This window comes from Mauremys reevesii, unplaced genomic scaffold (assembly GCF_016161935.1).
Source record: "Mauremys reevesii isolate NIE-2019 unplaced genomic scaffold, ASM1616193v1 Contig82, whole genome shotgun sequence".
Classification (NCBI taxonomy): domain Eukaryota; kingdom Metazoa; phylum Chordata; order Testudines; family Geoemydidae; genus Mauremys; species Mauremys reevesii.
Genome location: NW_024100898.1, coordinates 128,420 through 193,681, shown reverse-complemented (window position 1 = coordinate 193,681; position 65,262 = coordinate 128,420). Strand labels below are relative to the sequence as shown.

Below are 65,262 nucleotides of genomic sequence, written 5' to 3'. Positions count from 1 at the left end.
GGCAGAGCCGGGGGGCCATACGGGGTAACGGGGGGTCAGCAGGTGGAGGAGGTCGCCTGCGAGAGAGAGAGAGCAAGAGAGAGATGGAGGATCTCGCACAGAACAGCTCCCCAGTGCCCCTGCAGCCCCCCACTACCTCGGCCCACAGCTACCCTCGGGCAGGCAGCGCAGTGGATGGGGGGATGGGGGGGGCAAGCAGAGGAAGAGGAGACAGGAGCCGTGGGGGCGTGGAGGAAGGGGGCAGGGCCTCGGGGGGTCATGGCGGGGGAGGGGCGAGGAGAGGAAGGGGGGCAGGAGCCGGGGGGACGCAGAGGCGGAGGCGGGAGGAAGGGGGGCAGGAGCTGGGGCGGGTACGTGGCAGGGGAGGGGGCGAGAGGGGGGCCCGGGGAGCCGCACTCACCTCCCGGCTCCGCTCCGAGTCGCGTCACTCTTCTCCCTCGCCCCGCCCCGTCAGTGTCAGCCGGTGCCCCCGCCCCCCGGTGGTAGCTCGTGAGCGGTGTGCACGGATCTGTGCAAGGACCGTGCGTGTGCACAGTGAATCCCGCACCTGCCGTGGGCAGACCCAGCTCCCCTGTCACGCGAGCTGCCCTGCCTCGCTGAGCGGATTTCACCAGGGGAGTGGCACCCAGGAAAATACAAACCCTTGGGGCGTGGGGGAGGGGGGGTTAATGGTGTCTGCTTGGCTACACTTACAAATTTGCAGCGTTGCAGCAGGGTGTGAAAACACACCTCAGCGCTGCAAAGCACCAGTGTGATCCCAGCGCTGTCCGTTATTCCCCACAGGGAGGTGGAGTACGGACAGCACTGGGAGAGCTCTCTCCCAGCCAGGGCCGGCTCTACATAGTCGGCCACCCCAAGCAGTCATGCGCGGGAGACGCCCCGGAGCAGCGGACCTCCCATTGGCTTGACTGGTGAGGGTCCGCTAGTCGCGCGGCTCGGCTGGACCTCCCGCAGCTGCGGGCGATTCGCTGGTCCGGCGGCTCCGGACGGTTGGCTGGTCCGGCGGCTCCGGCTGAGCTGCCGCAGTCATGCCTGCGGGAGGTCCAGCCGAGCCGCGCGACCAGCGAACCGTCCGCAGTCATGCCTGCGGCAGGGCCGGTCGTCCCGGGGCTCCGGTGGACCTCCCCCAGGCATGACTGCGGCAGGTCCGCCGGCCCAATCTGCCGCCCCTGACGACAACTGCCGCCCCACGCGCGTGCTTGTCGCGCTGGGGTCTAGAGCCAGACCTGCTCCCAGCGCTGGCGCTTTGACTACACTTAGCGCTGCCGCGGCAGCGCTTTGAAGTGCTAAGTGTAGCCACAGTGCACAGACCACCCCCCCCCAGTCACCCTCAACCCTCCTCTTCTCCCCAGCTCTGCCCTCCAGCCCGCCAGGGTGTAGGGGTGGGGACCCTGGGGGTTCCCGAAGCCAGCCCCCCCCCCAGCAAACCTGGGGCTGCTAGAGCTGGGGTCAGCCCCGGCAGGAGGGGGGATGCCTGGGACGGGGCATCGGGCTGCACAGCACCCGGCAGGACCGGCTCACCAGCCAGGGCCCCCAGGAACACGCCCCACTTGGGGGGTCCATCGCCCCCACAGGAACTGCTGGCACCTGTAGGCTGAGAGCCAGGGCTGCTGGGAAGAGGGGCCGGTGGGAAAGGGATACCAATCGGCCGCTGGGATCCGTAGCAATGGGGGACAAAGCGCTCCCCACCAATGGGGTGCCATTAGCCCCCACCTGGAATGGGACCATGGGCCTGCAGCGCTCCCCACAGCACTGCCTCTTCCCCCTCCATACCCCATGAACTGAGCCCCCCCACCACCACATGGCCTGGGAGCTCTCAGGGACAGGGTAATCCCTCCTGCTCGGTGAGAATCCCCCCACCCCAAGCCAGGGAACCGCACGGTGTATGGTGCTATGGGGCGACTCCAGTACACCACCCTCACCCCTCAGGCTATGCTCACCCCCAGCCATCCCAACAGCCGGTCCCCGAGCTGGGCTGAGCGTCGCTGAGAGGGGCTGGATAGGCAGGGCCAGGGCACGGGTGTCTCATTGCATTGTGCTGCCCCACCACTGTGCTGAGAGATGGCATGTTGCTAGCTGCACTGCCCACGGGATTAGCCTGACATGGGGCAGGCCCAGGCGGAGTAGGCGACGGTGCTCAGAGATGGGGCATTCAAACCAGCCATGGCCCCGGCCCCTGCCCCCTTGCCTGTGGAGGTACCAGAGGCACTGCCAGCAGGACAGAGCCATCTCTGCCCCATCCCTGCACTCAGCATGGAGCTCTGGGGCTGGGGTGGATGGGAAGGACAGAACCCAGGAGTCCTGGCTCCCAGCCCCCCCTCTACTCTAACCACCAGCCCCCACTCCCCTCCCAGAGCCGGGGAGAGAACCCAGGAGTCCTGGCTCCCAGCCCCCCACCCCGCAGCAGTCACAGTCGGACAAGAACCCCCCCACCCCGGGCTCCCAGCCAGGGAGGGGGCTGTGAGGCGCAGATACCTGCCCGAAGCCCAGAAAGGAGCTAGCGGCTCCTGTTCCATCTACCCAGCTCCTGTCCAGGCCTGGGGGCCCCTGAGCTGCTGCCATATTGAGGCCACTCCATAGCCTGTGGGGATTCTCCCCATGGCATGTAGGGATTCCCTCCAGGGGGACGTGGGCGCTGGAGGCTGGGATAGCCCCCCACCCCCAAGGCCAGAGAAGAAGGGAGCCTCTCTCCCCCTCCCGCTCCCTTCCTTCCGGGGCAGCTCCAAGGGGGCTGGGGGCTGTTCCCCCCCACCCTGGATCCCCTTAGGGGCAGGCAGCCCCTGTGACACTGAACATCTCTCCGTCCCACGTTGGCCATGAACATACCTGGCCCCCCCACCCCCACCCCCACCCCACTGACAGACCCTCTGCCCAAACCAGAGCCAGGCACACTGGGCCCAGACGCCCCAGGTGTAGATAGATCGCTGCAATAAGCAGCTTCGCATAACTGTGTATCATTTTCAGATGACTTTGTATTGTGCCGCTTCATATACCCTTGTGTTCACTAGTTCCATATATAACCTCTACGTTCATACAACTTTGTATCGAGTCCTTAGATAGAAACTTTGTACTGAGCCTGGTATAATGGTATCGCCCCTCAGGATAGTTAAAGTCGAAGAAAAATGTCTCTTTGCTCAGAATAGAAGCCAGACCCAAGGACGATAAAACGTGTCACGAAGGCTCACTGACGGCCTCGGGGGTTAGAAGCGAGCACCTTCCCTCGGAAACACCCCCTGTGCAGCACTGGGACAACACCCAGAAGGAGGCGCCACAGATGACCAAGGGACACAGACAGATTCTGAATCTGGTACAGATTTGCATGAGAGGGAAGCTGCTATAAATGTGAGGTGTCTTGCAGAGGACCCCAGCTCCACCCCTCCCCCATCTAACTCACCTGGCCAGTGCAGGTAAGGAGAGCAGCTAGTTGGTAACAACAAGCCGGAGTGTGCTTGTGAGTGTGATATAGATCATATGCAGATGATACAGTGTTGATTGATACATGTATTACCAAGAAATGTGGCACTTTGCCTTATCCCCCCTGAAAAGATCCTGTGCAGCACTTTAAGTACAACACATGTCCCATCCTCCCCCCGCCCCCCCCAGTTACAGCAGGAGAGCTGCACCCCCTGAACAAAGACACCCCCCTGGTTCTATGCAGGCAGCACCTGCCTCCCAAGGGCCCTGGGCCTCGTTTGGCCACCAGACCCGCAGGGCAGCAGCAGAGCGAGATTTGCTTCCCCCCACCCCCGGGAGAGTCAGGGAGGGGAAAGAGTCCCCCAGGGAGCCCCCCAGCCCTGGGGAGCCCCACCCCCAGGAATGTGTAAGAGGCAGGACGATGGCTGTCTAGGGTGCCTGCCCCCTGGATGGAGGGTGAAACTTGGGGTCCCCAAAGCAGCTGCTCCCCAGCATATCCCAACACATCCAGCACCGCCCCTGCGCCCAGGACATGGCCAGGTGACCCTCACCATGAGAGCAGTGACCCCTGGGGTGGGGCAGCCCAGGGGGTCAGGACTGGCACCATCCCTGCTGGATGTGTGCGAGGAAGGAGAAAACTCCCAAGGGCCCTCCCCCCCCCCACCCACCAGTGGGAGCACCCCTGGCACCGAGGGATCCCACACTTCTAGAGGCCACTGCTGAGGGGATGGGGCAGAGAGGGGTGCAGTGAGGGAGGTGTGGGGGGCAATGAGGGGGCATGGGAGGGGGTACCTGCAACCTCTCACTCAAGTGTCGCTCCTGTCGGTGGCCTGTCACTCAGCACCTCCTTGTGGGCCTCTCCCGCTCCCCAGGGTCGGGAGCCAGGGCCTGGCCTGTCACCCCTCTGAGGCCCCGGGCAGGGCTTGGCGGCTGCGCTCACCTGGCGGGCTGGGGCGGGCAGGATCCAGCAGCTGCAAGGGAGGGACCAGTCGGGGTGCAGAGCCGGCACTTTCTGAGCTGCACCTGCTGGTCCCCTAGAAAATGCCCAAACATGGCCTGTGATTTGAACCATCCCCCCAGCGGTGCTGGACAGACCAAACAAGAGCTCACATCTGGGACCCCCAAGGGCTGTGCTTGCTGAGGTCTGGAGACAGGACTCAGGGACCCCCCAGAATCAGGGTAGTGGGGAAGCATTTAACCCCCAGCTGCTCTTCCAGGTGGTTAGGTCCTGGACAGCGCTGGCGGTGTCAGGCCGGGGGGGGGGGGGTCCCAGGCCAGCTCACAGTTCCTGCCCCTGCAGCTCACCCAGCCCCACATAGTAGGGCGGATGTCGGCAGACCCAGGGCTGCCCCAGCCCGGGGCAGGGGGATGCCGCTCGGTGTCATCTGGCACCCCTTTGAGCTGAGCACGGGATATAATTACGATGAATGACCTGGCATTAGGTTGTCTCTAATACAAGAATGACCAAATTAGGACAGGTTTGAATAGTATTCACGTATACAGCATTGCATAGGATACCATATAATGACCACATAACGACGTGCTAGCAGGAGGGCTAGGACGTAGCTGGGATAATATTAATTAGCCTCATGGTACTGCACAAGATATGACATCACAAACGCTGTGTCCGGGATGACCTATGATGCTGGGTATGATGTCATTAATGCCATGTCAGCAACGTGCTGTGACGTTATTGTGTTTTGTCAACGTGCTGTGACGCTGGGTGTGATGTCATTAATGCCCTCTTGGCGATGCGCTATGATGCTGGGTATGATGTCATTAATTGTGTGTCAGCAACGGCTGTAACTCTGGATGTGATGTCATTGTGTGTTGGCCACGTGGTGTGATGCTGGGTATGATGTCATTAATGCCATGTCAGCGATGCGCTGCGTTACGGGATGTGATGTCATTAATTGTGTGTCAGCAACGTGCTGTAACTCTGGATGTGATGTCATTGTGTGTTGGCCACGTGCTAGGTATGATGTCATTAATGCCGTGTCAGCGATGCGCTGCGTTACGGGATGTGATGTCATTAATTGTGTGTCAGCAACGTGCTGTAACTCTGGATGTGATGTCATTGTGTGTTGGCCACGTGCTGGGTATGATGTCATTAATGCCGTGTCAGCGATGCGCTGCGTTACGGGATGTGATGTCATTAACGCTGTGTCAGCAATGCGCTGTGATACTGGGTATGATGTCATTAACACTGTTTGGGTAACATATGAATCTCATGGCTGCCATGCTCCTGCTGTGGGCCTGGGGAGGGAGGAGGGGGGCTCTGGGATTTAATTACATGCGCCCAGGCAGGTAACTAACTTCCCTCCATGACCCAGGCTCCGCCATCTTTGAACGGAGCGGAAGTAGCTTCCTTCCCATTTCAAGTATCAGAGGGGGAGCCGTGTTAGTCTGGTTCTGTAGAAGCAGCAAAGAGTCCTGTGGCACCTTATAGACTAACAGACGTTTTGCAGCATGAGCTTTCGTGGGTGAATACCCACTTCTTCAGATGCAAGCATCTGAAGCCTCTTGCATCCGACGAAGTGGGTATTCACCCACGAAAGCTCATGCTGCAAAACGTCTGTTAGTCTATAAGGTGCCACAGGACTCTTTGCTGCTTCCCATTTCAGGCACGAGTGGCCACCATATTGGAACAGGGCGGAAGTAGGCGCATTCCCCCTTCCCCGGCTAGCGATGCTGCCATATTGGAAAAAGGCGGAAGTGTCTTAATCTGCTTCTCGCATGAGTCTGCGGCCATCTTGGAAAGAGGCGGAAGTGAGCTGCCCTTCAGGTACCCCATCCGGCGGCCATATTGGAAGCGGGCGGAAGAGAAAGGCTATTTGTCGCCTTCCCTTTCCACCAACCCAGGAGGCGCAATTGGCCTTGATCCCACAGGGGGAGGAAGGGGACGGGCTCAGAGGCAGGACTACAAATCCCATGGTGCACCGCGGCGCGCGGCGGAAGTGGACTATACCGGAAGCCGGGTGGCGAGGTCGCATGCACGGAGCGGGGCGGGGCTCGGCGCCGGAGCCGCGGGGAGCGGTAGGTGCCGGTGCGGGGGGGGGGCGCCCGGGAGGGGGGAAGGGACCATGTGCCCCCCCCGCTCTAACCCCCCTCCCCCCGCAGGCGGACCGGACCGGACCGGACCCTCATGGCGGACCTGATCCAGAAGAAGCTGCAGGGCGAGCTGGAGAAATACCAGCAGCTGCAGAAAGGTACCGCCCCCCCCCCCGCCGCCCCATAACCGGCCTCGGCCCCCGCCGCCCCGCCTCGGCCCCTTCCTCCCCATCATGTCCCTGCCCCGCCATTCCCCGGGCCTCCTGCCCGCCCCATAACCTCCGCCGCCCCATAACTGGTCTCGGCCCCTTCCTCCCCATCATGTCCCTGCCCCGCCATTCCCGGGCCTCCCCGCCCGCCCCATAACCCCTCCTGCCGCCCCATAACCGGCCTCGGCCCCTCCGCTGCCCCATCATCTCCCTGCCCCGCCATTCCCCAGGCCTCCCCGCCCGCCCCATAACCTCCGCCGCCCCATAACTGGTCTCGGCCCCCTTCCTCCCCATCATCTCCCTGCCCCGCCATTCCCAGGCCTCCCCTCACGCCCTATAACCCCCGCCCCATAACCGGCCTCGGCCCCCTTCCTCCCCATCATCTCCCTGCCCCGCCATTCCCAGGCCTCCCCGCCCGCCCCATAACCCCTGCCCCATAACCGGCCTCGGCCCCTTCCTCCCCATCATCTCCCTGCCCCCGCCATTCCCGGGCCTCCCCGCCCGCCCCATTCCCGGCCCCGCCTCGGCCTCCCGCCCTATAACCCCTGGACCACCATAACTCCCTCCCGCCGCCGCCCCATAACCGGCCTCGGCCCCTTCCTCCCCATCATCTCCCTGCCCCGCCATTCCTCCGGGCCTCCCTCCCGCCCCATAACCGGCCTCGGCCCCTTCCTCCCCACATCATCTCCCTGCCCCGCCATTCCCGGGCCTCCCGCCCACCCCATAATCCCCTCCTGCCGCCCCATAACTGGCCTCGGCCCCCTTCCTCCCCATCATCTCCCTGCCCCGCCATTCCCCGGGCCTCCTCCCGCCCCATAACCCCTGGACCACCATAACCCCCTCCTGCCGCCCCATTCCCCTCCGGCCCATAACCCGCCTCAGCCCCCTTCCTCTCCCCATCACCCCCTCCTGCCCCTTCACCCCGGGCCCTGCCCCTTCCTCTCCCCATCATGCCCGGCCCGCCCCTCCCCACCTGCCTGTCACCATCTCCCCCTCCGCTGCCCCATAACCCCTGCCCATTACCTGCTCCCCATCCCCTTTGGCCCATAACCTGCCTCAACCCCTTCCTCTCCCCATCACCTCCTTGCCCCTGCCAACCCCTGGGCCCCATTCCTCCATCAGCCCCCTCCCTGCATTACCTCATAACCTGTCTCTCATCCCTTCCCCACTACACGGCTCTGCCCTATCATCTCCCTCCCTCCCCCCTTCATTGCCCCATAAGCCCCAGGCTTCCCCTCCCCCCATAACCCTAAGCATCCATGCCATAATCCTGGGCCTCCCCTTTCCCCATCACCTTCCACCTCCCCACTAATTCCTGCCCTTAACCCACTGCCACCTTGGGCCCTGCCTCCGAGGACCCTGCACTTTGTCCCAGCCCCAATAACTTGTGTCCTATAGCCTACTGTGCCCTATAATCCATCCCTGCACCTCCTCCCCATAACTCTCTCTGCCCCTTTCCACCCTCTGGGGTCCCTGCAGCCCATTGACCTCCCAGGGTCCCTGCTGCAAACTGCCCCCAGTTCCTCAGATTTCCTCCCCACCTTCATTGCACCCTCCACGTTCCCTCCCCCTACATCCCTGAACCCCACTTCTGCCCTCTTCCCCCAGTTACTCCTAATGTGAATACACAGGCTGGGGAAGGGGCTGGCTTGGCAGGCTGAGGTCTCTGATCCTAGTGGGGAGAGCATCCCTGCCCTGGGGTTTCCCTGCCGCCTGAGTACTGCGGGCAGAGTGAAGTTGGGTCTCCATGTCCTGCCCCCCCCCCCCCAATCTCCTCCTGCAGACCCAGGGGTTATTCACCTGTGCTGCACTATAAGAAACGACAGGTTGATTTCTGGGCGGGGGTCCCAGCTGTTCCCTATGGGACTGCAGCCCTGCAGCTCATGGGGGCCCTCCGTGTGTGCCCCTCAGATCTCAGCAAGTCCATGGCAGCGCGGCAGAAACTGGAGGCACAGTTGACTGAGAACAACATTGTCAAGGAGGTGAGTTCCCCACTCCTCAATTCTGTACTCCCCCACCCCCCTCAGCTGCCCCTCACCTCCCCTTGTTCTGCTCCCCTACAGGAGCTGGGGCTGCTGGATGCGACCAACACCATCTACAAGCTGATTGGCCCGGTGCTGGTGAAACAGGACATGGACGAGGCGAAAGCCACTGTCAGCAAGCGGCTGGACTATATTGCTGGGGAGATGTACGTGGGGGGGAGGGGGGTTTCCTGGGTGGAGGGCTGGCTCCCTGCTCCTCCAGCCCCCAGGCAGGGGCACTGGCTGGCTCACAGGATGGGCCCTGGTTATGATCAGGGCTGGCTCCCTGCCCCTCCAGCCCCCAGGCAGGGGCACTGGCTGGCTCACAGGATGGGCCCTTCCCCTCTAGGGGGCCCTGGTTATGATCAGGGCTGGCTCCCTGCCCCTCCAGCCTCCCGGCAGGGGCACTGGCTGGCTCACAGGATGGGCCCTTGTTATGATCCACTCCCAGGCAGGAGCCCTGGCTCGCTCATGGGGGAGGGGGGGGAAAATGGGCCTTTCCCCAATCCAGCCCCTTGGTGGGGAGGGGCCTGAGCTCTGGAGCCTCTTGGTTTTGGTCTGGAGGGAGGGTTCTAGGCCCAGCTCACTCTCCCTTTTCCCCCCACAGCAAGCGCTACGAGCTGCAGATGCAGGAGTCTGAGAAGAAGGCAGAACAGCAGCGGGAGGTGCTGGCCCGGCTGCAGCAGGAGTATCAGCGAGCCCAGGGCAAGGGGGCAGCCAAGGCATGAGACGGTGCTGGGGGGGCAGGGGCTGTATTTAAGTTTTTCACTGTTTGAAATAAAGAGGTGATGCGCAAACTGATGGCACCAGGCCCTCTGTGCTTCCTCCCACCCCTTGGTACCCACTCACTGGCCCTGGGCCCCTGCTGTTCACCAGCTCTGCCTGCCAGCTGGGCTCGTCTCTGTGTCCCTGGCTGCCTGCTCGCAGGGCAGGGCAGAGCACGCTGAGCTTTGGCCCCTCTGCTTTCTCTGGCTGTGCCTTGCACGGCTCACTCTCCCCCCCCAAGGCACAGCTCTCTGCCAGCTGCTTCTAGTGTCTTTATTGAGTTAGTGTTACAGCAAAGAGGGCTGGGGCCACAAGCCCCCTGTACAGTGATTGTGTGGGGGGGGAAATCAGCTGCCCCTGCAGGGCTTGGATCACACAGTCCTTCCCCCCCACCTCCAGTTGGGACAAGTCCCTGAGAAGCTGCCATCTCGGCACCTGTGTCTAGCAGGACATTACCACGCTGGCCTCCCCACAGAGTCCTGGCAGGATGCGACCATGCTGTGGGGGGTCACTGTCCCTGCCCCCCATGGGGGCAGCCCACCCCCAGCTGTGCCTCCTGGGTGGACAGGAAGTAGGTCCTGGCCTCTGGGGGGAGGGGCTGTCAGGACATCACCCATTTCAAGGCACTTGGGTCATGGCCCTGAGGCTGCTGGGCAGGCCTGGGGCAGACCAGCCCCTGATGCCGGGAGAGATGAGGACAGCCCCAGGCAGCTCTAATTCCCTTCCTCACAGCCCGGGAGGGTGCAGGTCACTTCCTTTCCTCCAGGCCCAGGAAGCCCCAGGGCGGTTTTGGGGTTCGCCGTCAGAAGAGGGCCCTGGCGAGCTTGCGGCCGGTGGCCTTGATCTTGGGGAAGGTGGCGCTGAGCTCAGCCCTGCGGGGGGTGGTGCTGGGGGGCAGGGCAGGCTCCCCGGCGCTCTTGGGGCGCAGCACAAAGTCCAAGCTGGAGCCATTCATGGCATAGAAGACGTTGGCTGTAGGCGGGAAGGTCAGCTCTGCAGGGGAAGCGAGAGGGTGAGAGGGGGGTTAGGGAATAGGGTCCCCCCACCCACTCATGGGACCCCAGCTCCCTAGGGAGACCCCATTGCTGTGGGTGCTCCCTGCTCCCCCAATCCCTACCCCCCTCACCTTTCCCCTCAGGCAGCAGCTGGACCAGCTGGAATTGGGGGGCAGCCGCCCGCTCCTGGCCGTGCTTCTCCAGCACCTTGGCGATGACCGACGGGGTCTTGTCCTGGCTGGTCACCTACAGCAACACAACACACAACTCCCACTGTGCACAACAGAGCCAGGCCAGGCGCCCCAGAGAGCACCACCACATACAGGGAAGTGATCACCCCCCAGAGATAACACAAGCGGAGCCACCCACCCACACACCCCATGCAAAGCTGGGAGAACACAGCAAATCCTGCCAGACATCCCAGAAAGCCTCACCCCCACCCAGTCAACACCCCCCCTCCCCCAACAATGCACGCACATGTGCAGGTCCAACCTGTTCATCCCAGACACACACAATGGGGCAGCCCATCCCCACAGGGAGCGATAGTGAGTCAGGGGACCAGCTGCCCCCTCCCCATAGCAGCTGTGGGATTGGGGTCACCTTGGGGAAAATGGAGGTTCCCAGGCTAAACTAATAGCCTGGCCCACCCCCTGCAACACACAGACTGCAGCAGAAAGTGTCACAGCAAGACAGACAGGGCAGGGTTGAGAACCCAGGAGTCCTGGCTCCCAGCCCCTGCTGCTCTAACTCACCAGCCCTCACTCCCCCCAGCTGGGATAGAACCCAGGTGTCCAGGCTCCCAGCCCCCTGCTCCTAACTCACCAGCCCCCACTCCCCCCCAGCTGGGATAGAACCCAGGAGTCCTGGCTCCCAGCCCCCCTGCTCTAACTCACCAGCCCCCACTCCCCCCCAGCTGGGATAGAACCCAGGAGTCCTGGCTCCCAGCCCCCACCCTGGAGACAGGACCCAGGTGTCTGGGTGCTCACCAGGATGCTCTTGTAGAGGCTGCCGTTGTGCAGGGCCATGCGGGCGCGGATGATGCAGCAGTCGGAGGGGGGAGCCCCAGGCTCCGGGTTGGGAGGGGCAGGGAAGGCAGAGCCGCATGAAGCTGAGCGCCGGTGCCCCTGGGGAAAGCCCCCCCCAGTGGGGGTGGGGGGCGAGAGGCCCCCGGCCGAGGAACCCACGTCCTCAGGAGCTGTGTCTAGCGTGGAGACTGACGGCCACTTCATGTGCTGCGGGGACGCAGAGGGGGTGACGGGGGCAGCAAGGGGCACGGTGCTGGGATTGAGGGAGGGGGAGGAATGGGACAAGGGGCAGGGGACCGAGGGGGAAAGGGGGGTGGGGTGGGGGAGGAATGGGACAGGGGAGGGGGGTGCTGGGTCAGGCGGGGAGGTGGGGGCAGGGGGAGGACGCGGTGGTGGTGGGGGTCTCTCACCTGCGCCAGGCGAGACAGCAGCTGCGTGGGGCCATGGGGGGATGGCAGCAGGTCAGGGCTGCAGCCGGAGGGCCCCTCATGGGAGCTGGGCCCCTCCCAGGAGACCAGGGGGTTCCCCACAGAGCTCAGCAGCCTGGGAGATAGGGGAGGTAACAGATGGAGCGAGGGGGGGATGCTACCTCCAGCCCCTCAATGCCCCAGAGCCCGCCTCCCTCAATCACTGCTCAGCCCTGCCCCCCGCCCATGCTCACTCTGTGCAGTGGGTGATGACCACGGTGGGCTTCAGGGGCCGCTGGGGGGTTGGGGCCTCCCCAGGGGGTTCGATCTCACAGGAGAGACTGTGACTGCGGGGAGAGGGGGATTAGAATTGCACAATACACACAACACCCACCCACACCACCACAACCCCCCAACCTCCTCTACACACACACACCCCTCCTACATGCAACACTCCTTACACAACCCCCCCAACTTCCATACACACACCCATCACCACAACCCCCCAACCTCCTCTACACACACACACACACCCCTCCTACATGCAACACTCCCTACACACACACACCCCTCCTACATGCAACACTCCCTACACACGCGCACATGCGACACCACAAACCCCAAAACCCTACACACACCCCAAACTCCTCAACCCACATCCCTCCTACATGCAACACTCCTTACACAACCCCCCACAAACTCCCATATACATGCAACACCACAACCCCCAAAACCCTACACAACCCCCCACAAACTGCCTACACAACCCCCACACCATACAACCCTACATGCAGCAACCCACTTCACGCAGCTCCTACAAGCACCATACCCCCCCGCCACCACCACCCGCCACAGGGGCGCTTCCCCCCCCCCCCCCGCTACCTCTGTGCCTCGGAGAGGGGGGGCAGCGCCCGTAGCCAGCGCTGGAAGGGGGGGCTGGGCTGGACACTGTAGTTGCGGCACACGGACTGCAGGAGACGCAGCTGGGCCAGCACCTCAAACTCCTGGGGGGGGGAGAGTGGGGCGGTTACATGGGGGGGGCACTGCCGACAGCAGGGCTATGACAGGGCAGCGGGGCAGAGAGCGGGGAGGGGGCTATACTGGGGGCAGAAAGGGGCCCAGAGCCCAGGGGCTGTAACCAGCGGGGAGGAACTGCACAGAGAGCCCAGGAGGCTGTATGGGGTGGGGGCAGAGAGCGATAGAGGGGGGCTGTACCGGGGGGGGAAGAGCGACAGAGGGGAGCCCCAAGCCAGACATGGAGGGAGCCCAGCGGCCCTGGCACAGCCTGGTACCTTGCGCCGCTTCTCGAAGTTGATGTATCCGTTCTGCCAGAGAAACGAGAGGTGCCATGAGCCCCACGACCGACCCACCCATGTGCCCGGCCCCTCATCACTCCCCAACCCCCATTGCTCCTCCCCTGCTGCCCAGCCCCCCACTGCCTGGCCCATTGCTCCCCTGCTGCCTCCTTGCCTGGCCCCCCAGTTCCCCCATTGCTCCCCTGCTCCCACTGCCCAGCCCCCTCATCACCCGCCACGCCCCACTGCTCTCCTGACCCCCACTGTCTCCTTGCCTGGCCCCTCCCTGGCACACATGCACCCCCCGGCCCCACTCCCTGGCTGTCCCCACCCCACCTCATGCCTAACAGGGTGCTGGATCACCCCCCGCCTCCCGGTCTCACCTCCAGCTCATCCTTCATGGCGGTGTCCAGCATCACTAGGTCTCGCAGGAAGGTGCCCAGGTATGGAACCACGCCCTGGGGGGAGCAAGGGTCAGAGAACGGGCAGTCAACCCCCTCCCCCCCCGCCCAGCTGTGCACCCTCCGGCCCGCACAAACCACCCCGCCAACCCCTGCACCCCGCCTAGCCCCTCCCATGCCCACCATGCACCCTTCAGCCCCCACAACCCCTCCACCCCACAGCATTCCGCCTAGCCCCCACACCCACCATGCACCCTCTAGCCCCCACAAACCCCTACCCCGCAGCACCCACCTAGCCCCACACCTGCAATGCACCCCCACCCCACAGCACCCGCCTAGCCCCTCACACCCACCATGCACCCTCCAGCCCCCACAACCCCACCCCACAGCATTCCGCCTAGCCCCACACCCACCATGCACCCTCCAGCCCCCACAACCCTCCACCCCACAGCATTCCGCCTAAACCCCACACCCACCATGCACCCTCTAGCCCCCACAAACCCCTACCCCACAGCACCCACCTAGCCCCCACACCTGCAATGCACCCCCACCCCACAGCACCCGCCTAGCCCCTCACACCCATCATGCACCCTCCAGCCCCCACAAACCCCACCTAGCCCCCTCACACCCATCATGCACCCTCCAGCCCCCCACAAACCCCCTGCCCCACAGCACCCCACCTAGTCCCCACACACCTGCCATGAACCCTCCAGCCTTTGTTATGTTGTATGTGAGTCTTACTGTTGAATCTATGTGAGTTTTACTGTTTTGCATGAATGTGTGCCTCAGTTTCCCTGTGTGCTGCACCAATACCTCGGTGGTGGGAACAGGGGTGTGTGATTTTGGCTGAGACCCTCTGGGGCAGGTGAGGCTGCTCCAGCTGCCTGCACATGTGCTATGGCCGGTGCCCTTTGTAACCTGAGAACCAGGTGACTTCTCAGAGGAGAGCTGTGTTAGTCTGTAGCTGCAAAGAGCGACAGAGTCCGGTGGCACCTTACAGACGTGCTTATGCTCCAATGCGTCTGAGAGTCTGTAAGGTGCCACAGGACTCTGTTGCTCTTGGCAACCAGGTGACTCTTGGCCTGGGAAGTGAGACAAAGACGAGGAGGAGAAGCAATGGGGGTGTCTGCGGTGGGGTCGCTGGAAGCTGGCAGTCTGCTTGGGGAGACTGGAAGAGGGGGAGTCCAAGCCGCCTGGCCCAGGACTCCCCAAGATGGACTTGGCTGAAAGTCACTGATTTCTGTGCTAACAAGCTCTGTTCTATGCCACGTTCCTGTCAACTAATAAACCTCTTTTACCTGCGGGCTGAGAGTCACGTCTGACTGTGCAGTGGGGGGGCAGGACCCTGTGGCCCCGCCAGGACGGACTCGCTGTGGGAAGCGCACGGAGGGGCAGAGGAGGCTGAATGCTCCAAGGTCAGACCCAGGAGGTGAAGCCGTGGGAGCTTCTTGCCCTGCAGACAGGCTGCTCCGAGGGAGAGGAGGCTCCCAGAGTCCTGCCTGGCTTGGTGGGGAGCAGCTCCAGAGCATCACCCAGGGACTCCGTGACACCCGCCTACCCCTCCCACACCCACCATGCACCCTCCAGCCCCCACATAGCCCCACACAAAGCAAACTGCCAACCCCCCCACCCCAATGTACCCCTCCAGCCCCCATGTACCCCCACACAAACCATACCTCCAACCCAAGCTACTGGGCCCCCCCACATATTCCCCACCCTATTGTGCCTCTGCCCAGCCCCCCATATACCCCAACCAGGGCTGCCCAAGCCCACCACGCCCTAGTATCCCCCCCCACCTCTGCCCTGGAGGGGGAGAACAGGGACGGGGCAGCCCCTCCTATCCTGTGCCCCTCCCCTCCCCCACTCACCACTGGGCGCTGCTCCTGGGGTCTCCGCAGCTGCCGGCGTGGGGCAGGGTCGGTGCCAGACGGTTTGGAGGTGCCCTCCTGGGGGGGCAAAGGAATGTGAGAGGGGCACAGGGTGCGAGTGCGAGGAGGAACAATGAGACATGGGAAGGTGTCGGGGATGAGGGCGGATACAGGAGACGTGGTGAGGCACAGGGGTTGGGCCAGTTGGGTAGGGAGGGGGCAGAGGGAGGGAGTGGGGGGCAGGATGGGAGAGGAGGACATTAGGGGGCTGTGGTGAGGAGGTGGGTAGGAGGCAGTATGGGGGGCAGGGAACCGGGGGCAGGATGGGGGCACAGGAGCCAGGGGCCTGGGAGGCCGGATGGGGGCAGGGAGCTGGGGGCAGGATGGGAGTGCACAGGAGCCGGGGTGGCTGGGGGGAAGGTGTGGGGCAAGATGGGGGCCCAGGAGCTGGGGGGCCCAGGATGAAGGTGTGGGGCCGCATGGGGGTGGGGCACAGGCACCGGGGGGCAGGCGGCCCCTCACCTGGAACAGCAGCTGCCGACTCAGGTTGTAGTTATCCTGTTCAGAACAGATGGTGCTGAGCTCCTCGTAGCTGCGCAGCGCGTCCCTGGCAGGAGGATCGGGGGGGGGGGTGAGTGACCCCTGAGACGTTGCCCCCCCTGATGCCCCCCCCACCATCCCAACCACCCAGCTCCACACACACACCCCGGCCCAGCCCCACCTGGCGGTCTCGTCCCAGGTCCGCTTGAGCCGGTGCACGGGGCTGGACTGCAGGGCAGAGATGATGGCGCAGAGAGACGAGAAATTCCTCAGGGTGCGGCACTCCTGGGGGCACAGCAGTCGGGGTCACGGGGGGCCAGCTGCAGGGCAGGGACTGGGCTGGCTGGGGGGTGTGGGGTCGGGGGGGCCTGGCTGGTACTGGGGGCAGAGCTGAGGTCAGAGGTTGCTCTCACTTCCACTGGGTGGATCCTTTTCCCATGAGCCAGGGGCCATTGCTGGGGGGGGGGGGGCCTCTGGGGCCAGACGCAGTGTGACGACCCCGACCCCAGAGGGTTGAGCTCCGGCCCCACACTCACCTCAGCTACGTGGATCCATTTCTCCAGGATCCGGGCCCGCTGCTGGGGGCGCAGCCCCGGCCTCGCCAGGCAGGAGCGGATCACGGCCCCCGCCAGGCGGTTGAACTGGCGCACCGTGGCACGGACGCTGGGGCAATCCCGCTCCCGCCCCTTCTTGTCCCGCTGAGACCAGAGCGAGCCCAGGCACTGGTAGGGCACGACCCGCAGGAACAGCGCCTGGGGGGAGGGGCAGGGCTTAAATGGGGACTGCTCCCTGACCCCCACACCCATCACCCCTGGGAACAGCACCTGTGGGAGCAGGGTTAATGGGAGGCTGCACCCCAATCCCTCCCACCTACCGCCCCGGGAACAGCACCTGGGGGGGCAGGATTAATGGGGGGCTGCACCCCGACCCCCACCCCTCACTTACCCACAGGAACATCTCCTGGGGTGTCCTGAACCCCCACACCCTGTAACCTAAACACTGAGTCCCCACCCCCATTACCTACCCCCACCCCGCAAATACCCTGACGTGGGGACCCGTTGGGTACAGCCCCCCCCCGCCCCACACCCACACTCACCGCCTCCACCAGCGTCAGCTGAGAAGCCACATGGTCGGCTTGGAAGATCAGGATGTCGAGGGGGTCAGGGTCCCCCCGGGGGGTCACACCCCCCTCAGGGCCATCTTCCCCCACCCCCCATTCCTCTTCCTCCAGCTCCCCTGCAAGGGGGGGGGCAGTGTTAGACCCAGTGGGGGAGAGCCTGCCCCACAGATAGACCCTCCCCACAACCCCAGTACCCCCTCCTATCTCCCCACCCCCCAGATCTGCCCCCCACCTTCATCTGCCTGCCTCCTGGCCCCACAACTCCTCTCCAACCAGACCCTTCCCCCATCCATCTGCCCCCCTCCCCAGTCTGCAGGCTTCCCCCACCCCCAGCCCCCCTCACCTCCATTGCTGGGCCCCCCCGGCACCCCCCGTAGGGCGAGCAGGCGTCTCTCGGCCTCGGAGCCCTGGCCCAGGGCACATTGCAGGCTCCGGCCCAGTCGCTCCACCAGGCCCGAGTCCAAGGCCCCTCCGAAATCCTCGGGGTACCTGTCCAGCCAGGAGCACATCACCGAGGAGAAGGCCCTGGGGGGAGATGGGGGTGAATGGGGGACACGGCCAGGGGAAGGGAGGGGGAGGCTGTTGGGGCATCACTCACCGCTGCAGCTCAGCTGTCTCTGGGGAGACGGGCCCTGGCTCCAGCGCCCCGACCTCCTCCAGCCTGAGGGAGAGACTGGGTCAGGAGGGCTGCCATGGCCCCTGCGCTCCCCTCCCCACACTGGGGGGCTCCTTTCCCTACGTGCATGCCCCCTACCCCCACACCGTGTCCCAGCCCTCCCCTCTCATGCCCCCATGGCCCCTGCGCTCCCCTCCCCACACCCGCATGCCCCCTAACCCTCCGCTCCAGGTTCCAGACCTCCCCTCTCATCCCCCCATGGGGCCTGGCTCTCCCCCCACAGCTCATCCCCCCATGGGGCCTGGCTCTCCCTTGTGTCCCCATCCCCTGCCCCCACGTCCCTCCATAATCCCAATTCTAGTCACGCCCCTTTTCCCCAGCGTTGTGCCCCCTTCCCTACTTACCCTGTGTCCTACCCCCTTCCCCTACCTACCCCGTGTCCTGCACCTCCTCCCCCACTTACCCCCAGCATCCTGCGCCCCCTCCACCCTGAGCCCCATCACCTGTCGAGCAGCAGCCCCAGCACCACGGGGGGGCGGGCAAACACCCGGTAGGTGACCAGGAAGGCAGGGATGTAGGTGGCATCGCCCAGCATCTGGGCCTCCAGCAGGTGCCGAACCAGCCGGACCAGTGACCCAGCCTTCAGCGAGCGGGCCTGGCTCCCCGCCCCCCCCAGGGCCTGTGGGGAGAGCACCAGTCAGCCTGAGCCCCCCACTCCCACCCAGTGACCCGGCCTGGCTCCCCGCCCCCCGCCAAGGGCCTGTGGGGAGAGCACCAGTCAGCCTGAGCCCCCCACTCCCACCCAGTGACCCGGCCTGGCTCCCCGCCCCTCCCCCAGGACCTGTGGGGAGAGCACCAGTCAGCCTGGGCCCCCCACTCCCACCCAGTGACCTGGCCTGGCTCCCGCCCCAGGACCTTTGGGGAGAGCACCAGTCAGCCTGAGCCCCCCACTCCCAACCAGTGACCCCGCCTGGCTCCCCGCCCCCCCCCCGGGGCCTGTGGGGAGAGCACCAGTCAGCCTGAGCCCCCCCACTCCCACCCAGTGACCCAGCGTGGCTCCCTGCCCCCCCCCCAGGACCTGTGGGGAGTGCGCCAGTCAGCCTGGGCCCCCCACTCCCACCCAGTGACCCGGCCTGGCTCCCCGCCCCCCCCAGGACCTGTGGGGAGAGCACCAGTCAGCCTGGGCCCCCCACTCCCACCCAGTGACCCGGCCTGGCTCCCCGCCCCCCCCAGGGCCTGTGGGGAGAGCACCAGTCAGCCTGGACCCCCCCCACGCTCCCCCAGTGACCCGGCCTGGCTCCCCCCCCGGGGCCTGTGGGGAGAGCGCTAGTCAGCCTGGGCCCCCCACTCCCACCCAGTGACCTGGCCTGGCTCCCCCCCCGGGGCCTGTGGGGAGCGCACCAGTCAGCCTGGACCCCCCCACGCTCCCCCAGTGACCCAGCCTGGCTCCCCGCCTGCCTGGGGCCTGTGGGGAGAACATCAGAGCCATCCTAGACCCCCCCCACCATCCCCTCTCAGTGACAGCCCCCGCATACCGCTGGGGGCCCAGGGAAGAGAGGGCACCAGAGCCAACCAGCCCCCCACACTCACCCCTGGCTGGGCGCCCCCGGGCTGGCGCGTGGTCACTGTGTAGATCACTCCCTCCTCAGCCTCCTCAGTCAGGGTCACTGGGGGCTGGGGGAGAGCGGAGGATTACCCCGGGTATCACTGCCCCCCACCCCCTCCATCTGCAGGAGTCTCATCCCCTCCCCTACTCCAGCCACCCCCCTGGATTTCCCCTGGCCAGCTGTATATGAGCGGCCCCACACCCCCACAGGAGTTGTCACTATCCCGTCCCACCCCACACACACACCCAACTCACCTTGACAGGCAGACAGTACCACCGAGTCCGGGACAGCCCCACTCCCTCCTGACCTCCCGGCCCCAGGCACGCCCCCAGACGCAGGAAAACCTTCATCAGCTCCCCCCCCCGGAAAGAGACCCCCCCTCCTGCTGCCTACTGGGGCGTGGCCCCCGCAGGCCCCCCCCAGAACTGCCCCCTCCCCTCAGGCAGAGGGAGCACTCTGGGGGACATCTGGGTACGTGGGGGGGACAGACAGATGGCCGTCACCACCCTCACCCCAAGGTGCGTGTATGCTGAAGAGGTTCACTGGGTCCTGCTCAGCCCCACCTGGGGGCACGACTCTCACTGGGGTGGGGCGTCGGGGGGAGGGAATCGCCCAGCTGAGCCCCCCCGCAGCCCTATGGGACAGGCCTGGGCCTGTGGACCTGGGCAGAGGAGTTTGGGGTGCATAGGGCTGGGGGGCAGGGTGGGAAAGTTAGGGGGCACAGCGGCGGTTCAGGGGCACAGACAATAGAGAGGGGGGAAAGGGGGTGAGGGGGAAGGAGGGGGCGCAGGGGGACCCAGTGAAGCTCCCAAACATGCAGGCCAGGGCAGCCAGCCAGACACCCTTCCCGCCTCCCCAGTCACAAACACGCCAACAAGAAACCCCTCCTACACTCCCCTGTCTGTCCCCGCTCCCCTCCCCCGTCTGTCCGTCTGTCTGTCCCCACTCCCCTCCCCCCGTCTGTCTGTCCCCACTCCTCCCCCCGTCTGTCTGTCCTGTTCTCCCCCTCTGTCTGTCTATCCTGTTCTCCCCTCCCCGTCTGTCTGTCCTGTTCTCCCCTCCTCCCGTCTGTCTGTCCTCGCTCCCCTCCCCGTCTGTCTGTCTGTCCTGTTCTCCCTACACTCCTCCCAGTCTGTCTGTCCTGTTCTCCCTACACTCCTCCCCGTCTGTCTGTCCTGTTCTCCCCTCCCCCTCTGTCTGTCTGTCCTGTTCTCCCCTCCCCGTCTGTCTGTCCTGTTCTCCCCTCCCCCGTCTGTCTGTCTCCTGTTCTCCCCACTCCCCTCCCCCGTCTGTCTCTCTGTCCTGTTCTCCCCACTCCCCTCCCCCGTCTGTCTGTCCCTGTTTCTCTCTTTCTGTCTCCCTCCCCTGCTTCCGCCTTCTCTGTCTGCTCCAGCCCCACCCCCTGCCGCCCTGCCCCCCCAGGCACTTCCCCAAACCTGCCCCGCCAAACCCAGTAGCTGCCAGGTTACCTGCCCTGCCCCCCAGCGCAGAGACTGGGTGTGTCCTTGGGAGGGGGCGCTCACCTGAGCCCTATGACCCCAGGGAGCGGCAGGGGACCAAGGGGAATTTGGGACAGGAAGTGAAGGGAGATCTCAGGCCCACTGACACCCAAGCCCCACACTGCCCCTCACCACAGCCCCAGCCCCCCACACCTCACAAATAGCCCACAGCACAGACACCCCCTTAAACACCCCACCACTCCACACCCACCCATTCACACAACCACACCGAGCGAGCTGCATAACTACCAGCAAAGCCAACACAACCACACACACCTCAACTACCAACGAGGCGCACCCCCATGACAACGCTTCACATACAACTATGTGACCCCACCACACACACCCGACAACACACGGCTACACACACACACACACCATATACCACATACACTAAGGGTGTAACAGTACAACATGCCCCTCCCAACACACGGCTCCACAAACCCTCATGGGTGTGACACCACCACACAACACACAGCTCCACAGCCCCCCCTTGCACCACATACACCCACAATGGTGCGACCCCACAACACCCCTTCACACCTGCGTGACCCAACACCTCCCCCAACCACACACACAAGGGCGTGACCCCACATCCCAACTGCTGCCAGCAACACCCGAGCTGACCACCCCACGCCACCCCCACAACACAACCCCATGGGGCTGCCACCCCTTCCCCCATGTCCCCCTCAGCACACACCTCCCTGGGACCCCTCCCCCTGCTCCCCCTTCCCCACATCCCCTCAGCTCAGCTCACCTGTGGCTGCGGGGGGTCGGGGGACCAGCTCCGGTACCCGCTCAGAGTGACCCCCTGCTCCTCCCCCAGCTCCAGCCGGGCCCCCTCCAGCAGATGGCGCAGCGAGCGGGGCAGCATGGGGGGGCCGTGGGGGGAGGGGACTTCTCAGCCCCACGGAGGAGTCATGGGCTGCCCCCTACTGCCGGGGGAGGGGGGTGTCGGGCGAGGTCCAGGACTGAGAAAGAGGGGGGCGGGAACGGAAGGACATGGGAGGGAAGTTAGGACTTCTCCAGGAGCAGGAAATACTTGGGGGGCTTGGTCCCCCTCCCTCCTGCAGCCCCCTGCTCCCCACTTCACCCCCAACACCCCCACTGCACCCCTCCCCACACCCCCATATTCCCCACTGCACCCCCTGCTCTCTCACTGCACCCCTGCCCTGCTCCCCACCCTACACCCCATATTCCCCACTGCCCCCTGCTCTCTCACTGCCCCCGCCCTGCTCCCCACCCTACACCCCATATTCCCCACTGCCCCTGCTCTCTCACTGCCCCCGCCCTGCTCCCCACCCTACATCCCCATATTCCCACTGCCCCCTGCTCTCTCACTGCCCCCGCCCTGCTCCCGCCCTACACCCCCATATTCCCCACTGCCCCTGCTCTCTCACTGCCCCCGCCCTGCTCCCCACCCTACACCCCATATTCCCCACTGCTCTCTCACTGCACCCTGCCCTGCTCCCCACCCTACACCCCCATATTCCCCACTGCCCCCCTGCTCTCTCACTGCACCCCTGCCCTGCTCCCCACCCTACACCCCCATATTCCCCACTGCCCCCCTGCTCTCTCACTGCCCCCCCGCCCTGCTCCCCACCCTACACCCCCATATTCCCCACTGCCCCTGCTCTCTCACTGCCCCCGCCCTGCACCTCCCCACACCCCCATATTCCCACTGCCCCTGCTCTCTCACTGCACCCGCCCTGCACCCCTCCCCACACCCCCATATTCCCACTGCCCCTGCTCTCTCACTGCCCCCTGCCCTGCTCCCCACCCCACACCCCATATTCCCCACTGCCCCTGCTCTCTCACTGCCCCCTGCCCTGCTCCCCACCCTACACCCCCATATTCCCACTGCACCCCTGCTCTCTCACTGCCCCCGCCCTGCTCCCCACCCTACACCCCCATATTCCCCACTGCCCCCTGCTCTCTCACTGCCCCCGCCCTGCTCCCCACCCTACACCCCCATATTCCCCACTGCCCCCCTCCACCTCTTCCCACACCTCATATCCTCCATTGCACCCCCTGCTCCCCCCGTGCACACCCACCTGGGTGCCAGGCTGGGGGCGGGAAGGTCCCTTCGCCCCTCGGGCACCGGCTCCCTGCCGCGCCCCGGGGCCAGGCTGAGCGCGCTGGGCGGGGCTGGGCGGAAACCCGGAGCCGGCTTGGGAACGGAGCCAGGGGCCGGGGAGACTCAAAGCCCGGAGCTGGTTGGAGGGGCAGGACGGAGTGGAGTCAGGGGCTGGAGAGAGAGAAATCCAGAGCTGGAGTCGGAGCAGGCAGCTCGGAGCTGGACGGAGTCTACGAACAGAGCCCGGGGCCAGATAGACAGAAAGCCCGGAGCTGGAGCCAAGGAGGGGCAGGAAGTGGGGGCAGGACAGAAAATCTGGAGCTGGAACTAGGGAGGGGCAGGAAGTGGGGAAGGACGGAAAGTCCGGAGCTGGAGCCAGTGGGGAGGCACAAAGCCTGGAGCTGTATCAGCCTGGACTGGCTCCAGGGAACAGTAAAGCCGGCAAGACTAAAAGGGGGTGGATTGGAGCCAGAACCGCACAGCCTGGACCAGAGCCTACCGGGGCGATCGAAATCCTGGAGTGTAAGCAGTCTGGAAAGGAAGTGACGTGAAATCCAGAGCAGAGCTGCAAGGCCCAGACAGGAGCGTTAAAGCCCAGACCGGATCCACCTGGGAACAGAGCCAAGGCCAGAGAGACCCAGAACCTGGAACAGACACGCTGTGTGGCTCTGTCCCATGGCTGCATGTTCCATTTTGTATATTTCCCCCTCCCCTGGGATCCTCATCCAGCTCCATGTTGCCAGTTCTCCACTCCTATTCCCCTCAGGATCCGGCTCCATGTTTCCCAGCGCTCATCTGTATATTCTTCCCCCTCCCCCCAGGATCCAGCTCCATGTTTCCCAGCACTCCAGTCTGTATATATGCTCCCCCCTCCCCTTGTTTGTATATTCTCCCACTCCCCTTAGGAGCTGGATCCACGTTTTCCAGCTCTCCAGTCTCTACATTCCTCCCCCCATCCAGTTCCGTGTTTCCTATCTCTCCAGTCCATATATTCCCTCCTCCAGTGGAACCTCTGGTCCCTATATTCTCCCCTCTCCAGGGGACTCCCTTCCTGTCTCCCTCCGGACAGGAAGTCCCCCCCTCCAGTGCCTGCCGGCTGGGTATGAACCCAGCATGGGCAATGCTTAGAGAGCAAGGAGAGCTGGGAAGTGAAGACCAGGACATACAGGACCCTGTAACACAAGGGGGGGGATGGGAGCAACCCAGGGTAGCAAGGATGGCGGGAAAGGCTTTGTCTCTCTGAGCCTGTGAAACTCTCTGCTACTGGGCATTCAGCCTTGGGACCGTGTGCCCTGGGTCTTAGGGAGAGGCAACTCTCTGAACCCAACTGGCCTGGGCTATGAGGGTCCCAGGGATGGGGAAGCTGGGGGCGAGGTGAGGGGATGGGGAGGTCTCCTGCTGAGGCAGGAGATGGGGGCACGGGGCGGGCAGTTTGGGCAGGGATCCAGGCACCAGCTAAGGAAGCAGGTGCTTGGGACCACCAATACCAAGGGGCAGCCCTCCAGCTGCTAGTGGGGCATCAGGTCCGGGTCTTCGGCGGCAGGTCCCCCGCTGAATTGCTGCTGAAGAGTGGAGCAGGGCAATCGCGCTGCCGTGGCTTTTTTGATTGTTTGTTTGTTTTTTGCGCCGCTTGGGGCGGCAGAAAACCTGGAGCAGGCCCTGGGCAGGGCCTGTGGGGCTGGGTGGGGAGAGGAGACCTCTGCTGTGGGGGGCTCCAGGGAGGGGTGTTGAGAGATGACGACGCCCAGTCAGAAGTTAGGTGGTCACAGCAAAACATTTTTATTTCTGGGGCCAAAGCCCCCATATAGCAGTGCAGACCAACAGCCCCCCACCCTTAAACAGAACAGGCCATTGGCCCGACCCTCCAACGAGGCAGGCAGCAGGGGGAGCACAGGTGGGGGGGGGGGCTCAGGCAGAGGAACCCCAGCACCAGGGGAGGTGGGTGTTGTGGGAAGAGCAGGCCAAGAGGGTGGGGAAGCAGCAGGGGAGGCGGGGGTTGAGGCATGATTCTGGCAGCAGGGAAGGGGGACTGGAGAGGAAGTTAACCCTTTATTGACCATTAAGCCCCCCAACTCTGGTTCCTGTCCTGAGGTTCACAATCTTATTATGGGGATCACAGATCAGACCCCAAAATCTCAGCTTCCCTGGGCACGTCTCACTCTGATTTCTGTGGGGAGAAGAGAGTCAGGTAAGAATCACCCCAGGTACTCCAGCCCCAGCCTCTCCCAGCAAGGGAGGCTGGGGGGGCAGGGCAGGAGCACTGGTGGGGTGTGGGGGGGTATTTACCTTGCTTTTCTCTTCGGTTCTGGATGGACAGACTGAAAAAGGAACCAAGACAGAGGAGTGAGACCCTGGCTCAGGAGTGGGGAGGTATATAGGCCTGTCCATGAGGATACAGGGGAAGGTCAGGGGGTGCAAAGCGGAAGAGGGGGTCCGAGGGGAGCGGGGGCAGCGGAGGTCTGGGGGTACACATCCTTCCCAAGGAGATGTGGTGAAGGGGAACAGATGTGGCCTGGGAGGCAGCGGGCTGGTTCGGGGATACCTGGGGGCTGAGGGGTGTAGGGGGTGGCAGTATGAGGGGGCATTGCAGAGGACTCTGGATGGTTGGGAGTGCAATGGAGGGTGGTATGGGGATAGGGACTGGGGATATGGAGGCAGTGGAGGGTTGGGGGCTGTATGGGAGGCAAGGGGGTGAATGGTGGCAGGGCAGCACCTACCCTTGTCCCGGAGGAAGCACTGGGGATTGGGGCATTTGGGGAGAGGGGGTAACATGACGGGCAGTGGGGGGAGGGGAAGTGACACAGTGGGGCACACATCCTTGTCCCAGAGGAGGCGGTGGGGATAGGGGTGTATGGGGAGGGGAAGTGACACGGGGGCGCTGTGGGGGGTGGGGGTGACACACGGGGGGCGGTGGGGGGAGGGGAAGTGACACGGGGGGGCACACATCCTTGTCCCAGAGGCAGCGGTGGGGATAGGGGTGTATGGGGGGAGGGGAAGTGACACGGGGGGGCGGTGGGGGGTGGGGGTGACACACGGGGGACAGTGGGGGGAGGGGAAGTGACACGGGGGGGGGCACACACCTTTGTTTCCGAGGAGGCGGAAGAGCCCATAGAGCAGGAACGCGGCCAGGAACATCCCAATGGCGTCCTCCAGGGAGGGGCCCGTGGCACCTGGGGCAGAGGGGGAATGAGACCGAGAGACACTCCCCAGTCCACCCTCTGCCCCACACCCCTGCTTTACCCCCTCCCCTTTCTCCCCTCCGCCCCCCCACTCCGCTCCCCCTCCCCCGAGTCCCCCCCCGTCCCTGCACTCCTCTCCCATTGACCCCTGCCCTGTCCCCACCTGCCACACGGAGCCGGACACTCCTCCGGGCAGGGGTGGCCAGGGCGGCGTGGGTCACGTGGCAGCTGTAGGTGGCTCCATGGTCGCGGGGCTGCACGGGCGCCAGGCGGGCGAAGCTGCTCAGGCTGTAGGTGCCGTCGGGGCCACGCCGGTGCCCTGACTCCCAGGTCTCAGTCACGTACTCCAGCAGGTCGCCCCCCGCCTCCCCGGGGCCGCGGCGCAGCCAGCTCACCGTCACGTCCAACGGGTAATAGCCAGAGATCTCACAGACCAGCTCGGCTGGTGCCCCAGGGGCCACCGATAGGGGGTCAGGGTGCAGCGTCACCACAGGGGGCTCTGAGGGGAGAGGGGGTTACAGACTGGTCCCATATGGGCCTGTACAGCCCAGCCTGGTGTCCCTCCTCCGCTAGGAGGCATAGACAGAGAGCTGGGGTACAGTGTAACCATGGGGGTGGGGGGAAGCGGGTTCAGAGGAAGAGATGATTTATGTCCTAGTCTGGCCTCCCTCATCTCCTGGGGTCATGGGGTGCAGTGCCACCACCTGGGGCTCTGGGAGGAAGGAGGGATTAGAGACCAGTCCCATACAGCCCTGTATAGCCCAGCTAAGCATCCCCAAAGTCTGTTGTTTCTAGGGGGCGCTGGCTCAATGTGGGGAACTCTGGGACCCCTCCAACTCAGGGAGGAAATATTGGGGTTCACAGCCCTGGCTGTGGGAGCATCAGTTCAGGGGCCCTCCCTAGAATCAGTCATGTATCACTAGCCTGGGGTGGGGGGAAGATACCCGTGGGGTGCAAAGATCGTCTCATACCCACCTCCCCCCAGGCTGGGAGCAGAGGCAGGAGTTCAGGGGGCCTCCCCCAGACTCACCGGTGATGCGCAGCTCCAGGGCCTGCTGGGCGTGGAGGTGGGGCAGGTAGATGGTGCAGATGTAGGTTCCTTCGTGCCGCACCCCAATCCGGGGCAGTCGCAGCGAGACATTGGTGTCTGCGCCCGCCCTCCCCTCCTCCAGGAACAGCTGCGCCCCCTCCTCAGCCACGTGGGCCCGGCCTGACACCCCATCGTAAGCCAGCACCACGCGTCCAGCACCCCGGTACTGGTACCGCCACTCCACCGAGAAGGGGCCAGGTGGTGCTGTGAAACCACAGTCCAGCAGCACGTCCCGGCCCAGGCGGGAGTGCAGGTGTGGGGTGCGGGAGAACACGGACAACACCGCTGCAAGGGGGAGAGGAAGGGGTTACTGCTGTGAGCACCACAGGGACAGTGCTACGGGGTTACTGCTGTGAGCACCATGGGAGCAGTGCCACCAAGGGAGGGGCAGGGTTGTGAGCACCACATGGACAGTGCTATGGCGGGTGGGGGGTTACTGCTGTGAACACCATGGGAGCAGTGCCACCAAGGGAAGGGCAGGGTTGTGAGCACTACATGGACAGTGCTATGGGGGGTTACTGCTGTGAGCACCATGGGAGCAGTGCCACCGAGGGAAGGGCAGGGTTGTGAGCACCACAGGGACAGTGCCACAGAGGTGGGGGGTTACTGCTGTGAGCACCATGGGAGCAGTGCCACAGGGGCACAGTGTTGTGAGCACCACAGGAACAGTGCCACGGGGGTGGGCAGTGCCATGGGGAACAGTTAGGACTGTGAGCGTGATGCCTCAGAGGTAGTGCTTTGAGCACTACAGGAACAGTGGCACAAGGCAGGGCTGTGAGCACCATGGGAGCAGTGCCTTGGAGGAGGGCAGGGCTGTGATCACCACATGGACAGTGCCCTGGGAGGGGTAGTGATGTGAGCAGCACAGCAGGATGCAGGAGCAAGGGAAGGAGCTCGGGGCCCCAAGGAGAGTGGGGGTCCCCACAGCAGGGTTTTGGGAGGAGGCCGCTTCCACCCTACATTTCCAATTGCCCTGGTTACCAGTTGCCATGGTGACTGCTGGTTGCAGGGACATTGCAGCCTCCTCGCTCTTGAGGACAGCGCTGACCCCGTAGCCCCTGGCTGGGGCCTGGATGCTGCTGATGAACCAGGGGCCCCCCAGGCCCAGGGGGCTGCGGTGCTCGGGAGTCAGGCCGGCCGCCCAGGGCACGTGGGCCTCCTGCGGCGTGTAGGCGTTGATCTCACAGGCCGGCAGCTCCCCCTCCTTGGGGTGCCCCCCTGCTGGGAGGGGGACACGGTGCAGGGCCCCTGCAGGGTCTGGAGAGGAGAAAGAAATCAGGGCACCCCAATGCCCACCCTTGCCAGGAGGGGGATACAACGCAGGGCCCCCCAGAATCTGGGGGGAGAGAGATGGGGGGCGGTTGTGGGGCATGGGAAGGAGAATGAGGGACACGCCAGAGAGGGGAGTGGGGGGCACTGGGGGGCAGGGCGGAGGGGTGGGGGAGCGCTTGGGGAGGATGGGGAAAGGAGGGGCTGTAAGAAGCGGGATGGGGGAGCAGAGGGGAGGAGCAGGGTGTGGTGAACTGGTGGGGTAACACTGGGGACAGGTGAGATGTAGGGTTTGTCCTGGGGGGGCAGGAGCGGGCAGCAGGGTGGTAGTGGGGGCAGGCACTGGAGGAGCAGGGTGTGGGAGCCTGGGGGGGGAGGGGGGAAGGACATACCTGCAATGTCAAAAATCATGCCTGGCTCCAGGTCAGGGGGCAGCTCAGGCTCCATCTCGGGGTGCCCTCCTCTCGCCCCCCGCAGCAGCAGCAGAGCCCTGCGCTGGGTCACGGAACTCGGCATCACCCCCACGCCCCCCCCGGCCTCCTCCACGAACCAGCAGCTCAGCCGGGGGGGCCCCGCTGCAGCCAGACACAGAGTGAACCCTAGGGGCCAGGGCCCGGGGTTAGTGGGGACACCAGGACCCCCAAAGCTCCCTGGGACACCGGACTGCTCCAGATTGCCCCCTCCCCAGGGCAGGACCCTCGAGAGATGCCCCTCCCCAGGGATGACCCCTCATCCTCTAAGGGTCTGATTTCTCCCCTGCCCCCCAACCCCAATAATCAGCAGGTGTCTCTACATCTCACCGAGGCCCTGAGCAGCCCCATCACCCCCTCCTCCCGAACACCCTGTGGGAGCACAGCCCCCCCCGCCAGCTCAGGGGCAGCAGGGTGACCAGACAGCAAGTGTGAGACATCGGGATGGGGGGGGGGGGTAATAGGCACCTATGTAAGAAAAAGCCCCAAATATCAGGACTGTCCCTATAAAACCGGGACATCTGGTCACTGGGTGGTGGGGGGAGTTGAAGGCCAGGACTGGGAAAGAACCGTGGAGGGGGAGAGAGCCATGTCCCGGGGGTCACGGGGAGCTGTGTCCTGGGGGGGACCCGTGTCTCGGGGAGGGGTTCACGGTCCCTGGGTGGGGGGAGCTGTGTCCCGGGGGGGACCCATGTCTCGGGGGGAGGTCACGGTCCCTGGGCAGGGGGAGCTGTGTCCCAGGGGACCCGTGTCTCGGGGTGGGGGTTCACGGTCCCTGGGCGGGGGGACCCGTATCTCGGGGTTCACGGTCCCTGGGCGGGGAGCTGTGTCCCGGGGGACCCATGTCTCAGGGGAGTTCACGGTCCCTGGGCGGGAGCTGTGTCTCGGGGGTTCACGGTCCCTGGGTGGGGAGCTGTGTCCCGGGGGACCCGTGTCTCGGGAGTTCACGGTCCCTGGGCGGGGAGCTGTGTCCCGGGGACCCGTGTCTCGGGGAGTTCACGGTCCCTGGGCGGGGGGAGCTGTGTCTCGGGGGGGTTCACGGTCCCTGGGCGGGGGGAGCTGTGTCCCGGGGGGGACCCGTGTCTCGGGGGGGGGTTCACGGTCCCTGGGCGGGGGCAGCTGTGTCTCGGGGGGACCCGTGTCTCGGGGTTCACGGTCCCTGGGAGGGGGGAGCTGTGTCCCGGGGGGGGCAGTTTGCCCTTGCGGGGGGGGACAGGGGTGCCCTGAGGACTGACGGGCAAGGGGGGGGGGTCTGAGGACCGACGGGGGGAGGGGGGATCGCTCCGGGGGCCCCACTCACCGGGCAGGAGCAGGGCCAGGGCCCCCACGGGGGCGAGCGACGTCATGGCGGGTGGCGAGGCCGGGGTGGAAATACCCGACACGCCCCCCCCCCCAGCGCTTCCACTTTCACTTTCCGGGAGCGGGCGGGTCAGACAGACCCAGCCCGGCCCCGGCCCCGCCCCCCCCCCCGCTGGAGCCCAGGTGTCCTGGCCCCGCCCCGCCCCTCCTTCTACTGCCCCCCAGCTCCCTCTGCCCCCCCCCTCCACTGCCCCCAGCGCCTCCTGCCCTGCCCCCAGCTCCCTCTCCCGCCCCTCCCTCCAGTGCCCCACCCCACAGCTCCCTCTCCACTAGCCCCCTCCCTACACTGCCCCCCATCTTCCTGTGCCCCGCCCCCCAGCTCCCTCTCCCCCTCCTTCCACTGCCCCGCCCCCAGCTCCCTCCAGTGCCCCGCCCCAGGTCCCTCTCCTCCTCCTTTCACTGCCCTGCCCCAGCTCCCTCTCCCCGCCCCTCCCTCCAGTGCCCCGCCCCCAGCTCCTCTCCTCCTTCCACTGCCCTGCCCCCAGCTCCTCCAGTGCCCCGCCCCCAGCTCCCTCTCCTCCTCCTTTCACTGCCCCGCCCCAGCTCCTCTCCCCGCCCCTCCCTCCAGGGCCACGCCCCCAGCTCCCTCTCCCCTCCTTCCACTGCCCCGCCCCCAGCTCCCTCCAGTGCCCCGCCCCCAGCTCCCTCTCCTCCTCCTTTCACTGCCCCGCCCCAGCTCCCTCTCCCCGCCCCCTCCCTCCAGGGCCACGCCCCAGCTCCCTCTCCCTCCTTCCACTGCCCCGCCGCAGCTCCTCTCCCCGCCCCCTCCTCCACTGCCCCGCCCCAGCTCCCTCTCCCCGCTCCCCAATTCCCTGAATCGCCCCGCGCCCAGTGAGAATCCCTTCCCTGGCTAGAGGCGCCTTTTTAATTTTTACTCACCTGGCGGCGCTCCGGGTCTTCGGCAGCACTTCGGCGGTGGGTCCTTGGCTTGCTCTGGGTCTTCGGTGGCGGGGCCTTCAGTGCCACTGAAGACCTGGAGCCAGTGAAGGACCCGCCGCTGAAGTGCCACCGAAGACTCGGAGCACTGCCCAGTGAGTACAAGCCCCACATGTTGTTTTTTTTTTTGGGGTTGGTCATCCCTGCCGGGGCCTCGTCGAAACTGTTCGAATTGGGCCCCGCACTTCCTAAAGCCAGCCCTGCCCCGCTCCCTCCCTCCCCTGTCCCCCATCTTCTGCCCTGCCCCCCAGCTCCCTCTCCCCCACCCCCTCCGTCCACTGCCCCCATTTTCCTCTGCCCCACCCCCCAGCGCCGCCTTCCCCCCCCCCCAGCGCTCTGCCCTCGCCCCCTCCCTCTCCACTGTCCCCCATCTTCGTCTGCCCCTCCCTGGCCAGTCCCTATGTATGCACCCTGCCCCTCCTCCCATCCCCTCTAGGTCCTCCATCTGCTGTCTCCCCGCACCCCATTTCTTCTCTCCTCCCAGTCCAGGTCCTGTTCTCTGCTCACCCAGGTCAGACTCTTTGGGGCTCAGGGCTACCACAGACCCTAGTGTGTGACCCCTTCTGGTGACCCACTAGGGAAGCTGCCAGGGGACCCCCTCACCCCCCAGGGGAGGAACCAGAATTCATGCCTCATACACAGAGCAGCCTTGGTCACTTGGATTTATTGGGAGATGAGGGGGGCTGCTCACTGGGAATGCTATCATGGGGGGCAGAATAGAGAGCTGGGTTTCTCATTCCTGGTGGGGCTGCGATGACAGTGGGTGACACTTGGGGGCCTCACTCTGGGGTACAGCCCAGGCCACCCCATGCCAGGCGCCAGACCTCGTTGTGGCGGTCGAACAGCTTCATGGGGCTGCAGAGATATGGGAACAATAGAGTGGGTCAGGGCTTGAGGTGACCCCCAGAACCCACTGTAAAGGGAAATCTGCCCCTGATTCCCTCCCAGAACCAGCTACAAGGGGGAAACCTGCCCTCTCAATCCCCCCTACCCAGCTTCTGGGGTAACAGGAAAACCTCCCCCCCCACTAATCCACCCCAGAACCTGCTGTAAGGGGGAAACTGGGCCCCCATTAATTCCCCTGGCTCCAGGGAAACCTGCCTCCTTTAATATACACACACACACCCCTATCATAGAACTGGAAGGGACCCTGAAAGGTCATTGAGTCCAGCCCCCTGCCTTCACTAGCAGGACCAAGTACTGATTTTACCCCAGATCTGTAAGTGGCCCCCTCAAGGATTGAACTCACAATCCTGGGTTTAGCAGGCCAATGCTCAAACCACTGAGCTATCCCCCTCCTGAACATGCTGTAATAGGAAACCAGCCCCCACTAATCTCCCCCCAGCTCCTGGGGTAACAGGGAAACCTGCACCCTCTCTAATATCCCCTCCCAGGGCCGGCTCCAGACCCCGGCGTGCCAAGCGCGCGCTTGGGGCGGCATTTTGCCGGCAGGGCGGCAGGCGGCTCCGGCGGACCTTCCGCAGTCATGCCTGTGGGAGGTCCACCCTTCCCGCAGGCATGCCAGCAGATGCTCCACCGGAGCCGCAGGACCAGCGGAACCTCCGCAGGCACGTCTGCAACAGGACCCCGGAGCCATGGGACCGGCGACCGCCAGAGCGTGCCCCGCGGCGCGCCGTCCTGCTTGGGGCGGCGGGATTCCTAGAGCCGCCCCTGTCCCCTCCAAACTTGTCCTCCCCCACCGACCCCAGTGTAATAGGGAAATCTGGTCTCCTACCCTCCCCCCAACTTGGTCCCTTACTAACACTCCCCCACTCCGCCAGCTGCTGCTGTGACAGGTAAATGTACCCCATGTAACAGGTAGATTTGTCCCACAATGACCGTTCACTGCCCCCATCTCCCAGTGAAATAGAGAAACCTGTCCCCCTAGTCACCCCTTTTCCCCAGCTCCTGCCCGGACAGGTAAACCTGTCCCCCTAGTCACCCCTTTTCCCCAGCTCCTGCCCGGACAGGGAAACCTGTTCCCCTAGTCACCCCTTTCCCCAGCTCCTGCCCAGACAGGGAAACCTGTCCCCTAGTCACCCCTTTCCCCAGCTCCTGCCCAGACAGGGAAACCTGTCCCCCTCGTCACCCCTTTCCCAGGGAAACCTGTTCCCCTAGTCACCCCTTTCCCCAGCTCCTGCCCGGACAGGGAAACCTGTCCCCCTAGTCACCCCTTTCCCCAGCTCCTGCCCAGAGAGGGAAACCTGTCCCCCTAGTCACCCCTTTCCCCAGCTCCTGCCCGGACAGGGAAACCTGTTCCCTAGTCACCCCTTTCCCCCAGCTCCCGCCCGGACAGGGAAACCTGTCCCCCTAGTCACCCCTTTCCCCAGCTCCCGCCCAGACAGGGAAACCTGTCCCCCTAGTCACCCCTTTCCCCAGCTCCTGCCCGGACAGGGAAACCTGTCCCCCTAGTCACCCCTTTCCCCAGCTCCCGCCCAGAGAGGGAAACCTGTCCCCCTAGTCACCCCTTTCCCCAGCTCCTGCCCGGACAGGGAAACCTGTCCCCCTAGTCACCCCTTTCCCCAGCTCCTGCCCAGACAGGGAAACCTGTCCCCTAGTCACCCCTTTCCCCAGCTCCTGCCCGGACAGGGAAACCTGTCCCCCTAGTCACCCCTTTCCCCAGCTCCTGCCCAGACAGGGAAATCTGTCCCCCTAGTCACCCCTTTCCCCAGCTCCTGCCCGGACAGGGAAACCTGTCCCCTAGTCACCCCTTTCCCCCAGCTCCTGCCTGGACAGGGAAACCTGTCCCCTCCCCACAGAAACCATCCCATCCCCATAGTGTGGTGTGAAAGGTAAACCTGTCTCCTAGTGCCCCCCACAACTCTAGTAACAAATAAACCTACCCCCACCCTCCAGGACCCCATTTCCCCCAGATCCTCGCATAACAGGTCAACTTGATGTCCCCAGTGACACTACTCCAAGCTTCTGGGGTAACTGACAAACCCAGCCCCCTAGGCACCCCCCAGCTCCCAGTGTAACCCTTAAACTTGTCCCTGTGGTACAACAGGTAAACTGGGCCCCACACTGACACTCCTCCCAGCTGCAGCTTGTACCCTGTAAACCTGCTCCCTAGGGACCCCAGCTTCTGGTGTAACATCTAGGGACATGGATGATTCTGTGCCAGCAGGATGGCGGGGGGCGGGGAGCTCAGGGCAGCTCCCAACCCCTAGGGTGATGAGACAGCAAGTGTGAAAAATCGGGATGGGGGGAGTAGGCGCCTATATAAGCCAAAGTCCCAAATATCAGGACTGTCCCTATAAAATCGGAACATCTGTTCACCCCACCAACCGCCCACCCCTTCGCAAAGGCCCTGGGTTTGGGGCCAAGCGCCCAGCCTCCCGCTCCCCACAGCACAGCGCTCCCTACTGAGTTGCTCCCTCGCGGTTTTCCCTGCTGCTGCGCCCCAAGGAACACTGGCCCCTGCTCTGCCCCAGCACCCCAGGGAGGCAGCAGACAGGTCTCCCCCCACCTGTTGTAGCCGGCAGAGTAGTGCCAGGAGCTGTCGAAGTGCCGGGCGTCCCGCCCCAGAGAGGCATCAAGGGCCCGGATGTGGGTCCCTCGATTGGCGTCCGTGAGCCACCCCCCAAAGGAGCGAACGTAGGTGGGCAGAGCAGGGAACCGCTCGATGAAAACCTGGGCCAGACACAGAGAGAGGGTGTCAGCCCCAACCAGGCCGGGGTGTGTGTGTGAGGGGTAAGGGTAGGGGTGGGGGTGGGGGTGTCAGCCCCAGCCAGGCTGGGGTAGGAGTGCGTGTGTGTGTGGAGACGGGTCACAGCAGGGTCAGTGGGGAGCAATGTGGGGGTGGGGGGTCACTCAGGGGATTCCGTGGGGGGGTGTCAAAGCAGGGTCAGTGGGGAGCAATGTGGGGGCAGTGGGGTCACTCAGTGGGTTCTGTGGGGGGGTCACAGCAGGGTCAGCGGGGAGCAATGTGGGGGGAGTAGGGTCACTCACAACAGGCTGGGTGGGCTGCGGGGGGTCGCCCTGCCATGCTGCCGGCAGCAGGAAGGAGATGGTGAACTCCTGCGTCTCCCCAGCAGCCTGGTCCACCCGGGTCAGAACTGGTGACGTCATCGGGATCTTCACACCTGCCGGGTTTGTGTCATGTTTGCTCAGAATCCACATCCCCCCACCCCAGAACCAATCCCCAGCCCCCCTCAACTGCAGCCAGCTCCTGGGGAAGGGTAGAGACCCCCCTTTTCTTCTGTCCCTGTTCTACCAGGGCTCATTAAACATGAAGCAGCCCCAGAGATCCGGGGGGTGGCCCAATCCCCTACGTCCCTCCCCTTAGCCCCTGGGGACCTTGGAGGGAGTTTCTCAGGTTGTTATGGGGTCTCTGAGGGATGGATTATGGGCTATCTGGAGCAATGGAGTTGAGGGGGGCTCTTGGAGTCACTATGAGGGTGGGGGCCTATAGGGACCCCATGGGAGAAGGCTGTGGGGTTTGGGGGACTTGGGAGGGAGAGGGGGCTATGGGTGGAGCAGGGCTGTGGGTGCTCTAGGGGTTCTAGGAGGGGGGTTACATGTGGGGGTCAGGGAGCTGTGGACTCTCTAGGGGTTGGGATCTGAGGCTGGGGGCAGAGGGGTTATGGGGGTCACCTTACCCAACTGGTTCCGGCCCTGGATGTAGCGGAAGAGGCGCCAGAAGCCGGTGGTCTTGGCGGCTGTGTACGTGTTGTTCACGCGGGTGCTGACCCAGGCCGAGGGGGGGTATAGCCGCGCCTGCGGGGGGGGGGAGGGGACAACAGGAGCATGGGGGGGGGTAAGTTCCTTCCCACGCTTCCTGCTCCATCCCTCCAACCCCCTCCCTCCCAGCTTCAGGAGGACTGGCTGGCTCCAGAGGGTGGGGAATGAGATGCGGGTCCTTTTCCCACTATGGGGCACAGGCGCCAGTCCAGCCCCAGGGTGGGGGAACTGGCCATCTCAGGAGGGGGTATTTTAGCAGGTTTTCCCTCCCCGCCCCCCAACTGACCCTCACCTCGTAGTCAGAGCTGTTGCAGATGAGATCAAAGGTGAAACATTCGGTGACTTCCCTGCAGAACTTAGGCTTCTCCCTGCAGAACCAGATGGGGAGTCAGGGCGTACAGCCCCCCTAGGATTGGCCCCATCACACTGGGGGTGCTGTTGCCTCCAGGGGTTTGTGCAAGGATCAATCTCCATCCCCTGAGGCATTGGGGAAGGGGTTTGGGGATGTTCCCTCTACCACCCTCTGCAGTGTGGGGAGAGACCCACTCACCTTTCTCCCCAGACCCCCCGTGCCAGGGCCAGGAGCAGGAGCGGGGCCAGGAGCAGCAGCATCATGGGGGGTGCTGTGGCAGAAGCTGCAGGGAGAGACTCAGGCTGGTGATTAACACCCCCCCGACACCCCTGCCCCCCACTGCCAAGACCAGAGAGCCTGGGGCACAACCTGCCCAGCCTGTAGGTCCCTGCACCCATCAGTCCCCCCAGCCCATCAGGATCAGCGCCCAGGCACACCCCAAATCCCAAGACACCCAGACTCTGAACCCCCCCATCACTCCCTCTCCCCATGCCCCCAGCTGCTACATCACCCTGCAGACTCTTGCGTGGAGAGTTTGGGGTGTGGCCCAGCTCTTCTCATGCGTCTGGGCACCAGGCAGAGACGGGGCTGCTTTTATCCCCCTCCTCACCCCCCCCCACCACGGCAGGTTACATAACCCCATGCCCAGCCCCTTCTGGCCTGGGAATCAGGCATGTGGTTGGGGTTGTGTAACGGGGTGGGGTGTGTGTGTGATATAACCAGCAACGGGAACAGAGCGGAACCTCAGAACCCAGCCTGGTGCTAGGGGCCGCTGTGCGGTGGGGGGCCCTGTTGTACCCACTGTCCCCAGCCTGGTGGGGGGGCGGGGTAGACTGCTGTGGGTGCAAATACGCAGTCTCCCCAGCCCAGCACCAGAGGGCAGTGTGGTGTGAGGGATCCTGGTTGTGCCCCATCACGCAAGCCTGGCGCTGGGCGGTCCTCATGCCATTTTGGGGGGTGCTTTCCTGGAGGATCACTGCCCGAGGGTCCCTCTGCCCATTTGGGGGCCACTGGCACACAATGAGAAGCAGGAGTCAGGCATCAAACAGACCAATAAATATTTATAGACATTAAAAAACCAACAAAGAATCAAGTTACAAAAGAATTGAACGAGACAGGAACTGAGGGGGATGGGGGAGCCCCACTCTGAGCAGAGGCAGAAGTGCTGCACCCAGTTCCTCACCCCCAGGCTGCAGTGGGGAAAACAGGCACAGAGGTGGAGTGGGGGAAGGGCTTACTCCCAAAACAGGACAGAACCCAGGGGTCCCGACTCCCAGCCCCTCCCCCCCTGCTCTAACCCACCAGCCCCCACCCCCTTCCCAGAGCTGGGGAAAGAACCCAGGAGTCCTGGCTCCCAGCCCCTCCCCTCTGCTCTAACCCACTAGACCCCACCCCCTTCCGAGAGCCAGGGAGAGAACCCAGGAGTCCTGGCTCCCAGCCCCCCTGCTCTAACCCACCAGCCCCCACTCCCCTCCCAGCACCAAGGAGAGAACCCAGGAGTCCTAAGGCCCAATCCAGTGACTTCCCCCACTAGCCCAGCATTGGGGTGGGGGGTGCCGTGCATTAGAGGGATCCCTATGCCCCTGTTCAGTTTTTAATGGGGGAATTACTACATCACACACCAAACATCAGGTGCTCCTATCACTGGGGCCTGCACTTCCCCCTGGAATGCCCCCCAGTGGGGCCGGGGGTCATTCACCCCCAGCCCTTGGCAGGGAAGGGGGGGCGTCGTACCTATATTCAGGTTAGCTCTGTGCTTAGGGAGTGGGGGGAGGGTGTTGTACCAAGGAGGAAGGGGGAGCAGTCCCTGGAGGGGGGATATAGAGGGGTGTTGTCCAGGGAGGGGAGAGATGGAGGAAAGGGAGCAGAGGATGCTGTCCTGAGGGAAGTTGGGATGGAAGGGGGGGGGTGCTGTCCCAGAGAGGGACTGGGTGGGGAGGGGAGGAGGACAGAGGCGCAGGGGACCCCACCCCTACTATAGGGCAAAGGGACACTGGCCCTGCCCCCAGGAGGGGATATTCATAGATCCCCAGGCCAGGTCTCACCTGCCCCCCCGCAGAACACAGCCCAGCGACCCACCCGGCACTGGAGCAGCTCTCTCAGCCATCCCATCCTGGTCGGAACACGCCCCCCTTGGCAGCTGCTCCCAGCCTCATTCCCCTCCCTGGTCTCCAGACTCCAGCTGCTGGGCCAAAGGGCCCTTGCATCACAGCTCTGTTCCCAGGTGGGGATCCAGTCACCCCTTCGTCATCTCTGCAAGGCCTGTTCCCTGCACCTTTCAGCATTTGTGGGGCTCTCCTCCAGCCCCTCTCCAACATATCCCCACCTGTGCGGGAGCGCGGGCCCCAGACCTGGGCACTGGAGCCCAGTGGTGGCTGCCCCAGGGCCAGGTACAAGGTAAAATCACGTCCTGCCCACAACTGCCCTCTTTGTACCTCCAAGGATCACACTAGCCCTTTGGCCATAAATTGGGGTCCAGGGGGCACTGGCCCGGGGAGGAGGGGTGAGGGTGGTCTGAGGAGAGTGGGGGTTGCCCCATCCTCCAGAAGGGATAGAGCAGGGGGGCTGCAGGTTCCAGCTCAGCATCAGTCATTACACATACGAGAAAGCCAAAGTGAATCACAGACAGACAGAGACAGGGACAGGACAGACTCACCGACCCACAGGTCAGCCTGCTACACACAGCACAGAGGGACCACACCTCACAAACACCCCCCCACCCCAGTCTCCTTAGCCCATCATGGGCGAGGGAGGTGCCCCCCACCCAGCAAGGGGGGGTGGGCTAGTGTTAAGAGTCCCTCAGGGACCCAGGAGTCCAGGCCCCCCGAGGGTACACAGCTATGGACCCACAACGCCACGGCCCAGGAATCCAGCCCCCACCTGGCCCCGGAAGGGGGGGTGCGGGCACAGAATTCACTCTCCGGGACCCCGACAGAGACTTCAGTCTGTACAATCATCACTGCTTCCTGTCTCACCCCACCCCGAGAGTGTCCTGGCTCCTCGGCTCCCCCCTCCCTGCCCCACAGCATCCTGGGAAGACCGGGCCGCTCCAGGTGGGGAATCCAGTAACTGGCGAGTCTGTGCATCTGGGATGGGGGTGGCATGTCTGTGCCCCAGGGTCTGTCAGGGAGGAGGGGGTGTCCATGTGCAGGGCGGGGGAGGCCATCCGCCACCTGCTCCCCCACTTCACATCTTCGCCCCGCTCCCCCCGCCGAAGCCCAGTTCACTGCGCGGAGACCTCCCGGCAGCCTGGGACTCCCGTAGCACCGCCCAGTCACCCTCCCCTGCTCCGCCTGCCACCACGGGCTCCTTCTTGGGTCCCCCGCCCGCCCCGGCCAGGCGGTGGCGCCGCTCGCAGTGCCCCTTGTGGCGCATGAAGCTGTCTCGCCACATGAACTTCTTGGCGCAGACGTCGCACTCGTAGGGCTTGAGGCCGGTGTGCGTCTTCATGTGCTCGGTCAGGTGGTGCTTCATCTTGAACTTCTTGTTGCAGACGGGGCAGTCGAAGGGGCGCAGGTTGAGGTGCATGTTGACATGCCGGTCACGCATGCTCTTGTGGGAGAAGGCCTTGCCACAGTGACACATGAAGATCTTGTTGCCATCGCCCGAGCCGGCTGCCAGCTGCACAGCCCCGTGCTCCACGGGGGCCTGCGGGGGGAAGACCAGGATCTGGTTGCCCTGCATGTCCATGGGCATGAGGGAGCGCTGGGCAAAGCTGCCGCCGCCACCCGGCCCCTCCTCCAGCCCCTCGTAGGGCGAGGGGAAGTCCTCTGAGGACTCGCAGAAGTTGACCTGCTCCTCCAGCTTGGCCCCAGAGGGCTCGGTCAGCGTACGCACATCACTGATGCTGAGGGGGGGCTCACCGGGGGCCGGCCCCACCTCCACCGGGTCCTCGTCCTCCTCGCATGTCAGCACCAAGTCCTCCTGGGACCGCTCCTTCTTGATGTACACCCACTGCTTCTGGGGCATGATGCTAGGCTGCACATAGGCTGGGCGCCGCCCCCCGCCCCCACCACTGCCCCCATCCCCGCCGCTGTCACTCACGTCATCATCCGTCTCCAGGATGAACTTGCTGCCGCCGGAGAAGGGCTCGGGGCAGCGGGAGGGACCCTTCTCGGCCTGGAAGATCACCTCCTCGTCTGGCCCCTCCGATCCGTCCCGCTCTATGCCACCCGCCGCCCCTCGCAGTGCATACTTGGCAGGCCCGTGCTCCGGCCCCTCACCCGTCTCCCGGGGGCTGAAGTAGTTACTGCTGCTGGGTGACTGGTTCTCGCTGGTGCGGCTGGAGTGGGCACGGAAGGAGGAGGAAGGCGAGGGGCCGGCGGTGCCCCGCCCCTCCTTGAGCAGCTCCGTGCACTTGTCCACGATGTGCCACATCTGCAGCACGCTGCCCACGGTGAGGAAGTTGACGATCTCATCTGAGGCCATGCTCAGCTTGCCGGTATACGCGGACCCCAGCACCGTCTCGAAGGCACCCGGATCCATGACGTTGGGCAGCACGATGGACGTCATGTTCTTCAGCAGCACCTGGTCGTGGAAGTAGGGCGAGGAGGCGGCCAGCACGGCCCGGTGGGCCCGGAACACCCGGCCCTGCACGTGGATGGAGATGTCACACAGCTTGCCCTCCACCCGCTGCTGGTTCAGGTTCTCCAGCAGGGCACTGGTGATCTCAGGGAAGTCCACGTGTACAATGGCACCGCACGCCGGGTCCATGGTGCCGGGGATGCACTGCCTGCGAGAGACAGAGGATCAGAGCTGTGGGGTGCTGGAAGATCCCCCCTCCTTCCTCATATGCTGCGTTCCAAAGATCCCCGGGGCAGGGAGGGGGCCTTCTGTCTGTGGGCCCCCGCCCCAGATCCTGTGATCCAGACCCACCCCAGCACAGGGAGCAAGGCAGGCCCAGGATCTGAGGAGATTCACTGAGACATTTAACCCTTTGTGGAATGGACCATAGGGGACAATTGTGCCCCAGTCCCAACCCCCCAGGGGAGAGCGATTCCCAACACAACACCATGAACTCTGCCTCTGGGACCAACCAACCCCTGCAAATCCATACCGGCCCTCTTGGCATCCGCCCCTCAGACAAGACCTTCCCCCAACTCCTCCACAGCACCACCACCCGCAGCACCCCCAGCACTTGGCCAAGGTCTGTCTGGGCTGTCCAGCGTGTTTGAAAAGAACAGTGAAATACAAGTGTGTCTGGGAATGTGGGGGAGGGGGAGCCCCAGGCAAAGAGACGAGGTTTCCAGGTTGTAGGAGCAGAACCAGGGCACTCTGAGAGAAACTAGGGTGTGTGGGGCACCCATCACACACACACTGAGCCCCCTCCAGCCCCCCTCTTCCCCATCACAATCCGCCCCCCTTTCCTCAGCACTACCTCCCTTATTGCCAAACTGCAGCTTCTCCTCCACACCCTCCCCTTAGCCCCCATTATAACCCTCTAACCAAAAACTGCAATCTCCCACCCATCCCTGCTCCTACTATATAACCAACCCATGCCCAGCTCCCCTTCCCACCCATACCTCTCCATATCCCCTACAGCCTAACTCTACCAGCCCCTGCCCCAGCCCATGACCCCCACACATCCCTGCAGCCCCAAACCTCAGGGAAAAGGGTGAACAGCGACGGGGCCAAATCTGCAGATGATATAAAATTACTCAAGATAGTTAAGTCCAAAGCTACTAAGGGATCTCACAAAACTGGGCGACTGGGCACCAAAATGGCAGGTGAAATTCAATGTTGATAAATGCGAAGTAATGCACACTGGAAAACATAATCTCAACTATACATATAAAATGATGGGGTCTAAATTAGCTGTTACCCCTCAAGAGAGAGATCTTGGAGTTGTGGATAGTTCTCTGAAAACATCCACTCAATGGGCAGTGGCAGCCCAAACCAGTAAAGAATGTTGGGAACCGTTAGGAAAGGGATAGATAACCAGACAGAAAAGGTCATGTTGCCTCTCCATAAATCCATGGTGCGCAGGCAGATCTGGGCGCCCCATCTCAAACAAGAGATATTGGAATTGCAAAAAGTACAAAGAAGGGCTACAAAAATGATCAGGGGGATGGAACGGCTTCCGTATGAGGAGAGAGTAAAACAACTGGGACCGTTGGAAAAAAGACGACTGAGGGGGTACGGCAGAGGTCTATTCAATCGTGAACGGGGTGGAGAAATTGAATAAGCTGGGAGTGGGCGACAGGGGATGGATCACTTGATAACTGTCCCTTTCTGTTCATTCCCTCTGAAGCATCTGGCACCGGCCACCGATAGATGGATAATTGGTCGGACCCAGTGTAGTCGCTCTTATGTCCTTATCATAAAGTAACCCCTGAGCCCCTGCCTGGCTCCCAGCCCCCAACTCATAACTGCCCCTGACACCCCCCCACCCCTCAGGTCATAACCTCTCCCAACCCTGCAACTCTCAGGCACCACCTGATCACAACCTCCGACCAACCTTATACTTCCCTCCTGAAAACTTCACACAGCCCATCTCAACCCGCACAGAGCTGCTTCCCCCCCACTCAGGGTCTGCCTCCTCCCCAACAGACCCCCCACCGTATACCCCACCACAGCTCACTTCCCAGCTGCCCAGTGTCCCTCATGTCATCTCCACCCCCAGCCCTGCTTCCATCTCCTACCCTGCCCCTAACCCCCTGCAACCTCGAAGGGAACTAGTCTCCCGCACAGTGACCCAATCCCCCGCCCGTCTGCCCACAGACCCCTCGGGCCCCTCCCCCCTCATGTCATCCCCCCAGATCCCCCAGATTCTCTGCCCACACACCCCTCGGGCCACCCTACGTGTCCCCCCACAGATCCCCCCGCCCCTCCACCCACAGACCCCTCGGGCCCTCCCCCGATGTCCCCTCCAGCTCCCCGCCCCTCCACCCACACACCTCAGGCCACCCTACGTGTCCCCACAGATCCCCGCCCCTCCACCCACAGACCCCTCGGGCCCGTCCCCCCAGCTCCCCCGCCCCTCCACCCACACACCCTCGGGCCACCCTACGTGTCCCCACAGATCCCCTGCCCCTCCACCCACAGACCCCTCAGGCCCCTCCCCGTCGTCCCCTCCAGCTCCCCTGCCCCTCCACCCACAGACCCCTCCCCCTCATGTCACCCCTCAAAACCCCCGCCCCTTTGTCCACAGACCCTCGGCCCTCCCCACATATCCCCAGATCCCCTGCCCTTCCACTCACAGAGCCCTCGGCCTCCCCCTCATGTCATCCCCAGATCCCCAGATTCTCTGCCCACACACCCCTCGGGCCACCCTACGTGTCCCCACAGATCCCCTGCCCTCCCCCACAGACCCCTCAGGCCTCCCCCTCATGTCACCCCTGCTCCCCAGGCCCTCGCCCCCCCGCGCTCACCCGCCCGCTCGCGCTCCAGGGCTCTCAGGACATCGCCACCATCTTGTTCCTCACCCTCCTCCCCCCAGCCCCCGGCCCCGCCCCTGCCTGGCTTAAAGGGGCAAGCGCCGTCGCCCTCAGGCTGCCATGGGGACACTATCCGCCGACACCCGGCCCTCCCCTTTAACGCGGTCCAACCCGCCCCGCGCGCGGAGTGTGGAGCTCATTAACCCCGTCCTCTTAAAGGGGCAGGCACAGCCGCCGCTCCGCCAACGCCGACCGACACCGCAATTTTGCCTTTAAATGCCGGGCCTTGAAGGAATCATCGCTGCGCAGGCTCTGTTCCTTCCCTGGGAGAAAGTGGCCTCCGACAGCTGCCCTGCTCTTTAACGCCCTCCTCCGTGACAGACAGGGCCGGCAAGGGGCGGGGCCTCCGCAGCTAACCCCGCCCCCACCGGCCCAGCGCGGACAGGCCAGCCCCTTCCCCCCCACACAGAGCCTCCTGCCCTCCAGGCCCCTCCCCCTTAGTGCCCCCGCAGCCCAGACCCCCCCCCCACAGAGCCTCCTGCCCCCCAGGCCCCTCCCCCTTAGTGCCCCTGCAGCCCAGACCCCCCCCCACAGAGCCACCTGCCCCCAGGCCCTCCCCCTTAGTGCCCCGCAGCCCAGACCCCCAGAGCCACCTGCCCCCAGGCCTCTCCCCTTAGTGCCCCCGCAGCCCAGACCCCACCCCCAGAGCAACCTGCCCCCAGGCCCTCCCCCTTAGTGCCCCCGCAGCCCAGACCCCACAGAGCAACCTGCCCCAGGCCCCTCCCCTTAGTGCCCCTGCAGCCCAGACCCCACACAGCCTCCTGCCCCAGGCCCCTCCCCTTAGTGTCCCCGCAGCCCAGACCCCCAGAGCAACCTGCCCCCAGGCCTCCCCCTTAGTGCCCCGCAGCCCAGACCCCCAGAGCCTCCTGCCCCCAGGCTCCTCCCCTTAGTGCCCCCGCAGCTCAGACCCCTCCCAGAGCCTCCTGCCCCCAGGCCCTCCCCTTAGTGTCCCCGCAGCCCAGACCCCCAGAGCAACCTGCCCCCAGGCCCCTCCCCCTTAGTGCCCCGCAGCCCAGACCCCCAGAGCCTCCTGCCCCCAGGCCCCTCCCTTAGTGCCCCGCAGCTCAGACCCCTCCCCAGAGCCTCCTGCCCCCAGGCCCCTCCCCTTAGTGCCCCCAGCTCAGACCCTCCCCAGAGCCTCCTGCCCCCAGGCCTCCCCCTTAGTGCCCCGCAGCCCAGACCCCACAGAGCCTCCTGCCCCAGGCCTCTCCCCTTAGTGCCCCGCAGCCCAGACCCCCAGAGCCTCCTGCCCCCAGGCCTCCCCCTTAGTGCCCCGCAGCTCAGACCCCTCCCCAGAGCCTCCTGCCCCCAGGCCCTCCCCCTTAGTGCCCCCAGCTCAGACCCCTCCCCAGAGCCTCCTGCCCCCAGGCCCCTCCCCTTAGTGCCCCATGGCCCAGACCCCAGAGCCTCCTGCCCCCAGGCCCTCCCCCTTAGTGCCCCGCAGCTCAGACCCCTCCCCAGAGCCTCCTGCCCCCAGGCCCCTCCCCCTTAGTGCCCCCGCAGCTCAGACCCCTCCCAGAGCCTCCTGCCCCCAGGCCTCTCCCCCTTAGTGTCCCCGCAGCCCAGACCCCCAGAGCAACCTGCCCCCAGGCCTCCCCCTTAGTGCCCCGCAGCCCAGACCCCCAGAGCCTCCTGCCCCCAGGCCCTCCCCTTAGTGCCCCGCAGCTCAGACCCCTCCCCAGAGCCTCCTGCCCCCAGGCCTCCTCCCCTTAGTGCCCCCCAAGCTCAGACCCTCCCCAGAGCCTCCTGCCCCCAGGCCTCTCCCCTTAGTGCCCCGCAGCCCAGACCCCCACAGAGCCTCCTGCCCCCCAGGCCTCTCCCCCTTAGTGCCCCCAGCCCAGACCCCCACAGAGCCTCCTGCCCCAGGCCTCTCCCCCTTAGTGCCCCGCAGCCCAGACCCCCAGAGCCACCTGCCCCCAGGCCTCTCCCCTTAGTGCCCCGCAGCCCAGACCCCACCCCACAGAGCCTCCTGCCCCCAGGCCTCTCCCCTTAGTGCCCCCGCAGCCCAGACCCCACCCCAGAGCCTCCTGCCCCCAGGCCTCTCCCCCTTAGTGCCCCGCAGCCCAGACCCCACCCCACAGAGCCACCTGCCCCCAGGCCCCTCCCCTTAGTGCCCCGCAGCCCAGACCCCACCCCACAGAGCCTCCTGCCCCCCAGGCCTCTCCCCTTAGTGCCCCGCAGCCCAGACCCCACCCCACAGAGCCTCCTGCCCCAGGCCCTCCCCTTAGTGCCCCCACAGCCCAGACCCCACCCCCACAGAGCAACCTGCCCCAGGCCTCTCCCCCTTAGTGCCCCTGCAGCTCAGACCCCCAGAGCCTCCTGCCCCCAGGCCTCTCCCCTTAGTGCCCCCGCAGCTCAGACCCCCAGAGCCACCTGCCCCCAGGCCTCTCCCCTTAGTGCCCCTGCAGCCCAGACCCTCCCCACAGAGCCTCCTGCCCCCAGGCCTCTCCCCTTAGTGCCCCACAGCCCAGACCCCCAGAGCCACCTGCCCCAGACCTCTCCCCTTAGTGCCCCGCAGCCCAGACCCCCAGAGCCTCCTGCCCCCAGGCCTCTCCCCTTAGCGCCCCGCAGCCCAGACCCCACAGAGCCTCCTGCCCCCAGGCCTCTCCCCTTAGTGCCCCATGCAGCCCAGACCCCAGAGCCTCCTGCCCCCAGGACTCTCCCCTTAGTGCCCCCGCAGCCCAGACCCCCACAGAGCCTCCTGCCCCCAGGCCCTCCCCTTAGTGTCCCTGCAGCCCAGACCCCCGAGCCACCTGACCCCAGGCCCTCCCCTTAGTGCCCCGCAGCCCAGACCCCCACAGAGCCACCTGCCCCCAGGCCTCTCGCCTTAGTGTCCCCGCAGCTCAGACCCCCAGAGCCTCCTGCCCCCAGGCCTCTCCCCTTAGGGCCCCCGCAGCCCAGACCCCCACAGAGCCTCCTGCCCCCAGGCCTCTCCCCTTAGTTCCCCTGCAGCCCAGACCCCCACAGAGCCACCTGCCCCCAGGCCTCTCCCCCTTCGTGCCCCCGCAGCCCAGACCCCCCTCCACAGAGCCTCCTGCCCCCTCCACTCCCCATATCCCTTTACCGCCCCCCAGCTCAGTCACAGCCCAGAACCAGCAGCTGCTGAGTAAGAAAAAGATTTTATTTTGGGTTGTTTTTTTTTTTTTAAACATTTCTTTGTACAAAGAGGGAGGAGCAGCCTAGGAGATGTGCAGGGCTCTGCTCCACCCCCTTAACCCCACCCCAGAACCAGCCACAAACAAACCCTGTCACCCTCCCTGACCCCAGAGTCTCCAGCCCCCCTGGGCAGGCAGGGGGTCTAATCCGAGTCTGACAGAACGATGATCTCCTCCGGGTCACACTGGGTCGCCACGCTGGTCTGGGGAGAGAGCAGGGCAGGGACACATGGTCAGGCCACCTCTCACCCAAACTGGCATCCCCACTCAACCCCCACCTCAGCCAGCCCCTCACCTTGCAGGCCTTGGGCAAGAGGCGCTGGCACAGCTGGGGGCTGCCCTGGGAGCTGCTGACCAAGCTCTGGAAGGGCGAATCGGCACGGGTGGAGTCAGGCAGGGGGCTGCGGGGCAGCAGGCCATCTAGCGGCAGCTCCAAGTCCTCATCCTCTGAGCCGATGCTGTGAACCTCGAGACAACTGCTGGCAAGGGTGGGAGAGATGGGGTCATGGGGGAGGGGACAGCTTGGGGTGGCACCTGGAGTCAGCCCATCACACCGGGGGCAGGGTTCCCCTTCTCCCGCAATGCACCCCCCGCACCAGGGCCCACCCTCCTTCTGGCAGTCCAAGAGGGAAGATGGTTCCTGGACCCCTGGGCCCCTTGGAATAGGCTCTACTCCCAGCCCGCTTCACCCGCTAGGGATGGCTGGACATGGAAGGGCTGGAGTGGCCACCGCACCCTGACAGTAACTGCCCCACCAAAGCCCCCCAGGCAAAGACATCTCCACCCACTGCTGTGGTTCCCAGTCAGGAGCAGGACAAGAGAGGGACCCAGTGTCAGCTCCAACCCAGTATCCCCTCCTTGATGCGCAGGGCCCAGTGCCTTCTCCCCTGCCGTCTCCTCACCTGTCACAGAGCTCCCCCCACCTCACACACGGCCTGGCCTGGCCTGGCGTGTCTCCCCTTGCCCCCACCTGTTGCCACAGGGCAGCTCCTGGCGTCCCCTCTTGCAGGCCAGGGGCCCAGCACTGCCGTTGAAGCTGGTGGAGCTGATGATGCTGCCCCCGTTCTCCAAGGGCCGGGCAAGGGGGCTCCTGGGAACAGACAGCCTTCTCTTGGCAGGGGGCTGAGTCCGGAGCCCGGAGTCCCCCATGCTGCCTCCCTCCTGCTTCACCACAAAACTAGCAGGCTCCTTCAGGGAGACCTCCTGCTCAGTCCGGGAAGAGACAGTCTCAGGGGAGGCGGGGCCCAGTGGGGTGGCCTCAGAGGGCTCTGGGGATGAGGGGGCAGCCTTGCGGGTGGCTTCGGAGCCCCCTGGGATTTGAGGGGAGGGGGGTGGTGTCTCGCTGAGTTCCAGAGGCAGCGCCTCAATCTCCAGCACAAACAGCTCCTGCATCGGGCTGAATGGTGGCCCCTCCCCCTCCTTGGGGGATGGGGGCCCCTGGCCCTCTGTAAGGGGCAGGGGCTCCTCATCTTCATCCTCTTCTTCATCCTCCTCATCCTCATCGTCCTCATCCTCGTCCTCCAGATCCTCCCCGCCTGACGAGCATGGCAGTGGCTCCAGGCCCAACTCCATGCACTGGTCCTCCTGGTCCCCTGCCGTGTCCTCACCTGCTGCTTCTGCATCTAGGAGAGTCACCACAGAATAGAACCCAGGAGTCCTGGCTCCCAGCCCCCCCTGCTCTAACCCACTGGACCCCACTCCTCTCCCAGAGCTGGGATAGAACCCAGGAGTCCTGGCTCTGTATGGTATGCACCTTGCATGGCTGCATCCTCTTCTTCCTCCTCCTCCCCCCCTTCCTGGCTCTGCTGCAGCTCCTCCTCAATATCTGTGTCTGATGAGGGCTCTTCCTCCTCCGACTCGTCATCGTCGTCCTCCTCACTGACCGCAGGTGCCCCTTGGCTTGCGGTGCTCGTGCTGGGGCTGCCCTGAGGAGGATGGAGAATGGGGCGTTACGCCAGCTGAGTCCCCACAGGCCTGTCTACAAACTCCCTTCGTTCCCCCCAACACACACACACCGCCCTCTCCCATGCCGGGAGACCCGCTGGCAAGTGCTGTGCAGCTCCAGGGCACAGTTCATGCCAGGCAGCCCAGGAGCCGAAGTACTCCCTTCCCCATACAGGGGGCTGGGCAAAGCACATGGCACAGCTTGGGAGCTCTAGCCGCCCCCCCACGATGCACACAGCCGTATGCACCCAACCTCACCTGCGTGTGGGGCTGCCCCTCCCCTGGGTCTGGCGCCATGGGGCAGGGTGGCGGCAGTGGCCCCTCCTGCCGGGGGGCAGCGCTGCCACGGGCTTGGGCAGCTCTCTTGCGGACACGCTCCTCCTCCTCACTCTCGTCCTGCAGCTGGGCATAGCGCGAGACGACACTGTCCAGCCGTGTCAGCGCCACCTCGCGGTTTTCCCGCAGCCGCCGGGCCAGTGCGGAGTCCCTCCGGGCGGGGTCAGTGTCTACACACACGGGGGGGGGGGGGGGAAGAAGGGTCAGAGGGGCCCCGAACGGAAACACTCCCCCTCTCATCCCCAACCTGGAATAACCCCACCTGCCCTTCTCTCTAAAATGACTGGGTAGGGTCTCCTCTGGCCTTCCCAGCCCTCCCCAACCAATGCTGCCCCACCACCAAATGGTTTCACCGGGCTGGCAAAAGTTGGTATGTCCTGCCTGCCCTCTCACCAGCCCAGCACTGGTCAGTATGCACCCCCTTCCTCTCACTGGGCTGGTACTGGTCGGCACCCCGCCCCACCCCGCACATGCTTTCACCGGGATGGTACTGGTCATTATGCATCCCCCACCTCCCCGCGCTCTTACCAGGCCGGTACGCATCCCCCGTCCCCCTCACCGGGCCGGTACTGGTCAGTTGGCCCCGTCCCCTCACCAGGCCGGTATGCATCCCCTTTCCCCTCACCAGGCCAGTACTGGTCAGTATGCCCTCCCCATTCCCCGGCTCTCACCAGGCCAGTACTGGTCAGTACGCCCCGCCCCATTCCCGGCGCTCTCACCAGGCCGGTACTGGTCAGTATGCCCCGCCCCATTCCCCGCACTCTCACCAGGCCGGTACTGGTCAGTACGCCCCCGCCCCATTCCCGCGCTCTCACCAGGCTGGTACTGGTCAGTAGGCCCCGCCCCTCACCAGGCCGGTATGCATCCCCCTTTCCCCCTCACCAGGCCAGTACTGGTCAGTATGGCCCCTCCCCCTTCCCCCGCGCTCTCCCCAGGCCAGTACGGGTCAGTACGCCCCGCCCATTCCCCGCTCACCAGGCCAGTACTGGTCAGTACGCCCGCCCCATTCCCCGCTCTCACCAGGCCGGTACTGGTCAGTAGGCCCCGCCCCTCACCAGGCGGTATGCATCCCCTTTCCCCCTCACCAGGCCAGTACTGGTCAGTATGCCCCCTCCCCATTCCCCCGCGCTCTCACCAGGCCAGTACTGGTCAGTACGCCCCCGCCCCATTCCCCCGCGCTCTCACCAGGCCGGTACTGGTCAGTATGCCCCCGCCCCATTCCCCCGTCCCCCTCACCAGGCCAGTACTGGTCAGTAGGCCCCCGTCCCCCTCACCAGGCCGGTATGCATCCCCCTTTCCCCCTCACCAGGCCAGTACTGGTCAGTATGCCCCCTCCCCATTCCCCCGCGCTCTCACCAGGCCAGTACTGGTCAGTACGCCCGCCCCATTCCCAGCCTCACCAGGCCAGTACTGGTCAGTACGCCCGCCCCATTCCCCGTCCCTCACCAGGCCAGTACTGGTCAGTAAGCCCCGCCCCATTCCCGGCTCACCAGGCCAGTACTGGTCAGTACGCCCCGCCTCATTCCCCGTCCTCACCAGGCCAGTACTGGTCAGTATGCCCCCGCCCCATTCACCAGGTCAGTACTGGTCAGTATGCCCCCGCCCCATTCCCCCGTGCTCTCACCAGGCCGGTACTGGTCAGTACGCCCCCGCCCCAGTCCCCCGTCCCCCTCACCAGGCCGGTACTGGTCAGTACGCCCCCGCCCCATTCCCCCGCGCTCTCACCAGGCCAGTACTGGTCAGTACGCCCCCGCCCCAGTCCCCCGCACTCTCACCAGGCCAGTGCTGGTCAGTATGCCCCGCCCATTCCCCGTCCCCCTCACCAGGCCAGTACTGGTCAGTAGGCCCCCGCCCCATTCCCCCATCCCCCTCACCGGGCCGGTACTGGTCAGTACGCCCCCGCCCCATTCCCCCGTCCCCCTCACCAGGCCGGTACTGGTCAGTATGCACCCGCCCCATTCCCCTCACCAGGCCAGTACTGGTCAGCACGCCCGCCCCATTCCCCCGCGCTCTCACCAGGCCAGTACTGGTCAGTACGCCCCCGCCCCATTCCCCCACGCTCTCACCAGCCCAGCACTGGTCAGTATGCACCCGCCCCATTCCCCCGTCCCCCTCACCAGGCCAGTACTGGTCAGTACGCCCCCACCCCATTCCCCCGTGCTCTCACCAGCCGGTACTGGTCAGTACGCACCCGCCCCATTCCCCGTCCCCCTCACCAGGCCAGTACTGGTCACTACGCCCCCGCCCCATTCCCCTCACCAGGCCAGTACTGGTCACTACGCCCCCGCCCCATTCCCCCGTGCTCTCACCAGGCCGGTACTGGTCGGTGAGGTGGCTACCGAAGTTGTAGACCAGGTCAAGGTGGCGCCGCTCCTGCAGACGGTTGCCCACCTCGCGGAAGGCATCCAATGCCATGCTCTGCATCTGGCGCTTGGCCAGGGCCAGGCTGTGGCGGGCACTGGCCTTCTGGATCACCTTGAGGATGTCCGTGTAGTCGGGGAAGACGTCAGGCCGGTTGATGAAGCGCTCGATGCGTCGGTTGACCTCCGGGTAGCGGGTGCCCCGGTAGGGGATGCGCTGCTCGATCACCCGGCCTGTCAGGCTGCTGCACTGCTTGAGTTGGCACAGCCGCTTGAAGATGTGCATCATCTTGCGCTTGAGCCGGCTCTCCTGCAGGTAGGTGGAGTTCTCGCTGTCCAGCTCAGCCAGGTCCAGCTCCCGCTCCTGCAGCCGCCGGATCTCCCCCATATAGACACGCAGCAGGTTCTCCAGGTAGCGGATTTGCCTCTTGGAGCCAGTGCCACGCTGTCCTGACGTCCCCTCCCCCTCCTCCTCGGGCACTGCTGGCTCTGGCTGGTGGGGGGTGGCGGGGGCTGAGCTGAGCGCCAGCTTGCGGCGCTGCGTGTGGGCCTTGAGCACGGTGCACAGCTCGTTGATGTAGACATAGACTTTGCTGCGCTTGCTCTGCACACGTGTCAGGCAGCGCCCCAGCACGTTGCGAAACTCAGCTGAGGCCAGGAACTCGGCACTGGCCTTCTGGTGCCGGCTGGCCAGGAACGGGATCACCTCGGGGTGCTCCTCCGTCAACCGGCTACAGCACTCCAGGAACTGGGGAGAGAGGCATGGGGGGAATGCTCAGACGGGTGCCAGCACTCCAGGACCAGGCGGAAGGGAGAATGGGTGTCCGGACCAGGTGGAGACAGAGCTAGGGCTGGGGGCGCACATGCTTACACAACACAGGGGTGGGTCACATGGACAGCAGGGCCAGTGGGGCAGAGGACCAAGGGGGAAAGAGGGCTTGGGGGGACAGGGCCCCTGTTCACAGGAACACCTCCCCGAGCTCTTTCACTTTCAGTTCCCAAGGTCTGATAAAGAACCAAAACCAGAGCCTCCTCCCCTCAGCGGGATCAGCTCTGGAGATCCACTCACCTCCGCCCCTCCCAGATCCCACAAGCCATGGGCTGTTCACGCTTCAGGCCACACAGGCCTCCCTCCCAAGCCCCTTTCACAAAGCAGGGGAGCGGGCTGGGCTCGGCTCAGACCCACAGGGCAGGATCAGCCCAGCAGACTTAGCCAGGGCAGAGCAAGCCCCAAGCCTCACAGGCTAGCTGGCTGAGGAATAAGACACGGGGCCTTTCCCCTCCAATGGGTGCCAGCTCAGATCCCTCCCCAGAGCAGGGACTGGCTGGCTCAGGGGGACAGGGAACAGGACACAGGGTGGGGGATATGCAGAAGGGACACAGAAGTCCATGGCTGTGGGGGCGGGGGAGAACAGGGATACATAGCTAGGGAAGGCCATACATGGGCGACGGGGACTCTGCCAGGGGCACTCACCTCTGCAAAGAGCCGTTCATTCTCAGCCTTGAAGCTGCCACCATGCTGGGCCAGGGGATCTGGTTTCCTGGTGGGGGTCCCATTGGTCTGGGGAGAGGCAGGGGCGGGCCCTGGGGACTCCCTGGGCATAGGTGGTGGCAGCCCCTCCTCCTCATCGTCCAAGACGATGATGTTGCTCTCCACTGTGGCAGCCATGGGGGTAGGTCACTGCCTGGGTTGGGGATCAGAGCTGCAGGGGAGGCCTGAGGGCAGGGCACATCCCGGAGGGGGGCCCCACGGGGAGTAACCCCCACAGTGCAGGCAGTCTCAGTCCCCGGGGGCACTGCCTGCATGGGGAGATAGTACAGTGAGTGCTGGACCCACCCCCAGTATCCACTTTATAGCCCTAACTCCATGCCAGGCCCAGTACCCACCCCCAATGCCAATCCTACTTCCCTATATGCCCCAGCCAGTAACCAGAGCCTGCCCTATATCCCCCCCCACCACATACCTGTGCTTTCCCTACATGGCCCCTCACCCACCCTGGGATCCAGCATCTGCCTCATCCCCATCCTGTACCTGCTCCTCACTCCACCCTAGTACACAGCCCCCATCCTGTAGCTATCCCATATCCAAACCTCACCCCATCCCTGGGAGCCACCCTATATTCCCCCACGCTGCTACCCATCACATATCACTTCACCCCAGACCTTACCCCACCTATAGCCATTAGGGTGACCAGCCAGCAAGTGTGAAAATCGGGACAGGAGATGAGGGGATAATAGGAGCCCATATAAAAAAAATCCCCAAATATTGGGACTGTCTCTATAAAATTAGGACATCTGGTCACCCTAATAGCCATACACACCCCATACCCACCCCATATCTGTCCTCAGGCCCTGTCCCCCCGAGCCCCCCAGATTCCCACGGACCCCACCCCACAGATCCTCCACCCTCCAGATCCCGTGCCAGATCCTCCCCAACCCTCCTCTCCCCACATCCTCCACCCCCAATCCCCCCTGACCCCACCCCACAGATCCTCCACCCTCCAGATCCCGTGCCCAGATCCTCCCCAACCCTCCACTCCCCACATCCTCCACCCCCACATCCCCCCTGACCCCACCCCACAGATCTCCACCCCCCACATCCCGGCCCCCCGATCCTCCACCTCCCCAGGCCCTGTCCCCGCCCCACCGATCCTCACCGACCCCAAGCGCCCCCCACAGACACCCCAGGCCCAGCCCCGCCCCCAGCCCTCGCGCGCTCACCCGCCTCCTGGTTCCTCCTCCGAAGCCCAGCACCGGAAAAACCGATTTCTCCCCCTCCCCGGTGTGCGCAGGACCGGAAGTGGCCCTTTGTCACCAGTGGGCGCCGCCATGATAGCGTACGGCGATAGGTTCCGGAGCTGCTGCCCAATCAGAGCGAGAGGCTCCCTCTGGGTCTGGAGCCACGACAAGGGCGTCGCATACGCCGAGCCAATGAGCGAACGAGACAAGCCGCGATCCTGTCGCCGCCGCCGCCTTCTTGTGCAGCCGTGACGTTACCGCAAATGGGCGCGGCCATTTTCCTATACGGAAAGTGCCTTCGTCTTTCTTGCGTCACGCAGTCCCGTTCCGCCAATCAGAGGCCTGAGACCCGTGCTAGACCGGGGGCGGGGCTGCTCTGTTGCACCTTGAGGGAGAGGGCCGGACTGTTCCATTCCATTATGGGGGGGGGAAATGCGCTATACATCCGGGCACTGTTCTGGTCCCTCAGGCGGTCGGGTAGACACCATTGTTCCAGTTAGGGAGAGGGGACTGGACTCGACCCGATGAGCTGCCGTACAACATGGAGCGCTCCACGGCTCAAACCTTTCCTAGCACGGCCGAAGCCTGCTCAGTGCGCACGCGCGGCTTGAATAAAGCCGTGACAAGATGGCATCTGACAGCCCTGTTTGCGCATGTGCCGCTCAGCCTGTCCCGGAGAAGATGGCACCCCCGCTCGGCAGCCTGCGGTGGGCACCTATCGCGCCTGCGCAGTTTGTTCCATCCATCAGGCGGGCCTATTGCCCCATCCCGTGGCAGCTGCCTCCAGCTCGTCACTGTAGCTGCGAGTCACGTGTACGCCGTACAAAAACATGGCAGCCGCTAGTGGCCGTGTACGGAAGTGGGAGCGGCCATCGACGCATGCGCAGCGCTGCTTGTCGGAGCTGCACTGACCCAGGACAGGCAGAGAGCTCGCTTCAGCCCCGGTGTGCTGCCGAGCGGCCCGCAGCTCTGAACCCCGTCCCGGAGACCACGCCCCTTCCTGCCCCCCAACCTGCTGCCCTGAACCCCCTCCCAGAGACCACACCCCCTCCTGCACCCAACCCTGATCCCCCCGAGACCACACCCCCTCCTGCACCCCAACCCTGACCCCCCTCCTCCACCCCAACCCCCTTCCCTGAGCCCCCTCCTGGAGACCACACCCCTCCTGCCCCTACCCTGAGCCCCCTCCTGCACCCCAACCCCTGCCCTGAGCCCTCCTAGAGACCACACCCTCCTGCACCCCAACCCTGATCCCCTGAGACCACACCCTCCTGCACCCCAACCCTGATCCCCCGAGACCACATCCCTCCTGCACCCCAACCCTGACCCCCGAGACCACACCCTCCTGCACCCCAGCTCTGAACCCGTCCCGGAGACCACGCCTCTTCCTGCCCCCAACCTGCTGCCCTGAACCCCTCCCTGAGACCACACCCCCTCCTGCACCCCAACCCTGACCCCCTCCTGCCCCCAACCCCTTCCCTGAGCCCCTCCTAGAGACCACACCCTCCTGCCCCTACCCTGAGCCCCTGAGACCACACCCTCCTGCACCCCAACCCTGATCCCCGAGACCACACCTCCTGCCCCTACCCTGATCCCCTGAGACCACACCTCCTGCACCCCAACCCTGACCCCCTCCTGCCCCAACCCCTTCCTGAGCCCCTCCTAGAGACCACACCCCTCCTGCCACTACCCCTGCCCCTACCCTGAGCCCCTCCTGCCCCCAACCCCTTCCTGAGCCCCCTGCTGGAGACCACACCCCCTCCTGCACCCCAACCCTGATCCCCCCCTGAGACCACACCCCCTCCTGCACCCCAACCCTGACCCCCCCCGAGACCACATCCCCTCCTGCCCCAACCCCTTCCTGAGCCCCTCCTGGAGACCACACCCTCCTGCCCCTACCTTGAGCCCTCCTGCACCCCAACCCCTGCCCTGAGCCCCTCCTAGAGACCACACCCTCCTGCACCCCAACCCTGACCCCCGAGACCACATCCTCCTGCCCCTACCCTGACCCCCTCCTGCCCCAACCCCCTTCCTGAGCCCTCCTGGAGACCACACCCCCTCCTGCCACTACCCTGTCCCTGCCCTGAGCCCTCCTGCACCCCAACCCCTGCCCTGAGCCCCTCCTAGAGACCACACCTCCTGCACCCCAACCTGATCCTCTGAGACCACACCCTCTTGCACCCCAACCCTGATCCCCGAGACCACATCCCTCCTGCCCCTACCCTGACCCCCTCCTGCCCCCAACCCCTGCCCTGAGCCCTCCTAGAGACCACACCCTCCTGCACCCCAACCCTGACCCCCGAGACCACACCCTCCTGCACCCCAACCCTGACCCCCGAGATCACACCCTCCTGCACCCAACCCTGAGCCCCTCCTAGAGACCACACCTCCTGCACCCCAACCCTGATCCCCTGAGACCACATCCTCCTGCACCCCAGCTCTGAACCCCGTCCGGAGACCACGCCTCTTCCTGCCCCCAACCCTGATCCCCTGAGACCACACCCTCCTGCACCCCAACCCTGATCCCCTGAGATCACACCCCCTCCTGCACCCCAACCCTGACCCCTCCTGCCCCCAACCCCTTCCTGAGCCCCTGCTGGAGACCACACCTCCTGCACCCCAACCCTGATCCCCTGAGACCACACCTCCTGCACCCCAACCCTGACCCCGAGACCACATCCCTCCTGCCCCCAACCCTCTTCCTGAGCCCCCTCCTGGAGACCACACCCCTCCTGCCCCTACCCTGAGCCCCTCCTGCACCCCAACCCCTGCCCTGAGCCCCTCCTAGAGACCACACCCTCCTGCACCCCAACCCTGACCCCGAGACCACATCCTCCTGCCCCTACCCTGACCCCCTCCTGCCCCCAACCCCCTTCCCTGAGCCCTCCTGGAGACCACACCCTCCTGCCACTACCCCGTCCCTGCCCTGAGCCCCTCCTGCACCCCAACCCCTGCCCTGAGCCCTCCTAGAGACCACACCCTCCTGCACCCCAACCCTGATCCCCTCTGAGACCACACCCCCTCTTGCACCCCAACCCTGATCCCCCCCCGAGACCACATCCCCTCCTGCCCCTACCCTGACCCCCCTCCTGCCCCCAACCCCCTGCCCTGAGCCCCTCCTAGAGACCACACCCCCTCCTGCACCCCAACCCTGATCCCCTGAGACCACACCCTCCTGCACCCCAACCCTGATCCCCCGAGACCACATCCCTCCTGCACCCCAACCCTGACCCCCTCCTGCCCCCAACCCCTTCCCTGAGCCCCCTCCTGAGACCACACCCTCCTGCCCCTACCCTGAGCCCCCTCCTGCACCCCAACCCCTGCCCTGAGCCCTCCTAGAGACCACACCCCCTCCTGCACCCTACCCCTGTCCCTGCCCTGAGCCCTCCTCCTAGAGACCACACCCTCCTGCACCCCAACCCTGAACCCCTGAGACCACATCCTCCTGCCCCTACCCTGAGCCCCCTCCTGCCCCCAACCCCTTCCCTGAGCCCTCCTAGAGACCACACCCTCCTGCACCCCAGCCCTGAACCCTGTCCTGGAGACCACACCCCTCCTGCCCCTACCCTGAGCCCCTCCTGCACCCCAACCCCTGCCCTGAGCCCTCCTAGAGACCACACCCCCTCCTGCCACTACCCTGTCCCTGCCCTGAGCCCCTCCTGCACCCCAACCCCTGCCCTGAGCCCTCCTAGAGACCACACCCTCCTGCCCCTACCCTCTGTCCCTGCCCTGAGCCCCCTCCTAGAGACCACACCCCTCCTGCACCCCAACCCTAACCCCCTCCTGCCCCCAACCCCTTCCTGAGCCCCTCCTGCACCCCAACCCCTGCCCTGAGCCCTCCTAGAGACCACCCCTCCTGCACCCTACCCCTGTCCCTGCCCTGAGCCCCTCCTAGAGACCACACCCTCCTGCACCCCAACCCTGACCCCTGAGACCACATCCTCCTGCACCCCAACCCTGACCCCCTCCTGCCCCCAACCCCTTCCCTGAGCCCTCCTGGAGACCACACCCCCTCCTGCCCCTACCCTGAGCCCTCCTGCACCCCAACCCCTGCCCTGAGCCCTCCTAGAGACCACACCCCTCCTGCACCCCAACCCTGACCCCCGAGACCACATCCTCCTGCCCCTACCCTGAGCCCTCCTGCCCCCAACCCCTTCCCTGAGCCCCTCCTAGAGACCACACCCTCCTGCACCCCAACCCTGACCCCCGAGACCACATCCTCCTGCACCCCAACCCTGACCCCTCCTGCCCCCAACCCCTTCCCTGAGCCCTCCTGGAGACCACACCCCTCCTGCCCCTACCCTGAGCCCCTCCTGCACCCCAACCCCTGCCCTGAGCCCCTCCTAGAGACCACACCCTCCTGCACCCCAACCCTGACCCCGAGACCAGATCCTCCTGCCCCTACCCTGAGCCCCTCCTGCCCCCAACCCCTTCCTGAGCCCTCCTAGAGACCACACCCCCTCCTGCCCCTACCCTCTGTCCCTGCCCTGAGCCCCTCCCAGAGACCACACCCCTCCTGCACCCCAACCCTGATCCCCCTCCTGGAGACCACACCCCCTCCTGCCCCCCAACCCTGATCCCCCCTGAGACCACACCCCCTCCTGCCCCCCAACCCTGATCCCCTGAGACCACACCCTCCTGCACCCCAACCCTGACCCCCGAGACCACATCCCTCCTGCACCCCAACCCTGACCCCCTCCTGCCCCCAACCCCTTCCCTGAGCCCCTCCTAGAGACCACACCCCTCCTGCACCCCAACCCTGACCCCGAGACCACATCCTCCTGCCCCTACCTGAGCCCCCTCCTGCCCCCAACCCCTTCCTGAGCCCCCTCCTAGAGACCACACCCTCCTGCACCCCAGCCCTGAACCCTGTCCTGAGACCACACCCTCCTGCACCCCAACCCTGACCCCTCCGAGACCACATCCCCTCCTGCACCCCAACCCTGACCCCCCTCCTGCCCCCAACCCCCTTCCCTGAGCCCCCTCCTGGAGACCACACCCCCTCCTGCCCCTACCTGAGCCCCTCCTGCACCCCAACCCCTGCCCTGAGCCCCTCCTAGAGACCACACCCCTCCTGCACCCCAACCCTGACCCCCGAGACCACATCCTCCTGCCCCTACCCTGAGCCCCCTCCTGCCCCCAACCCCTTCCCTGAGCCCCTCCTAGAGACCACACCCCTCCTGCACCCCAGCCCTGAACCCTGTCCTGGAGACCACACCCCTCCTGCCCCTACCCTGAGCCCCCTCCTGCACCCCAACCCCTGCCCTGAGCCCTCCTAGAGACCACACCCCTCCTGCCACTACCCTGTCCCTGCCCTGAGCCCCCTCCTCCACCCCAACCCCCTGCCCTGAGCCCCCTCCTAGAGACCACATCCCCCTTCTGCCACTACCCCCTGTCCCTGCCCTGAGCCCCTCCTAGAGACCACATCCCCTCCTACACCCCAACCCCTGTCTCTGCCCTGAACCCCTTGTCATGGGATCTCACCCCCACTTTGAGCTTGTGGGTTCAAAGAGGGGACCCGCAGGTATTCTCCCCCCACCCTAACCCTTAGGGTAGGATTCCTTCTCGCTGCCACCAGTCAGGTTAACGTGTCTGACGACGGCCTGTCCCCAAGCTTCCCTGGGGAACCCAGATTCAAATCCCTTGAATCTCTACACACAGGGACGCAGCCCCCTTCCCCCCTCCCTCTCCTGCTCTCTCTCTGCTTGGAGACAACTCTTGTCTCCACAGAGTGGCGCCTAGCTTCCTTCCCCTGAATCCACAGGTAAGGAACTTAACCAAGTCCTGAACTTAAAAAAGAGTTTATTAAAAGAATAAAAGAAAGAAGAGAAAAAATACACAATCTCTATGAATCCAAGATAGACATTCATAGGGTCTAATCTTATTAATCCCTGGCGAGATTTCTCCTTTTCCTCAGTACAAACAATACAGGCAAAATTACGAATAATCAATGCAAACACACAGAATTGCAGACACAGGATTCTTATATGCAATTACCCAGTTCTTCTAATACTCACTAGCTTGAATAGAAGAAATTAGTTCAGAAAGATGAGCAGACTTGGTTAAGCATCTGGACTGGTGTAGGTCCAGACGGCTAAGAACTCAGAACAAAGAACACAGAGACCCAAGTTCCCGCTCTCTGGGATTTTCAAATTCTCTTCCCTGATTGGTCCTTTGGTCAGGTGTTTCACCAGGTCTGTGTTAACCCTTTACAGGTAGACCTTAACCCTTAACTAACTACTTATGACACGCCCCCCAAATCACCAACAGTGGGAGCACTGGCGGTGATTTCCTCCTAAACTGCAAAACCAACAGAGTAATAAACACATGCAGTATTACATATACTACTAAGCATATAACATGTAAAGAACACTTTTTAGCCACTAGGTTCTGGGAAACTTTCACGAGAGAGTGCATCAGCAACTTTGTTGGAAGCTCCTGAAATGTGTTGAATGTCAAAGTCAAAGTCTTGGAGAGCTAAGCTCCAGCGGAGAAGTTTCTTGTTGTTTCCCTTGTTGGTGTGCAGCCACTTTAGCGCAGCATGGTCAGTTTGTAGTTGGAACTGCCGTCCCCAAAGGTATGGGCGTAGCTTTTCCAAGGCATACACAATGGCGTAACACTCTTTTTCACTGACGGACCAGTGGCTTTCCCTCTCAGACAGCTTCTTGCTGAGAAACACGACAGGATGGAAGTTGTGATCCGGTCCTTCCTGCATTAGTACCGCTCCTACCCCACGTTCAGATGCATCAGTGGTAACTAGGAAGGGTTTGTCAAAGTCCGGGGCCCTTAATACAGGGTCAGACATGAGCATCGCCTTAAGCTGGATAAAGGCTTCCTGACACTCATCAGTCCACTTAACTGCATTTGGCTGGGTTTTCCTGGTCAGATCAGTTAGTGGAGCAGCGATTTGGCTGTAGTGTGGTACAAATCGCCTGTAATATCCGGCCAAACCTAAGAAGGATTGGACCTGTTTCTTTGACCTTGGGACAGGCCACTGTTGGATAGCCTCCACCTTGGCCTGTAGGGGGTTGATGGTTCCTTGACCCACCTGGTGTCCTAGGTAAGTCACTCTGTTTTGGCCTATTTGACACTTTTTGGCCTTAACAGTTAGTCCTGCCTGCCTGATGCGCTCAAAAACCGTTTTCAAATGTTCTAGGTGTTCAGGCCATGAATCAGAGAAAATGGCCACATCATCGAGGTATGCAACTGCACAGTCTTCCAATCCTGCTAGTAGACCATCCACCAGCCTTTGGAAGGTGGCAGGTGCATTCCGCAGTCCGAATGGAAGCACAGTAAACTCATACACCCCTGCATGGGTGATGAAGGCAGATTTTTCCTGGCGGGTTCATCTAGTGGTACCTGCCAGTATCCCTTGGTTAAATCAATGGTAGAGATGAACTGGGCACGTCCCAACTTTTCCAATAGCTCATCAGTGCGTGGCATTGGATAGTTGTCTGGACGAGTTACAGCATTGAGCTTACGGTAGTCCACACAAAGCGTATTTCCCCATCTGGTTTGGGAACCAGAACCACTGGAGATGCCCATGCACTGGTAGAAGGGCGGATGATACCCATCTCCAACATGTTGTCAATCTCCTGTTTAATAGCAACTTTGGCATGAGGTGACACCCTGTAGGGTGGGGTCCTAATTGGGTGAGCATTACCTGTGTCAATGGAGTGGCAGGTTTGCTCAGTCCGTCCTGGGTTGGCTGAGAACAAGGGCGAAGTGAGTGCACAGCTCCTTGATCTGTTGACGCTGCAGACGTTGCAGGGTTGTGGTGAGGGTCACCTCTTCCACACCACCATTTCTTTTACCTTCGTAGTAGACACCTTCAGGCCACTCGGTGTCATCTCCTTCCTGAACTGTAAAGTGACAGACCTGTAATTCTCTGGGATAAAAGGGCTTTAGAGAGTTAACATGAAACACTTTAGGCTTTAAAGAGGAATCAGGGAATGTTATGAGGTAGTTAACAGCTCCCAGGCGCTCCTGGACCATGTATGGTCCTTCCCAGGACGCTTCCATCTTATGGGCCTGTTGCGCCTTCAAGACCATGACCTGGTCTCCTACCTTGAAGGAACGCTCTCTGGTGTGTCTATCATACCAGACCTTTTGCTCCGCTTGAGCATCTCTTAAGTTCTCTCGAGCAAGGGCCCAAGAGTCTCGGAGGGTGTTTTGAAGGTTGCTTACAAAGTCCAGAATGTTAGTCCCTGGAGGAGGTGTAAACCCCTCCCATTGCTGCTTTACCAGCTGTAATGGCCCCTTAACCTCATGGCCATATACCAGCTCGAATGGTGAGAATCCTAAACTGGGATGTGGAACAGCCCTGTAGGCAAACAGCAACTGTTGTAACACTAGATCCCAATTATTGGAGTGTTCATTGACGAATTTGCGGATCATGGCCCCCAATGTTCCATTAAACCTTTCCACTAGGCCATTAGTTTGGTGGTGGTACGGGGTGGCAACCAAATGATGCACCCCATGAGTTTCCCACAGGTCTTTCATGGTCCCTGATAGGAAATTTGTTCCCGAATCTGTAAGAATTTCAGAGGGCCAACCCACCCTGGTAAAAATGTCAGTTAAGGCCTGGCACACCGTTTGAGCCCTGGTGTTGCCTAGAGCTACTGCTTCCGGCCATCTGGTAGCAAAGTCCACAAAAGTCAGTATGTACTGCTTTCCTCTGGGGGTCTTTTTTGGGAAAGGACCCATAATATCCACAGCTACTCGCTGAAATGGGACCTCAATTATGGGAAGTGGCTGGAGAGGGGCCTTGACCTGGTCTTGAGGTTTTCCTACCTTTTGGCATACCTCACAAGACCGGACATACTTGGCAACGTCCTTGCCCATTTCCTCCCAGTCGAAGGACCTTCCCAACCTGTCTTTGCTTTGGTTCACCCCAGCATGTCCACTGGGATGATCATGGGCTAAGCTTAAGAGCTTTTCCCGGTACTTTGTCGGAACTAGCAACCGTTTTTGAGGATGCCAGCCCTCCTGGTGTCCACCATAAAGACTTTCCTTGTATAAAAGTCCTTGGTCCACAACGAACCGGGATCGGTTAGTGGAGCTGAGAGGCGGTGGGTTGCTGCGTGCCGCCGCCCATGCTTTCTTGAGGCTGTCATCAGCTTCCTGCTCAGTCTGGAACTGTTCCCTTGAGGTGGGAGACACCAGTTCCTCAGGAAGTGATGTAGGTGATGAGATTGTTTCTGTTGACTGTGAACCACTCTCCGCTGGTGCACAAGGTGTCATTTCAGGCTCTGGCTGAGCCTCTAGGGTAGGGTTGTCTGCTGCTTCTGCCAGTTTTGGCCCGTTGTCGCTCTGGCGGTGGAGTTGTAATAGCTGGCGCCGGTGCTGGCGCTGGGTGCCCTTCCAGTTCCGGTTCTGGGACTGGATGAACTATGGCTGCTGTCGGTGTTGGCCTGGGATCCGGTTCCACCACCTCTGTCTGGGTCTCTGGTAACACAGACGGGGTCTTGGTGGATGGCTCAGGAACAGGTATGGTGCAGCAGCTCGTCTGGCTTGGCTGCGTGTAACCACTCCTCTGTTTCTGGCGGCTCAACGTGATGGGCCAAGTGGTTGCCTAGTATCATGGGGACAGAATAATTGTCATAGACAGCAAAGTCCACGTCCCTGACCAGCCCTTGTACTGGACAGGTAAACGCACTGTAGGTAATGTTACAGGTTTTGACATGAAGGGGCGAACTGTCACTTTGGTTTTCGGGTTGATGAATTTGGGGTCCACGAAGGTTCGTGGATAGCTGACACATGTGCTGCAGTGTCTCTCCATGCGATAACTTCCTTTCCGTCCACTCTCAAAGTTTCCCTAAAGCATACGGGTATTTGAGAGATATCTAATTCCGGTTTCCTTGGTGTGCAGGTGCAAGGAGTTGGACCCGGTTCAGGTTCTTTGGGCATTTGGCTCTGATATACCCCAGTTCATTGCATCCAAAACATCGCCCACTTGATGGGTCACGGGTTGTGTTGGTTTACTGGAAACTGGTGAGGTAGAAGAAGAGGTAGGGTGTGACTGTGCTTGGGTTGTAGGTGTGGGCTTGATTGGCCCTCGATGGTAAGGTTTAGTCTCGGTGGGTACCTTGTGTGATTCGCCCTTTGGCAGTAGCTTTCGTGTTGTCTACCGATGCCATCCATCTGGCTCCAATCTCTCCTGCCTCAGTGAGAGTTTTTGGTTTACCATCTTGGATGTAGCGTCTAATGTTCTCAGGAACACCATCTAGAACTGCTCCATCATCATCAGGAGGTGTAGGTCGTCTAGCTCCTTAACCTTGGATCCTGATATCCATGAGAAATAGTGTTTTTCCAGGTAAGCAGCGTGCTCTGGAAATGACATCTCTGGTTTCCATTTCTGGGCTCTGAAACGCTGACGGGCGTGATCAGGGGTGATGCCCATTCTGAGTCTGGCCTTGGTTAGGAACAGTGGAAAGTCATCCATCTGGTCTCTAGGCATTTCAGCTGCCACAAGGGATAATTGTCCGCTGAGCTGTGACCTCAGCTCCATCATGTATTGGTCTTTAGGAAGACGGTATCCAATACAGGCCCTCTCAAAGTTTTCTAAAAAGGCCTCAACATCATCACCTGCCCTGTAGGCGGGAAATTTTCTCCGAAAAGTTTGATCAGTAGGTGGATGGGGTGGTGGATTATGCTGCTTAGCCTGTTCTACTTCCAGAGCCTGCCTCTGGATTTCCAGATCTTTCTCTCTTAATTCCATTTGTCTGATGTGGTCTGCCTCTCTGGCTTTCTGGTCTGCCTCTATGGCTGCCATGGCCATCTTGTGTTCTCTCTCTTTGGCTTCCAGGATTTTTATTTGCAATCGAGCAAGCTCTAGTTGGTCCCTTGTTTCCGTCATATCTGTGCCTTGGGGTGCTGGACACCCCCTCCCTGTGTATGATAACTTGAGTAAAGAAAGGGTAATTAATCCTGTGTATAGCAAATTGTGTGTTGCAACTCTCTATTGTTCTGTACTGAGCAATAGGGAAAATCTAAAAACTCTCTGTCTCTCTGAGAAAAGACTAGTGAAAATCTCACTGGCTTC

At 63.5% G+C, this 65,262-nt stretch overlaps 7 protein-coding genes across 16 annotated transcripts in view; 1 reads left to right on the top strand and 6 right to left on the bottom strand.

Moving 5' to 3' along the window:
• Positions 1 to 435, bottom strand: part of B3GALT4 (beta-1,3-galactosyltransferase 4) — a 4,839-nt gene extending 4,404 nt beyond the window's left edge. Inside the window, exons 1-2 of the mRNA XM_039519123.1 lie at positions 401 to 435; positions 1 to 56 (exon numbers count right to left, since the gene is read on the bottom strand). The exon at positions 1 to 56 is cut by the window's left edge and continues 4,404 nt beyond it. Of these exons, the coding sequence (XP_039375057.1) occupies positions 1 to 19 (19 nt within the window). The 5' untranslated portion in view covers positions 20 to 56; positions 401 to 435. The remainder of the gene's footprint in view (positions 57 to 400) is intronic.
• A 5,862-nt stretch (positions 436 to 6,297) lies between these two features.
• PFDN6 (prefoldin subunit 6) lies at positions 6,298 to 9,496 on the top strand. The gene is made up of 5 exons (XM_039519117.1): positions 6,298 to 6,450; positions 6,535 to 6,623; positions 8,586 to 8,656; positions 8,738 to 8,862; positions 9,303 to 9,496. The coding sequence occupies exons 2-5, from the start codon at positions 6,560 to 6,562 to the stop codon at positions 9,421 to 9,423; spliced, it is 381 nt and encodes a 126-aa protein (XP_039375051.1). The 5' UTR covers positions 6,298 to 6,450; positions 6,535 to 6,559; the 3' UTR covers positions 9,424 to 9,496.
• A 616-nt stretch (positions 9,497 to 10,112) lies between these two features.
• RGL2 (ral guanine nucleotide dissociation stimulator like 2) lies at positions 10,113 to 19,622 on the bottom strand. 2 transcript variants are annotated; one of them, XM_039519115.1, is made up of 17 exons: positions 19,589 to 19,622; positions 19,318 to 19,401; positions 18,231 to 18,406; positions 17,710 to 17,772; positions 17,455 to 17,600; positions 16,528 to 16,743; positions 16,173 to 16,276; positions 15,974 to 16,058; positions 15,452 to 15,529; positions 13,566 to 13,640; positions 13,180 to 13,212; positions 12,770 to 12,891; positions 12,142 to 12,234; positions 11,891 to 12,023; positions 11,442 to 11,687; positions 10,587 to 10,701; positions 10,113 to 10,453 (listed from the first exon to the last, which is right to left on the bottom strand). In XM_039519115.1, exons 3-17 carry the CDS (start codon positions 18,310 to 18,312, stop codon positions 10,263 to 10,265), a joined length of 1,782 nt encoding a protein of 593 aa, XP_039375049.1. In that variant the 5' UTR covers positions 18,313 to 18,406; positions 19,318 to 19,401; positions 19,589 to 19,622; the 3' UTR covers positions 10,113 to 10,262. The 2 variants fall into 2 exon arrangements, with proteins under 2 accessions (XP_039375049.1, XP_039375050.1); XM_039519116.1 differs by lacking the exon at positions 11,442 to 11,687.
• A 4,940-nt stretch (positions 19,623 to 24,562) lies between these two features.
• On the bottom strand, positions 24,563 to 30,270 carry LOC120394881 (TAP binding protein). Of its 2 annotated transcripts, none has more exons than XM_039519058.1 (8): positions 30,219 to 30,270; positions 28,841 to 29,023; positions 28,161 to 28,436; positions 27,120 to 27,464; positions 26,253 to 26,588; positions 25,991 to 26,080; positions 25,197 to 25,228; positions 24,563 to 25,077 (listed from the first exon to the last, which is right to left on the bottom strand). In XM_039519058.1, exons 1-8 carry the CDS (start codon positions 30,262 to 30,264, stop codon positions 25,066 to 25,068), a joined length of 1,320 nt encoding a protein of 439 aa, XP_039374992.1. In that variant the 5' UTR covers positions 30,265 to 30,270; the 3' UTR covers positions 24,563 to 25,065. The 2 variants fall into 2 exon arrangements, with proteins under 2 accessions (XP_039374992.1, XP_039374991.1); XM_039519057.1 differs by having other exon boundaries at positions 28,841 to 29,047; positions 30,219 to 30,264.
• Positions 30,271 to 31,861: 1,591 nt separating this feature from the next.
• Positions 31,862 to 36,824, bottom strand: LOC120394901 (heme-binding protein 2-like). 2 transcript variants are annotated; one of them, XM_039519113.1, is made up of 7 exons: positions 36,760 to 36,823; positions 36,447 to 36,531; positions 36,189 to 36,264; positions 35,815 to 35,932; positions 35,165 to 35,298; positions 34,683 to 34,846; positions 31,869 to 32,068 (listed from the first exon to the last, which is right to left on the bottom strand). In XM_039519113.1, exons 2-7 carry the CDS (start codon positions 36,509 to 36,511, stop codon positions 31,993 to 31,995), a joined length of 633 nt encoding a protein of 210 aa, XP_039375047.1. In that variant the 5' UTR covers positions 36,512 to 36,531; positions 36,760 to 36,823; the 3' UTR covers positions 31,869 to 31,992. The 2 variants fall into 2 exon arrangements, with proteins under 2 accessions (XP_039375048.1, XP_039375047.1); XM_039519114.1 differs by lacking the exon at positions 34,683 to 34,846 and having other exon boundaries at positions 31,862 to 32,068; positions 36,760 to 36,824.
• Positions 36,825 to 37,713: 889 nt separating this feature from the next.
• On the bottom strand, positions 37,714 to 44,002 carry ZBTB22 (zinc finger and BTB domain containing 22). 3 transcript variants are annotated; one of them, XM_039519052.1, is made up of 2 exons: positions 43,895 to 44,002; positions 37,714 to 40,980 (listed from the first exon to the last, which is right to left on the bottom strand). In XM_039519052.1, exon 2 carries the CDS (start codon positions 40,959 to 40,961, stop codon positions 39,435 to 39,437), a length of 1,527 nt encoding a protein of 508 aa, XP_039374986.1. In that variant the 5' UTR covers positions 40,962 to 40,980; positions 43,895 to 44,002; the 3' UTR covers positions 37,714 to 39,434. The 3 variants fall into 3 exon arrangements, with proteins under 3 accessions (XP_039374986.1, XP_039374985.1, XP_039374987.1); XM_039519051.1 differs by lacking the exon at positions 43,895 to 44,002 and adding an exon at positions 43,619 to 43,694; XM_039519053.1 differs by lacking the exon at positions 43,895 to 44,002 and adding an exon at positions 43,623 to 43,692.
• Positions 44,003 to 46,799: 2,797 nt separating this feature from the next.
• DAXX (death domain associated protein) lies at positions 46,800 to 54,463 on the bottom strand. 5 transcript variants are annotated; one of them, XM_039519118.1, is made up of 8 exons: positions 54,201 to 54,461; positions 52,954 to 53,279; positions 51,429 to 52,227; positions 49,042 to 49,289; positions 48,593 to 48,764; positions 47,810 to 48,461; positions 47,135 to 47,318; positions 46,800 to 47,042 (listed from the first exon to the last, which is right to left on the bottom strand). In XM_039519118.1, the coding sequence occupies exons 2-8, from the start codon at positions 53,146 to 53,148 to the stop codon at positions 46,983 to 46,985; spliced, it is 2,310 nt and encodes a 769-aa protein (XP_039375052.1). In that variant the 5' UTR covers positions 53,149 to 53,279; positions 54,201 to 54,461; the 3' UTR covers positions 46,800 to 46,982. The 5 variants fall into 5 exon arrangements, with proteins under 5 accessions (XP_039375052.1, XP_039375054.1, XP_039375053.1 ...); XM_039519120.1 differs by having other exon boundaries at positions 47,135 to 47,315; XM_039519119.1 differs by lacking the exon at positions 54,201 to 54,461 and adding an exon at positions 54,137 to 54,159.
• Between the last annotated feature and the right edge of the window lie 10,799 nt (positions 54,464 to 65,262).

What these genes read in the sequence shown, in the direction of transcription:
- PFDN6 (XM_039519117.1), top strand. Translation starts at nt 6,560, where the DNA reads ATGGCGGACCTGATCCAGAAGAAGCTGCAGGGCGAGCTGGAGAAATAC. An exon ending in ATACCAGCAGCTGCAGAAAG is followed by an intron (nt 6,624 to 8,585) that starts GTACCGCCCCCC and finishes TGTGCCCCTCAG; the next exon opens with ATCTCAGCAAGTCCATGGCA. An exon ending in AGAACAACATTGTCAAGGAG is followed by an intron (nt 8,657 to 8,737) that starts GTGAGTTCCCCA and finishes GCTCCCCTACAG; the next exon opens with GAGCTGGGGCTGCTGGATGC.
- RGL2 (XM_039519115.1), bottom strand. Translation starts at nt 18,312, where the DNA reads ATGCCACCTACATCCCTGCCTTCCTGGTCACCTACCGGGTGTTTGCCC. An exon ending in CCATGAAGGATGAGCTGGAG is followed by an intron (nt 13,213 to 13,565) that starts GTGAGACCGGGA and finishes TTTCTCTGGCAG; the next exon opens with AACGGATACATCAACTTCGA. An exon ending in GCTGCTGCCTGAGGGGAAAG is followed by an intron (nt 10,454 to 10,586) that starts GTGAGGGGGGTA and finishes CTTCCCCTGCAG; the next exon opens with AGCTGACCTTCCCGCCTACA.
- LOC120394881 (XM_039519057.1), bottom strand. Translation starts at nt 30,264, where the DNA reads ATGACGTCGCTCGCCCCCGTGGGGGCCCTGGCCCTGCTCCTGCCCG. An exon ending in CCTGGAGCTGCGCATCACCG is followed by an intron (nt 26,589 to 27,119) that starts GTGAGTCTGGGG and finishes CTCTCCCCTCAG; the next exon opens with AGCCCCCTGTGGTGACGCTG. An exon ending in CCGCCTCCTCGGAAACAAAG is followed by an intron (nt 25,229 to 25,990) that starts GTGTGTGCCCCC and finishes TTCCTTTTTCAG; the next exon opens with TCTGTCCATCCAGAACCGAA.
- LOC120394901 (XM_039519113.1), bottom strand. Translation starts at nt 36,511, where the DNA reads ATGATGCTGCTGCTCCTGGCCCCGCTCCTGCTCCTGGCCCTGGCACGG. An exon ending in CCAGGGCCGGAACCAGTTGG is followed by an intron (nt 35,299 to 35,814) that starts GTAAGGTGACCC and finishes CAAACCCGGCAG; the next exon opens with GTGTGAAGATCCCGATGACG. An exon ending in TACTCTGCCGGCTACAACAG is followed by an intron (nt 32,069 to 34,682) that starts GTGGGGGGAGAC and finishes ATATCTCTGCAG; the next exon opens with CCCCATGAAGCTGTTCGACC.
- ZBTB22 (XM_039519052.1), bottom strand. Translation starts at nt 40,961, where the DNA reads ATGGACCCGGCGTGCGGTGCCATTGTACACGTGGACTTCCCTGAGATC.
- DAXX (XM_039519118.1), bottom strand. Translation starts at nt 53,148, where the DNA reads ATGGCTGCCACAGTGGAGAGCAACATCATCGTCTTGGACGATGAGGAG. An exon ending in GAGCTGCCCTGTGGCAACAG is followed by an intron (nt 47,319 to 47,809) that starts GTGGGGGCAAGG and finishes CACCCTTGCCAG; the next exon opens with CAGTTGTCTCGAGGTTCACA. An exon ending in TCTTGCCCAAGGCCTGCAAG is followed by an intron (nt 47,043 to 47,134) that starts GTGAGGGGCTGG and finishes CTCTCTCCCCAG; the next exon opens with ACCAGCGTGGCGACCCAGTG.